Raw genomic sequence first — 72089 nt, forward strand, 5'->3', positions numbered from 1 at the left:
CTGCATTGGGTGACTCCTGGTTTGTTTACTGTGAAAGCTTGCATGAGACTTCCTTAATCATTTTCTCCACGTTGTTCATAATAGACATTGATCATATCCCTTCTCAGTCATCACTTTTCCAAGCTGAACACATTCAGGATTTTTTTAAAACTCCCCTCACATGGAATCTGGCCCCTGCCCCTCATCGTTTTGGTTGCCCTTTTCTCTTTCCAGTTTTGTTATATCTTTTTAGAGATGGAGTGACTAGACCTGCACAGTCTTTAAGGCGTGGGCAAGCCATGGATTTGTATAGTGGCATTATGATATTATCTGACTTATCTATCCCTTCCTAATAGTTCTTAACATTGTTAGCTTCTTTGACTGCTGCTGCACCTTGAGCAGATGTCTTCAGATAACTAACCACAGCAAATCCAAGATCTCTTTCTTGAGCGATAACTCATTTAGATCCCAACATTGTGTATCTATAGTTGGGATTAGGCTTTCCAATGTGCATCACTTTGCATTTATCAACATTGAATTTCATCAGCTCTTTTCTTGCTCCATCAGCCAGTTTTGTGAGATCCCTCTTCACAGTCAGCTTTGGACTTAACTCTCTTGACTGATTCACAGAGGACACCACAGAAACGGGTGTGCTGGCGGAAGCCATACTGAGTTTTGCTTTAGGATCTAGAGTTACCCATTTTATTCCCTAGTGTGTCAGCATCACATAAGTGAGGACTCATCTAGTATTCAAATGTTTGTGGGCCTCTGACATTTGGTACTAGCTTCCTCTGTCTAAAAGTAGTTTGTAAGCCATTGATCAATGCATGTTATAGGCTTACCTCTGTGCTAGACCTACAAAGAGTTCATTGTCTGTTACAGCTCCCAAATACAGAAGGTGGCTATTTAGTTCAAGTTGCAGTTACTTCAGTTTCCAGTGCATCAGCCTGGATGGCACTGGAAGCGATTGTCTTATTCTGTCATTAGTAGGGACTCCATAGTTAGGACTGAACTGAGTTTTGCACTTAATTCTACTTATCCACAAACTCAACTAGCTGTAAGTATATGTACAGATTTTGCAGACTGGTCAATGTCTGATTTCTTTACAGCATACCTTTTATTTTTCTATCTATAGCACACAGCAAACAGGAAATGTACATATTTTCCTTAGGTAAATATGGTCCTTGTCCCATGGCCCATGGCTTTATTTCAAAATAACCCACCTTAAGTCACGTTTATAAGTGGAGCATCCACATTACCAAGCCTGTTATTTTGAAATAAGAGGCCGCTTATTTCTAAATCTGTACTCCTGCTTTTCTCAGGGAATAATGCTAATTTTGTAACAGCTGTTTTGAAATAGCTTTAGTGTAGATGCTCTGGTACCACTATTTCAAAATAACTATTCCCAAGAGTAATTTGAACTAACTACTCCCCAATGCTTCCTGGGGCTCTAAGTCAAGGTAGCACGTTCACATTAGCAGAGCCTGCCTCAGGCTAATTTTGAGTGGGGACATACTATTTCAATTTTGTAAAACTGGGAGTTAGTCAGGAGTAAGTCGAATTTAGTTATTTCAAAAGAGTTTCCTATCGTAGACATGGTCATGGTGAGCAAGATCTTCAGCTTGTATAAATCACAATAGTTCCACAGACAACAATAGAGACCCACCAGTGTACATTAGCTGAGGATTTGGTCCAAAAACATCACTCTTTAAACATTTAACTCATTTGCCAGGTGTTACTCACTCTTTGAGGCCTAATTTAATCAGACTACATCATACTAACTTTATCCATCTTTAGACTGTATTTGTAAAACTTTTACCTCTGTTAAATAGCAGCCACTCTTTAGAAAAAAAGAGAACATCTCACTCCTATCAAATAAATGAAACATGCCTCTATAAAGAAGCCAAGTCCTGGTTTTATATTTTCATTCCTTACAATAAACACACTAATGGCTGAAGTAATAATACTACTGGACCAATACCATCAAAATGCCATGTTTGCACAGAACAAAATCCCAAGCTCTAGTTCTGATTCCCTCAGAGGAACAACACATCCTGACAACCCTTCTGAAAGATTTAAAAGACTTCTGTTCCCATGACTAGGGCATCTAAGCACCAATGAACCCTTAACCGTGACTTTTTCTATGTACAATGAAGCTTTAAAAGCCTCCACAACAACGAAGACTTGTTCTTCAGACAGACTAAATCCAAAATGGCAGCTAGCATCTGCTAGGCTGGGATTTCTCAGTACCCTGGAGGCAGGAACCCACAGTTTTAAAGTGACAGTATTATAAGCCATCCTTTAGTAATGTGGGCACCGTAACTCATGAAAATGACACGCTCATCATCCCACAACTTTATCCATCAGACTGTCTGCTTTATCTATCATACATTAGTCTGGCTGGGAATACATGATGGTGTTGTTTAAAGGTTCTAATAGCATGAGTTTGGGACGACTGCATTACTCATGAAAAGTGAAGCCACAAGTGAGTTATGCAGGTCATTCCAAATAAAGACTTAACTCCACTTTGTCCTGTGAGGTATAATGCTTGAACAACAACATTTTCAGAACATTTCTAAAGAACCGTTACCTAGGTTTTAAAGATTTTGACGTTTTTAGTGGTACTATTTTGAGTTAGTCTATTTTTCATGTGTAAAACCCAGACTATCGTAAAAGAGTCCAGATGGACAGGCCTGGGAAGAAAATTTATTTCTGGTGTGGGGATTTGGAGACTGGGCAGTATTTGTTTGGAAGGCCAAATTTTATTTTGAATGGCAGCTGTTTGAAGCTACTCTGAATTAGTTGAAGGAGCTGGATTGTTGGGTAGACAGTGGACAGGATTGTCAAAGGTGCATAAAATATATCACTTGAAACTAATTTATCACACGGATATAACCTCTATATATGTAAACAAGAGGGTTTGTTTGGGTATATATGCAACACGTACCCAGAACATAGTACACATCACATTATATGTATTGAAACTATCTGTGCTAATCAATAATACAGAATACATACACACATCAGAATTCAAGTTCAAAAGAAACACAAACTAAAACACATATCTCTGGATTTGTGTGTTTTCCACAGGCTTTTCCCCACTGTGAGCGCCAAATGGGAACAGGCATTTCCATCACTGAAACACCATGGCTATGTCTAGACTGCAAGCCTCTTTTGAAAGAGAGCGTCTAGACTGCACGCGGAACTTTCGAAAGAGCAAGCCGCTTTTTCGAAAGAAAGCACCCAGTGAGTCTGGATGCTCTCTTTCGAAGAAGCCCTATTTACATTCAAGAACGCCTTCTTTCGAAAGAAGCACTTTTGAAAGAAGGCGTTCTTCCTCGTGAAATGAGGTTTACCGCCGTCGAAAGAAAAGCCGCGTTCTTTCGATTTAATTTCGAAAGAACGCGGCTGCAGTCTAGACGCAGGTGAAGTTTTTTCGGAAAAAGGCTACTTTTCCCGAAAAAAATCCTGAGTCTGGACACAGCCCATGAGGGTATGTTTCCAACGGGAAATGGAGGTGTGGTTCCCAGCTGAAGGTGACATACTTGTGCTAACGGCTCTATGAGAGCTGCCATGCTATGTATCGTAGGGCCACCACAAAGCTTGGGCTAGTTGAGTGGGATAGTGGAATGGGGTGCACTCACCTCTCAGAAGCAAGTGTGTGTGCATCTGTAGTTTATTCTCCATTTCCTCCACTTGTGGTGTACCCTTTTGCCTGTGCAGATCTTCAGTGACTCAGCCCTCTGGCCAAGTTGCAGTCTGCCCACATGCAAACAACTTCCTTCCAGGTACCCCATCCAAAACATCTCCAGTGTCCTGCAGTCCTCCCTGGGTTCGGTTTTCTGAAACAGCCCATCGGGTACTCACATTTGGTGCGTCCTTCTCTGCAGCCCTACCTGGGCTGAGTCTTTAACCAGTCCAGCACAACATGTTACATACCCTCACTTGGCCTTGCAAGGCTCCTACTCTGGATTTAAGTAGCACCCCAAGGGATTCTTGCCAGGGAACTCCTTGCCTCCATGGGAGTCCCCCAGTAACCCCAGCCTCCCTACTGAACCACCCCTCTTGGACTCAGTTTGGGAGTGTCCACAACTCCTCACTAATTTTGTCTCAGTCCAGTCCCCTTTCCTGAGGTGCCAGTTCTGTATCTGCCTCATGTTGTCTCCCTGTAGTAATTGCTACTCTGTGTTTTCCTGGGGCACTTCCCCACAGTCTGTTTGAATTGAGTCCCAGTCGCCAGATAAAACATATTTTCTCACCATCCTGGTTCCTGCCAGTAACTCCCTGCCTTGACCCAGCAGGCAGCCAGAAGCACCTCATGCTCTCAGGGTCCCTGCTAACAGATTGAACTCGCTCTGGCTCTGCAGCTCCTTTTATATGGGCCTGTATAACTCTGTTTGGCTGCTTCCCGCGCAGCCACTCCATCCTGCTTGGAGAACTTCTCTATTGCTCCTTTCCGGTGATAGTCATGGCAAGATGCTGAGGCCTCCAGCAAGGGACCTTTAGACTGCATCCACTCCATCACAAGCCAGTACAGGATTGTACCTAGTACATGGGGTGACAGGATACCCTGTTTATAGGGACAATCCCGATACTGAGGGCTTTGTCTTACACTTCACCCCCATCCTGATTTCTGGTCTTTTTAACTCATGGTGGCTAGCGCCTCTTACGATGTGCCATGGCCCATATTTTTAGCACATGAGCTTGATGAGAGCTAGTGTAGGTCATAAACCTGTTATTTCAAAACTTTTCCATTCACCACATTCTCTTATGGTCAGCACTGAAGAATTTAAGTGTTTTCCTTCAAGGAATCCTTTTCTTCTGGAAATTAAAGGCAAATGGAATATGAGACCTTTGGACACAAAACAATTAAATGATTGTTAATGTAGTTATGGCAACGTTCTGTCAACATACTACCAAAGGACATGTCATAGAAATTTTCTTTCATAGGTTGTGGTGAACCCAGTGTGCTAGGGTGCATGTGTTTGCTGAGAGGTAGGGAGGACCTGGTGGAATCTATCAATAGGTCTTCATACTTAATTTAAAACGCCATCATCTGGGAATCATACACATAGATACAAGTGATATATTTTGAGAATACTAAACTGTGCTATTGCTGCCTCATAAATGGTTTTTTGCTCTGGTCCATTAGGAAATCTTCTGAAAATTATCCTAACCATTAAAACTAACTCTGCATTAATTATGTTTCCATTCACAAATAATGAAGAGATTCTTTCTACTAGAATGACTTATATTAAATTGAGAAACAGAACAAAAGTAAACTTTCTATGAAGGAACACTGTGTGCATAGGTTTCTACTATGATTTTGCAGCACATAAAACAAGCCTGCCTATGTGCGTCTTTCAAGATTTAAGGGTGTAGTACATCATTACCCTCCGCCCCCAAAGATTAAGAGTAACATAACTAATATACCTCAGAAAGCAGTCTGAGTTTTAAAATCCAAGCTGGAGTTTGCAGAAAGAAAAAAAATGTTTTTACTGGTAAGTTGAGTTTGTTTGATATGGAATCGTTGAAACACAACAAACATGGGACCTTGGGATGCCATCTTTACAGCGTCACTTTTCAGAGTGAAGCAGCATTTATAATGTTTTATCTAAAATTGTTTAGCATGTACGATTGCTTCCCTTGTTGGTTTTAATTATGAGAAAGTTTTTAATTAAATGTGAAGACTAGATTCTCCCTGGCCCTCCCTACCTCTCAGCAAAAACGTGCGCTCCAGTACACCAGTGTTGTAGTACGCTCGTTTGCCACATGCTATTGGAGATAATTTCTATGACATGTCCATTGGTAGTTCATTGACAGAATGTCACCATAACTATATCAACAACCATTTACTCTTTTTGTGTCGAAAGGTCTCATACTTCTCTTTGTCTTTAATTTCCAGAAGAAAACACTTAAATTCTTCAATGCTGACCATAAGAGAATGTGGTGAATGGAAAAGTTTTGAAAGAACAGGTTTTTTGACACAAAATCTATTCAAACAGACAGTTTCATGGCACAAACAATTTAGTTCAAAATTGTTCATAATTTTCTAGGACCTCAATAAGACATCAGAATTTATCAAAGAAGTTACTTTTTTACACTACTGTGGGGCCTTGTAGGTATGTGTTCTCCTAAGCACAAATGCGCATGCTGTACCATTACAGCTCAGATTTTAATATTACAATTCTATATGGTGAAAGTAATTATGCATTATTAGTACTCTTGTTCCTTAATTATGTGCCATAACTGATTACTGGGATACAAGTAGAACACAGGTTAGTTTTCTGAGGCAGTTATTTGCATGCCATTAGCATTCTAATGGTTAATGCCTACAACTTACAGTGCTTGAGTTCCTTCTTCCATTTGATGGCTCAACTGAAGCTTGATGTTTATGGTGGAAATTGTCTTGATTTCTTTAGATGAGATGAGCATCCAAGGAGTTTGAAATGTGTTTTAATTAAGATTCTGCTAAATTCTACCAGACACCTACCTGGAAAACAAAGCAACTGAATAATTAACTCTGATGAGAGCAGATGCTACTCTAATGACAACCTGTTACCGCTCAAGTGCATCATTAGTTGCTTTACTATGTTCTTTTAATATGTCCAGAGCTCCCCGGCTAATGAATATGTTGGTAGCAATGTACTTAAATGGACTCTTATAAAAAGATATATTCAGCTTCTGCAAAAATCATCCCTGAGACAGTATTTGTTCTGGTCTGTGATGTATGTGTTTGGAAGCAAACATTTCCTTCTCTCTCCTTGTGGGATTATTTTAGCTATACATCAAGTGAAGCTGACAAATTGAGGAGAATCTAATGATGCATTTATTTACAGATGTGCAGCTTTGCTCTGTTATACTGCCGAGGGGTGAGAAGAATGCAAGGGGTTTTACTTTCCCCCCAGGTAATGTGAACAGTCATGCATTTGACAAAATAACTAGAAAAATACCACCAATTTGATCTTACCCTATTATTTATAGTACCCAAAAAACGAATCTATATAATCTCCTCCTAAAATAAAGATGTAATGCTTCCAAAAGAGAAATATATTATTTACATTGAAATAACCTAGTTTAATGATACAGTATGGTTTCCTCTTCCAATGATATATTCCGATTTCATTTCAGGGCATATATTATGTTTATATTAACAAATTACAGCGTTTTACTTTTAAAGATATGCACAAACCAAGATCAGTCTGACCATAAAAATAACAGGATAATGAACTTAATACAGACCAACAAAAAAAGTGGAACTCTGAATCATCTAATTCCTATTTCAGTATTTCCTAAGAATATATATTAATCACACAATTATTCCCTTTCACTGGAACTATTTAAAAGAAATCTTTCAAAATGCAGTAAGGATCTGGCTCAAACAATAAAAAAGATGGAAATAAAAATACATCATCTATGAGCAAGGCTATGGGTTTGCTTTTGTTTTTTTTATGCCGTAGTAAGCAGCTTCTTTTAGATCCTGATCCACAGCCTGTTGAACTAATGAAAATCTTTCTAATTAGGTCAAAGGACTTTGGATCAGGCCTAAGTGCATGGACTGGAGCTTGGGGATTTTTAGACACTGGACAGATTCTTCTGGATAGAGCAGCCAGTTAGGAACAAGTTTACATTTGCTGGGAGTCTTGGGAATCAGGAGAGCCATCTCACAAAAATCTTGAACGAAATAAACAAAAATCACAAAACCACAGTTTTCTTTCAGAAAATTGTTTGTTTAATTAAGGCCTCAATCACTCCAATAGCTACTGTGAAATGGCAGGCTGCACTCAAGGGAACTGGTATGACTTGTGTGAGTCAGAGAAACCACACTTGACTCAAAGTGTATTTATTATTGGTCCATCCAGAAGCAAACTCCCTTGTGGTTAAAGAATAAGAGCCATATTAGAGAACCTCATTCATGTGATATGCTCTATTGATTTCCGTGGGAGTGATCACATAAGCAATTACCTGAATAAGGACTGCAGGATCAAACCTTACTTTGCTAATTCTCTATTGCAGTCAGGAAAAAATTAAAACAACCAGAATTTTATGAGCATTTAAATTTGGTCTTACCATATGGGACAACTAGAGAAAATTCTGCAGAAAATCACATTCGTGTTTCTTGATTAGGGTTTGATTTGTCCGTTTCACATCTTCACATTTTTTTTGGCAGTCTGTGTGGGAGGGAGGTTGGGATGCAACATGTCACATTTCTGGCATGTTGAGAGCCAGGGCTAAGTTAACTTCTGGCATATGTGGATGCAGCTCCATTGAAACCAGAGATGCTGCATCTGCTCACACCCGTGCTGATTTTGGCTGTCTACATATACTTTTGGAACAGGCTGAAAATTGAAGAAAAGCTAGATTTTAGCTTTCAAGACCTTTACAATAAATGCCCATCCCTGATTTTGGCATCCAAGACCCATCTTAGTCATGACAAAATAGTGAGGCTATTTGCCAAATGGGAAATTGAGCTTCTAGTACTTGTGTTGTAAATTGTTTTATGGTCTATGTTCTTTTGCACCAGGGGCCAAATTCTGAGTAACACAATAGGATCCTGGGGGAAAAACTGAAACCAAAAATGCAAGGTAAACAGGATTTGGCTAATCATGGCATTCTGCAATACACAGTTCTGCTCTGCATGAACTGATAAAAAACTTAAAGAGAATTTACTTATTTAGGCCCCTGAGTCTGTAATTGAATCCTATAACATGGCCCTGTGCCCCATGCAAAGCCTTAAGGTATGTCTACACTGCAAGGCTATTTCAGAATACCGGAGGTAGCTACCTTGCATCTACCCAAGCCACCCGGTATTTCAAAATATTTTTTGTTGCACGAGGGATAAGGGATGGCTCAAAATAGTGCGCTATTTTAATATTTGGCACTGCATAGACGCACCAAATTTCAAAATATGCTATTTTGAAATAGATTCAAGATAAGATACACAGTTTCCGTAGTGCAAATTGCGTATTTTATTTTGAGTTTACAGTGCTATGTAGACGCATCCTTATTGAAGATGATGGAGCTCAGTAGAGGTCCAGAGTTCAATGTTAGCTAATCTGATTGCAAAATAGGCCATCAATTAGTTTATCATAATGCACTATCTGCAGGATTTCCTGTTCAGATTATCGCAGTTATTCACTACAGGTGTGCAATAATTATAAAAAGCCGAATTTAAGATGAACTCATAAATAATCATAACCTGCCTGATCTAAGAGGTTCAGCTAACCAAAAAGAAAGAAAAAAGCCTGCAAGAGAGAATTCATTGTCACTTTGTTTTCTACAGAAACAAGCAAGCTGAGGAAAACAAATTAACCACTTGATTTCAACCAAAGAACATCTGATTTTATAGCAATGGCGGGATTTCCTGCAGTCTGACTTACTGTAAACATAATTTAAACAAGAATAAAAAGGGGGAAAATCTTTGCATTGGCAGGAATGTTTTCTTTTAGGACTGGCTCTTAATGGCAGTATGTATGTATATCTTCATAGGTCACCTTTCCTACTTAAAAAAGAGAGGTGCCTTTTGAATTTATGGACTCACAGCTGAGCACTGTGGCTTTTATGGAGACCTCTTTGGGTCTGATTAATTAGTAATTGGGGCGGGAGCTATGCACTTCAGTGACTCTTGCTGCCTTGATTGTAAATTGCAATCTGGTGCTGAATCTCAGTAGGTCACATTGCTGGTTTTGCTGTGCCCCAGTGACACCACTGATTAAATCTGTGTAAACAGTATCTTTATAAAAAAAAACAGTTTAGTGACTGGGACGGAGAGTTGGAAACAATCTGGAATGCGAATTAAAAATATTTCTTTCTGAGGATTCTGGTTTTGTTAAGGACATTTTCATCAGTTGTGAGCCATCCAGCAGATTATGAAATAAACAAGTGGCTTTCATTTGTAAGAAAAAACCCTAAAATCATCACTGTACTCATAAAGAGGAATCTTAGAACAATAAACAACTGTTTTGTCACTGGACAGCTTTGAAAATTAAAAAAATATATAGGAGTTAAAGCTGTTTCTTTCTCTAAAAATGCCAGTGCATGATTCTAGTGAAGTACACCGGCCAGATGCCCATAACTTAAGGTGGCTCATTTAACCATTGTTTTTAGTAACCTTTGGATCAGGCTCTGATAGTACGTCTAGACCGGAGTTATCCTGAAATAGCTACCCCGCATCTAAGGAATGCGTCTGCTATTTTGAAATAATTTCAGCATCCCTGTAAATCTCATTCCACAAAGAATGGGGATGTCTCAAAATAGTGCTTTCTTTCGAAATTTGGCACCGTGTAGACACACCAAATTTCAAAATAGCCTATTTTGAAATAAAATCTCAATAAGATGCACAATTTGCGTAGCACAAATTGTGTATCTTATTTCGATTTTAGAGTGCCGTCTTGATGTACCCTGAGATAAGAATAGAGAAATACAAGAAATTATTATTGTAAATACTGTTGGGTAGTTGACATGCAGAGTGCCTTTGGGTATGGAACTATTAGGCAATGATAGCATCTATTTCAATGGAAGCGTGAAGGCTTGTAATTAAGCAGGCTTGACATGGCTAGCTATTACTTTCTAAAATTGATGCACAGTGGTAGGACCAAACTGTGCCCACATCATGCTCTAGGAGATTTGTGTGAGTAAGGTAAGAAATATTTAATCTCCAAAGACATTTAATTGTCACAGGCTTGATTCTCTCTTCAAATATCTGAAGTGAATCAGGAGTAATGGTTTGATTCTGCAAGTTGCTGAGTGCTCTGATCCCCCGTTTGAACCGCACCAAAGAGTCATCTGTACACACTTGTGCTTCATGCTCTTCACTTCCCCACCCTCATGTCCCACCAGATACCAAGTGGCAGGACCTCTTACCACCAATAGAGGGTGGGGAGCCCCAGTGGGCCAGTCTCTACTCCATGCTGGTTCTACGGCCTGCCGGGGACATCAGCTGGAGAATCCTCCATAGTGCTGTGAGCATGGGCGTGTACGTGGTTCAGTTCACCCCTGTTACCGACACTTGCCCCTTCTGTGGCATGAAGGAGACCCCGACGCGCATTTATCTTGAGTGTGCCAGATACAGCCCTACTTTCATCTCCTCCAGAACCTCTTGTTGAGGTTCTGGCCACACTTCTACCCTCACCTATTTATTTATGTGCACCCTCCTGGTCAGCCTCCTCCTGGCTATGGACAAGATGGCAATTTACAAGACCAGGGAGCAGAGGTTGGCTGAAGGAGGGTCCTGTTACTGTGGGGCCTATTTATGCTCCTGTATCCGTTCACGCATCTGGGCAGAGTTCCACTGGGTGGTGTCCGCTGGCTCTCTTGAGACCTTTGAGGGGCAGTGGGTGCTGTCCAGGGTTCTCTGCTCAGTGTCCCCATCCAGCTCCCTTGTTTTGACCCTATGACCTCCACACAAGTCCTTGTTTTCTCTTTATTTTTCCCAAGTAATTAGTTGGTTATCTGGCCTCTGTGGACCCTCCCCATAAGTGTGGGGGAGGTCCTTTAGATGTGGGTGGGCTAACGCCTGCCCACCTCCCGGAATCCAATAGGACTACTTTTTTATAACTTTCTGTTCTGACCCTGTCACACTACTCAAGAGAGAGATCTTGGAGTCCTTGTGGATAGTTCTTTGAAAAATTCACTCAGTGTGCTGTGGCCGCCAAAAAAACCAAACAAAATGTTAGGAATCATTAAAAAGGGGATAGAGAATAAGACAGGGAATATCTTATCACCTGTATATAAAACCATGGTATGCACACATCTTGAATACTGTGTACAGATGTAGTTGCCTCTTCTAAAAAAAGATTTATTGGCATTGGAAAAGGTTCAGAAAAGGGCAACAAAAATGATGAGGGGTTTGGAATGGGTCCCATATGAAGAGAGATTAAAAAGACTTGGACTTTTCAGCTTAGAAAAGAGGAGACTAAGGGGGGATATGATAGAGGTCTATAAAATCATGACTGGTATGGAAAAAGTGAAAAAGGAAAATTATTTACTTGTTCTCATAAGATAAGTACTAGGGGTCACCAAATGAAATTGGTAGGTAGCAGGATTAAAACAAACAAAAGGAAGTTTTTCTTCACAAAGTATACGGTTGGCTTCTGGAACTCTTTGCCAGAGGAGGTTGTGAAGACAGGATTCAAGAAAGAACTAGATAAGTTCATGAAGGTTAGGTCCATTGATGGCTATTAGACAGGATGGGTAGGAATGGTGACCCTAGCCTCTGCCAGAGGCTGGGAATGGGTGATGGGAGAGGGATTGCTTGATGATTCCCTGTTCTTTTCACTCCCTCTGGGGTATCTGGCATTGGCCACTGTTGGCAGACAGGACACTGGGCTAGATGGACCTTTGGTCTGACTCAGTATGATCTAGTTTTCTAGAACCCCTTTTTGATTTTTAAACTATTCAAAATCTCCTGGTTAAGCCAGGGTGGTCTGTTACCATACTTCATATATTTCCTGCGCTGAGGAATAGTTTGCTTTTGCCCCCTTAATAATGTCTCTTTGAAAAACTGCAAGTACAGTAAAACACCAATAGTCCAGCATCCAATCGTACAATACTTCCGATAGTCTGGCATCAAAATGGCAAGAGCCTAGTCAGTGAGATTTGGCAAAAAACAAGCCACAAGGCAGCAGCGGCAGCAGCTGAACTGAGTGAAAAGGGTAAAAAAGGATTAAAAAACCTAAAACATTACAGTATACTGTGTATAGTATGTACAATAAAAAGGTTAAAACACTCTATATATACAGTATATACCATATACAGTATATATATAACCATTTTATAGTACCTCCTGATAGTACAGCATATCCCGTAATCTGGCACCACCTAAATCCCATATGTTCCAGATTATCTGAAGTCTACTGTATTAATATTTTTTTCCTCTTAGATTTGCTTCCCATGGAACCTTACTTACTCAGATCTGCCTTCTTGAAATCCATGGTCTTTAGTTTGATGTTCTCTCTCCGACCGTTACTTAGAATCATGCGCTCTTATCACTTCATGATCTCTTTCATCCAACCAAGCTTTCACTTTCAAATTCTCAACTACTTCTTCTCTATTTGTTAAAATCAAATTTAGAACAGCCTTCCCCGGTATCTTTCTCCAGCTTCTGAAATTTTTAAAAATGTCTCCAAGACATTCCAAGAACTTGTTGGATAATGTATGTCCTGCTGTGTTATTTTCCCAGCAGATGTCTGAACAATTGAAGTCCCCCATCAACAACCAGTCCTGTGTTTTGGTGATTTTCTTAGGTGTTCAATAAAGCTTCAGCCATCTCTTCTTCCTGGTTAGTGGTCATAGAATCATAGAATCATAGAATTGGAAAAGACCTCAGAAAGTCATCAAGTCCAACTCTAAGCAGGACCAATCCCAACTAAATCAACCCAGCAAGGGCTTTGTCAAGCCGAGACTCCACTACTTCCCTACGTAACCCATTCCAGTGCTTCACCACTCTCCTAGTGAAATAGTTTTTCCTAATATCCAACCTGGACCTCTCCCACTGCAACTTGAGACCATTGCTCCTTGTTCTGCCATCTGTCACCACTGAGAACAGCCTCTCTCCATCCTCTTTGGAACCTCCCTTCAGGAAGTTGAAAGCTGCTGTCAAATCCCCCCTCACTCTTCGCTTCTGCAGACTAAACAGACCCAACTCCCTCAGCCTCTCCTTATAGGTCATATGCTCCATCCCCCTAATCATTTTGGTTGCCCTCTGCTGGACCCTCTCCAGTGCGTCCACATCCTTTTTGTAGTGGGGCCCCCAGAACTGGACACAATACTCCAGATGTGGCCTCACCAGAGCTGAATAAAGGGGAATAATGACATCTCTGGATCTGCTGACAATGCTCCTATTAATGCAATCTAATATGCCATTAGCCTTCTTTGCTACAAGGGAACACTGTTGACTCATATCCAGCTTCTCATCCACTGTAAGCCCCAGTTCCTTTTCTGCAGAACTACTACTTAGCTGGTTGGTCCCCAGCCTGTAACAATGCTTGGGATTCTTCCGTCCCAAGTGCAGGACTCTGCACTTGTCCTTGTTGAACCTCATCAGCTATCTTGTGGCCCAATCCTCCAATTTGTCTAAGTCACTCTGGACCCTATCTCTGCCCTTAAGCATATCGACCTCTCCCCCTAGCTTAGTGTCATCTGCAAACTTGCTGAGGGTGCAATCCATCCCCTCATCCGGGTCATTAATAAAGATATTGAACAAAACCGGTCCTAGAACCAAACCTTGGGACACTCCACTAGAGACCGACCGCCATCCTGACATCGAGCCGTTGATCACTACCCACTGGGCCCGGCATTCTAGCCAGCTTTCTATCCATCTTACTATCCATTTACCCAATCCATATTCCCTTAACTTGCTGGCAAGAATATTGCGCGAGACTGTATAAAAGCCTTGCTAAAGTCAAGGTATATCACATCCACTGACTTTCCCATGTCCACCGAGTCAGTTACCTCACCATAGAAGCTAATCAGATTGGTCAGGCATGACTTGCCCTTTGTGAATCCATGCTGATTATTCCTAATCACTTTCCTCTCTTCCAAGTGCCTCAAAATGGATTCCTTAAGGATCCCTTCCACGATTTTTCCAGGAACTGAGGTAAGGCTGATTGGTCTGTAGTTCCCTGGATCGTCCTTCTTCTCTTTTTTGAAGATGGGCACTATATTTGCCTTTTTCCAATCATTCATGATCTTTCCCAATCTCCACGACTTTTCAAAGATAATGGCCAAAGGCTCCTCAATGACATTTGCCAACTCCCTCAGTACCCTTGGATGCATTAAGTCCGGACCCATGGATTTGTGTATGTTTAGCTTTTCTAAATAGTTCCTAACCTGTTCTTTACCCACTAAGGGCTGTCGATCTTCATCCCATCTTGCGTCACTTAGCGCATTAGTCCGGGAGCCGACCTCGTCCATGAATACAGAAGCAAAGAAAGCATTGAGTACTTCAGCTTTCCCCACATCATCTGTCACTAGGTTACCTCCTTCATCCAGTAGTGGCCTCAGACCTTCTCTGACCATCTTCTTCTTGTTAACATGCCTGTAGAAACCTTTCTTCTTATCCTTCACATCTTTTGCCAGTCGTAATTCCAATTGTGCTTTCGCCTTCCTGATAACCCCCCGGCATTCTCGAGCTATAGCGTGGTCTGTGGGGGTGTGTCTAGACTACATGGCTCCATCGATGGGGTTTACAGGAGCGGTTGACAAAGGCCTCCCTTGTTGACCGCACCGCGTCTAGACTGCCATGCTGTGCCATATTAGCTGATTGTCAGCACAGTGCGATGGCCATTTTTATTTTAATGAAGTGGGGATTATTTAAATCCCCGCTTCTTTGACTATGTCGAGTAAACTACTTTACATGGCTCCATCGACAGAGCCATGTAGTCTAGACACACCCTGGTAGACCATCATGTAGTAGACAACCATGACATCACCCTTAGTTTTTACCCTTTTTATTATTATCCAGAGACTCTCAGCAAATCTGTGTCTTGTTTACATCTTAGCTTCAGTGCAAGTGCATACATTTTAATATGTAAGGCAACACCTCATCATTTTTGTTTCCCTGCCTATCCTTCCTAAGCAAGCTGTGCCCTTCTATACTAATATTTCTGTCGTGTATTATCCCACCAAGTCTCCATGACGCCCTATGCTGATTTGGATAAATTTCCAATGCTTGGATAAGTTTAGATCTGATGTTCTACACCCATTGCAGAAGTATGTTCAAATTTTGAAGTTTTGGCTCCCAATTTGGATGTGCTGAAGAGGAGTCACATCTAGCATTCTAATTAAAGTTCAGCTCCAATCACACATCACCCCCGACTCAATCCTATGACATAAACCACACAACTCAGTGTCAAGATACCATTAAAGGAACCGATGAGCTAATAATTGTTTCCCATCTTTAGCTACTATGATCCTAGGGTCTTGTTATTTTATTATTTTGATATGACACTAGAGTCCAAAAGTCCCATCTGAGATCATGGTCCCATTGTCCTATGCACAGCACATACACATAAGAGACTTATCTGACTTGAGGAGCTTACCACCTAGATATACAAGATAGGATAGAGAAATGTAAGGATGGAGGAATGAGAGAAGTGAAATGACTTGCCCAAAGTCAAATATCAGGACACTGATGGAACTAGGAGGAGCATCCAGGTCTCTTGACTTCCAGTCCATTGCACCTAGTTATTAAGCTAACTGTCTCTTAATTGTCTCTCTCTCTTTCCAATACTGATTCTTCTCCTCCTTCCATTTCTGTAGGGCTGGGAAAGGATCTCAGCTGCCCCCATATTCCATATTGTCAGTTTAATAATTTTGAGTCAATGGTCGCTTTACCATTGATTTCAACAAAGTCAGTATTTCACCCAGAAAGTCTGCAAGTTTTACAACATGCATATTTAACTGGCTGCGGTGTGCGCGCGTGCACACACACACACACACACACACACACACACACACACACACACACCCATCTAGACCCAGTTTAAAATGGTATTCCAGGGACAGAAATGTACGAATGTATGAATCAAGGCTCAGTCAACTGACAGTATTCAATAATAATTTACCATGGTTCACTCTGATTTTATTTCTATCCTGTGAGAATTGGATCTGTACTAAACAGACGTTGCTTTGTGGTAGGTGCCAGCAAGCTGTGTGCTGTTTGTCAAAATAACCCTTTAAAAGGCCAAGATTTCCAAAAGTCACCAGAGAGTCTAAGTGCCTAATTCAAGACACCTTAAACTGGGATATTCAGATTCTTACACTGTATGAAAATCAGGCCGGATTAAGTTGGGCTCCCAAATATTAAAGCCCCAAAATGGCGCTTGAAAATATTTGCCAAGATTGTATATCAATTTAAAAATATCATCATAATATTTAATTGCCCATCTTCATGAAGGACGAATTTCCACTATGGAAATGAAGTCTTGAAATGGCCTTCTTATAGATTATATTTCCTTGACAGGCAATGTGATAAATGTGCCTCATTTCTGTAAATACTGAGCCAATCAAATCTGGCAAATAGCTGTTTTGACTGTACTCAACTTTTTCGTTCAGATTCCTGAAAGTCAATTGGCATACATTAAAAATAGGGAAAACATACTTTTAACTGCAGGCTTGTGGTTGACTGCATTGGGGAATTAGAATTCATATCAGCAGTTACAAGGATGTAGATGCCACTTTGGAGATAGATAACATCTGGGTAAAAGAACTCAGTTGTACACTTATTAATGTATAGAAGAAAGTCAGCAGGAGTTGCTGCAAAAGGCAAGTCTTTCCATTCTTTGGGAAGAGCTCTTACAGTCATGTTGTATCAGGTCATGCTGGATTAATATCACATGCAAATAGTTTTATATGATTTGTACCATGCACTTAAAAGCACCAGCTGTTTAACTTCATTGTTGGAGCAATAAATAGCTATTATAGTCTAGGCCCATTTGCTGATATGCTTTCAGAACAAAGTATAAATTATGACTATTGACAGTACCATTCAGGAGTTCAGTTTCAAATTTTCAATTAAAGCTGAATAAGAACAGGAGTGACCTTTACATTTTATAGGCCACAATTACTTGATTTCTCAATTTTTTTATAAAATCAACTTTTCACCTAATTTTTATAGAAAAAATATCTTTGCTTAATGATAACCTGATAATGCGTAGAGGTGTGAATTCACTAATATGTAAGAGGTGAAGAAACACAGACTATGACAGGTATTCTGGAGAAGTATCAAGAGAGGCAGACTGTTGCAATGCAAGCAAAATATGTTGAATTAAATATGAGGCATCTAGGAACTTAGCTAAGATGACAGGTTTTGTTGACTTCAGTGAGATTGTCACCTGATTAAAGGTGATGAGTTCAGATCTTTGCTTTTGCTTGGCATGTGTTTATCAGACTTAGAAACTACATTTCTTATTGTAGACCTAATCTTGCAATGATTTTGATTTCAATAGTACTATATAATCACACAAACTGGGGGCCTGCTCACGTGGGTTGGGGTCATTATTTGTAACTTCAGCATACAACGTTTACTCATCACTTTGTCTACTGGATGAATCTATTTATTTATCCACTACTATATTAGGAAGTTTTATCATCTGAAAAGGAGAGTGCCAAAATGAAGTTATGAACAAAAATATTCCAATTCCACACATAGTTCCATAGCAGACCAAACAAAACATGGTAATAAAGACTTCCATAGCGGACTTGCAGCAAAACATGATTATGTAGCATATGTACCAGATTACAGCATAAAAGTGGTCTGTGTCCAGTGGAATTTTCCAGTGGATTCTTACACTCCCATGTATAAGATCCTGACCCTGCAAACACTTGTGCATATGATGAAAATTAATAACATGGATAGTCAATGGGACAAAGTATGCTCAAAGTTAAGCACCCTTTTAAATGTTTTCGGTATTGGGGCCTAAGATCCTGACATAGAGGGTGTGCCTAGACTACATGGCTCCATCGACGGAACCATGTAAAGTAGTTTACCCGACATAATCAATGAAGTGGGGATTTAAATAATCCCCGCTTCATTAAAATAAAAATGGCTGCCTCGCTGTGCCAACAATCAGCTGATCTGGCACAGCGCGGCAGTCTAGATGCGGATCAGTTGACAAGGGAAGCCTTTGTTGACCGTTCCCTTATGCGTCGTACAATGAGGTTTACAGGAGCGGTCGACAAAGGTTTCCCCTGTCGACCAATCCAAGTCTAGACTGCTGCGCTGTGCCGGATCAGCTGAATGTCGGCACAGCGCAGTGGCCATATTTATTTTAATGAAGCGGGGATTATTTAAATCCCTGCTTCATTGACTATGTCGGGTAAACTACTTTACATGGCTCCATCGATGTATTTTTAAGCATGTGAATAGTCCCACTGAAGTTAACAAGAGTATTCACATATGAGCTTATGTACCTTATTGAATCAAGGCTCAACTAACATATATGGATTCAAATAAAACCCAGGATCTCAATTCCCTGAAAATGGTAAAGTTCACATCTTCAAGCCTAATAAATAAGTAATAGAGAAAAAAATGCCAGGAGGAACAGTCAACTAACGTCCACCCTTCCACTGAACTAGTTTTTAAAAAATAACATTTCAGCAATAATCCAAATTGTGGTGTCAACACTAGGGTTTCAGTTGAACATTCATGGGAGTTGTCTAACAAAGTAGCTGTCATATGATTGATTCATGCTGTAAAACAAACTGAGAAATAAAAAACCCATCCAATTTCCTAAATATGACTGTGAACCATTGGCATAAATCCTCCTACCATTATGAAGAATGATGCTGGGAACAGGAGGGAGCTGGGCCACAAAGCCCACCAGGGAGGTTTCTGGGTTTGCAAAAATATGATTGGATGGACCTTAAGTCTAGCTTCTCAAAGCTATTGTGGTGCCTAAGCCTTACTACAATTCAGCATTTTCTTTCTGCATTCTTTGTGCAGCGTGTAGCTTAAACTCCCATGATCAAGCCCCATGTCAGCCAAGAACTTATTGATGTCAAACTTAAAAAGAAATTATTTTATGATTATTATTATTACAATGAGTTTTAGCATCATTATTGGTTGGCAAGATCCCTGAATAGGTGCAAACACCAAAATAAATTATTCCACCATTTGTCCAACATTTAGCAGAAGAAAAAATATCACTGCCTTGATAGCTTGAATTACTATATACACACCTGAAACAAAATACAGGACTATGTAGCACTTTAAAGACTAACAAGATGGTTTATTAGATGATGAGCTTTCGTGGGCTCATGCCACAAAAACTTCTGTCGACAAAACCCGGTAGTCTAGACGTACCCTAAGTGTAATCTGCATGAAATCCATGTTGTAGCCAGATTCTAGGTCTCCTTTGCTTCCCACAGAGTGGCTGAGCTCCCTTTCTTCTGTTCACCCATTTCCCTCCTTGCCTGCTCTCAGGTGTTGGGAAGAATGAGGGACTTATATATCTCTATATCTATATAGCTGATATGATCCTCAGTTTACCTGTGTGATATTAGTCATGAAGGCTCAGAGTTAAATCAAAAAAGGCTGTAAGAGAGAAACCACAGGAAATTAAACAATGGCAAAAACAATGTGTTACCACAAAGAATGCTGAGGAACTTTCAGGAAAAAAATGAGGAAGGTGCTGACTGGGGAATACCTCCTGCCTAGTTCCATCTGGGCTAGAATGGTTTCCCCTTCCCAGGCTAAACCTAAGATCTGGGGGAATACTTTGCTTGCTTAGAAATGAGTGGTGGGTGGCTGAGGGTTGCCCAGTAAGCATCAGTTAACTCTGGCAAAGAAGAAAGGTGACTCATGGAGAGAGAGACACGAGGACTTCAGCAAGGGCTAACTCTCCCAACCCAGAGATGGGAAAAAGCTGATCCTACCTGGGCTATGGATGGAGAGGTTAAGCTTGGGTAAGGAAATGTACAAAATGGACGTTGTTGCTTTACTTCATTTTGTTGCATAAAAAAGCCTCCGCCTCAGCTTACTTGATTTATATACATGGATTTTCTGAAACTACACCAAACTGTAAGGTCTACGGTTTTAAACTGCAACTTAGGGTGTGTCTAGACTACTGAGTTTTGTCGACAAAAGTGGACTTTTGTCGACAAAACTATACCAGCGTCTACACTACCGCTGAGTTCTGTCGACATAACGTCGACAGAACTCAGCAGTTTTGTCGACGCTGGTAAACCTCATTTTACGAGGCATAACACCTTCTGTCGACAGAGTTCTGTCGACAGAAGGTGTTATTGCCTGTAGGGTTGCGTCTAGACTACAGGGTTCTGTCGACAAAGCAGCTTGCTTTGTCGACAGAACTCAATGTGTCTGGACGCTCTTTGTCGACAGAAGTTTTGTCGACAGATACTGTCGACAAAACTTCTGTCGACAAAACCCGGTAGTCTAGACGTACCTTTATTGTGATCCTTGTCAAACTCTGTAATCTGTGTAACTCTCAGAAACTTACTGTAAACTGCAACTTTGTAATCTTTGTAACTCTCAGCCTCCTTGCTTGTAACTTTCCCTAAACTGCATTCTCCCCTGGGTGAATGGAGAGAGAGTGTGAGTGTGTGTTGGAAGAAGGCTTGGAACAATGGAGCACATTTCAATGAGTCATCACAGTTTGGGCATGCTCCCTACTGGATAAAGGGAAGTCTGGGCATGCTCCCTGATGACAAGGTGAATTAGTCATAAGAACCATTCAGACACTATATAAAGAGAGGGAGCGCATATGAGACTCTCTTTTTTCTTCCCCTGCTCCTGAGAAGCTCCTCTCCAGTGTCTCTCCTCCTAACCAGTTTCCCCAGCCATGATGTAGGCATTTGAACTTGCAAATGAAGCCCGGGATTTAAATATCCCGGGCTTTATTTGCATGTTCCCGGGTGCCGCCATTTTTAAATGCCCCGTAGTTCGAACTACCTGCCCGTGGCTACACGCGGCACGGACTAGGTAGTTCGAATTAAAGCTCCTAATTAGAACTACCGTTATTCCTCCTGAAAGTTTGAACTACCGGGCATTTAAAAATGGCGGCGCCCGGGAACATGCAAATAAAGCCCGGGATATTTAAATCCCGGGCTTCATTTGCAAGTTCGAATGCCTACATTAGCCACCCTAGTTTGAACTAGGGTGGCAGTGTAGACATAACCTAAGTGTGTGAGTACCTGAGGGCAGGAATGAATAGGTGTGAATGAGTAAATGAATGGAGGGGTGTGTGCTTGCTTGTCTGTGTGGCTACGTCTAGACTGGCATGATTTTCCACAAACGCTTTTAATGAAAAAGTTTTTCCATTAAAAGCATTTGCGGAAAAGAGCGTTTAGATTGGCACGGACGCTTTTCTGCAAAAGCACTTTTTGTGGAAAAGCGCCCGTGCCAATCTAGATGTGGTTTTGAGCAAGAAAGCCCCGATCGCCATTTTTGCCATCGGGGCTTTTTTGTGTAAAACAGTTTTTAGCTGTCTACACTGGCCCTCTTGTGCAAAAACATTTCCGGAAAAGGGCTTTTGCCCAAACGGGAACGTCAAAGCATTTGCGCAAGAAGCACTGATTTTGGACAGTAGAACGTCAGTGCTTTTGTGCAAAATCAAGCGGCCAGTGTAAACAGCTGGCAAGTTTTTGCACAAAAGCGGCCGCTTTGGTGGAAAAACTTGCCAGTCTAGATGCAGCCAGAGTGTGTATGTGAGAGAGTTCTATCTTCTTTAGTTTAAACCTTGGGTGGCTGCTTTCTCCTCTTTAGTTTTACCTAGTGGAAATAAACCCATACTAGTGTAACCCTGGGTGGTCTCCAGTGAGAATATTTTGGGGGTAACACATTTTCCTAGGTTCTCTGTTCCTTTTGGCAAATAAACACTACTTTGTTTTGCAGGAGAAGGGGTTTGGTTTGGTTTGGGGTTGTTTTTTTGTCACTTTAATCAGATGCTGGCCAAGATCCCAGAGGCAAAGTGGGCAGGCATAGTGTCCCTAGCCTACCATTTCCCAGAAGCTGGGAATGGGTGACAGGACGGATCACTTCGTGAGTCCCTCTGGGTCACCTGGCATTGGCCACTGTCAGACTACAGGACACTCTGCTTGGATGCACCTTTGGTTTGCCCTGGCATGGCCATTTTTATGTTCTTTTGCTTTTGATTTTTGAGCTCCTTGAGGTAGGAAATGATATTTTTTAGCTCATGCACCAGATTTGTTAACTAAGCTCTATTGCTGAGACAGTCCACCTTCATTTATACCTGTGCAACCCCATTGTTTTAAGATTATCCCCCCAGTTTCACCTCAGAGCAATGATGTTGCTCCGGTTTCATTCCTAGCTCCTTTGCCCCAGTGCATCTTTAATAGTATTGAGCCAGAAAGAACAGTTTGCCTGGAGATTTGCAGGGCAATTTGGAAATTTACCACGGCACTTGCAATGTGCTCAGTGGTAACTGTGTAGCACAATTTACTGAGAGCACTGGAAACTCGTAATGAGGCTGTGTTACCTTGTGATGAATATCCTGCGTCACAACAGTAACTGGTCTCCAGACTGAAGCAGACTTTTGCAAATCAGCGAGGTCAGCATCAGACAAGCATGTGAATATTGTGCACTTGTAAATATTTGAGCACAGCTGCTTAGCTCCCCCACAAAAGCCACTGGGAAAAACTACTTCTCATTGTGCCATGCAATGCTGTTACCCTGCTCGAATTGTCAAATCTGCTAAGTGTTTTTCTCATCCACACAAAAATTAAAAATTACTACCATCAGTCATGATTAATTCAGCTGCAGTGCTGCACTGTGTTACACTGCATTTTTTAAAGGATTAAATTCCACTTCCTAATCCGAAGAGATTTAATTAACTTTTTTACCAGTTAATCTTTTTTTCCTGGGCCTGGCTCACTCATTTTCTTGAGCTGCTCTACAGATTTGCTCCACACTTTGGGGATTTTGCCCCACTGTAATTGCTCGGTGTCAGGAGAAGTTAGACATGTGTCTAAGTTAGATGTGTACTCCTGGAGTTCTTAGACAGGCTCAAAGCCTGAAACCGACCTGCCACTCCCTCAGCACTTCCTTCCTCACTACAGTTTAGAGTGCTCTCCTGTCACCTAATTTGTCTACTTGTCCCCATGCGACCTGAGTGCTAACAGTTGTTGACTGCCTCTTGTGACTTCTTGTAACCTCTCCAGAGAGAATTATTTCTCACATAACTAGCACTTTCTCATTACATCTTCTTAGGTCTTTTGACCATAGCAATATTACAAGGGTCACATTTTCACACGGATGGACTGTTCTTGAACAATTTCTTCAATGTATTGGGCACAAACTTGCCTTCCATCAACGTCAGGCATGTAATGTCTTATCTCTCCATCTATTTTTTTTATTTCCAGCAATCAGCATGGCAAATCCCACTCTCCATCTATATTTCTGTTATTTTCCCTTGCAGCGTACAGGGATTGTGTGATAATACTAGGCACGAGGAGTAACAGTTAATTCGAGGGAAGTGTTTTAAATCGGACTACTGCGTGTCGGTGAGTTAAATCAGGTGACCAGCATTTTAAAATGGCGACTGGCCGCAATTATGCTAATAAAGGGAGGGATATTTAAATCCCGCGCTTGATTTGCAACTTTGGTATGCTTCATTTGCCTCCCTAGTTCGAACTAGGCGCCAAGTGTAGACATGCCCTTAGAGAATCATAGAATCATAACGTTGGAAGAGACCTCAGGAGGTCATCAAATATAAACTCCTGCTAAAAGCAGGACCAATTCCAATTAAATCAGATCAGCAAGGGCTTTCTCAAGCCAGGACATAACCTCAAGGGATGGAGATTCCACTTCCTTCCTAGTAACCCATTCCAGTGCTTCACCACCCTACTACTGAAATAGTTTTTCCTACTATCCAATCTAGACATCCCCCACTGTAACTTGAGCACATTGCTCCTTGCTCTGTCATCTGACACCACTGAGAACAGCCTCTCTCCATCCTCTAACTTGGGGCAAGGGATTAGGATGCAGAAGGAGTTGCAGGATTGGGGAGGGAGTATGGGTGCAAGAGAGGATTCTGGACTAGGGGAGGGGTGCAAGAGGGTTTGCAGAGTCTGGGAGGGAGTTTTGATCTGGGGGTGCAGGATACAGAGGTTTTGGATAGTGATGGGGGAGGGTGGGTTGTGACATAGGGCAGGGAGTTAGGGTATGGGAGGGTGGGGTGCCTGGAGACACTTAACTAGGCAGCTCCCAGCTAGCAGCCCAGGGCAGGCTCCCTGCCTGCTGCAGCCCAACGCTCAAAGCAGCTGGCTGAGGCTTTGCACACTGCTCCTGCCACCCAGCACAATCTCTCCACTCCCATCTCTCAGCCCCTATTGGCTGGTTTCCAGACAATAGGAGCTGAGAGATTGTGGTGGAGGTGAGGTAGTGTGCAAAGCCTTCCTTCCTCCCTCCCTCCAGCACACCTCAAAGAGCCGATTTGAGCAGCCAGGGGAACTGGAAGATAACACCCCCAAGGGGTCATCAGCACGCGGTTGTCAAATGACTGTGAGAACAACTTCCAGATAAACCTATGTTGCAGAAAAACTGATTGTGATGTTGAGTGACTGATTAAGGCCTGACAAGGCAAAATGCATAGACTCGCACAGAAGGAAAATCCTATAAAGGATGGGGTGACTTGTATGGTTCTTCAGGTTCCATCCTGCTAAGACCAGGGAGCATCAGTCCGGACTGACAAGAACCCGGCTCCTTCCTCGCACCCAACCTATCTGGCCAATAGATTGGGTCAAGCAACAGACTGATAACTGTTCCATCAGCAGGACGTGTGTGTGTGTGTGTGTGTGTGTGTGTGTGTGTGTGTGTGTGTGAATGCATATGCTACTTTGTTATATTATCAATAAATGCAGCGTGTTGCCTTATCCCCCTGAAAAAGGTCCCATGTGCTTCTTTTAAGCATAATAGATAGAGATAGATAGAGAGATATGGGTAATTTTATTGGAGCCTATTTTCATGGGACTCTCCAACACAGCAGTGTACAAACAAAAGCCTCACATTTGGACTAAGCTTGGCTAAACAGCAGCATTAAATGAAACTCCAACTGTGAGCCATTTGAAAGTTTTCCCATTCCTACATTCATCTCTGAATCTTGCATTCCTGCATCACGTGCCTGGCTCTGGTTTCAGCTACAGGCCTATGGATGGCTTTATTGTGACTGGCTCAGGCCTTTATAATGACTGAATATTTTACAACAATGGGTAACAAAATATCCCATGCATCTCTCTCACGAGTTGTGTGAAGTGGGAGATATCAAGTACAGGGCACGTTTGATAGATTTCATGCTGATTTATATACTTCCAAACATTAGAGACAATGTGCAATTAGCAAGGGAGAAATGGAAAGCAACCCACCAAGAACAATTACATATTTCACGACTGTAGATTCAGGCAATGACTTTTTGCATAACTTCACAGAGAAAGATAGACACAAACTGGCAACTGGAATTGATCATAATGTACCAGCACTGATCCAAAGGTATGGTGATTAGGTCTCAGCTGGAGTGTTGTGTCTGGTTTTGGGTGCCACATTTCAGGAAACATGAGGCAAATTGGAGAAAATCCAGAGAAAAGCGACAAAAATGATTGAATATCTAGAAAACGTGACCTATGAGGAAAGATTGAAAACACTGGGTTTGTATAGTCTGGAAAAGAGAGACTAAGAAGGAACATAAGTACCTAAAACCTAAAACCTTGTAGGTTTCTACAAGGAAGAAGGAGATGAATTGTTCTTCTTAACTTCTGAGGATAGGACAAAAAGCAATGGGCTTAAATTTCAGCAAGGAAGGTTTAGCTTGGACATTAGGAAAAACTTCTTAATTGTCAAGAATGTCATAAGTTGCCTCGGGGGTGCTGAGGAATCTCCATCACTGGAGATATTTAAGAGCAAGATAGACAAATATCTGTGAGGAATCATCTAGTCCTTCCATGAGTGCAGAGAACTCAATTAGATGACTTCTTAAGGTCCTTTCCAGTTCTATGGTTCTATTTGCAAGAAGGAAAATGGGAAAAAGTTCTGCAAAAGGAAGGGGGTAAAAAGAAACAGACATACCACCAACACAAACAAGAGAGTGCTCCTGGACTGTAGGACTGGATGGGCTAAGACAGATGTGTACTGAGAAGGAAACTTTGCCTTAGGCTCCACTATGAAAGAGATGCTTCCTACTTACAGGAGGATGGGGGGATTCTTAACATGTAGATAGGTGGATGGTAAATAAAGCTAGTCGGAAATTTGTGAATACATGTTGTGACAGACCCATGCTAGCCAGCTGCCTCACACTGATGGAGGGAACACATGCTGGGGCTTGGATGAACTGCTTTCTTTCCCCTGAATAAAGGGAAGCCCAAAACCTAACTGCAGCATAATCAGACAAGCACCAGGGGTCAATTAGAGCTTGCTAGAAGTTACAGGCTGATTGGACACCTGCAGCGAAATAAGGCTTGTGGTGCCACTTTAGAAGGGCTCCCCCCAGGAGAGGAAGGAAAAGAGCGAAGGACAGGTAGGAGGAAGTGCTATGTGCAGGAGCTGTGTGGGTGTGAGCTGAGGACTGATGAGAAGGTACCAAAGGCAAGGTGATGGGAAGTATCATTTGGGGAAGTGGGCCAGAGAAATGTTACCAGATTGCGAGTGGCGGTCCCCCTACCTGTTGCCACCACCTTAGGATCCCTGGACTGTAACCTGGAGTAGTGGGAGGATCTGGGTTCCCCAACCTCCCCACAAGATCTCAACCTGCCTCGAGAGGGGAGATCAGGACGCCAGAGGGCATTTTACCCCAGACTTATGAACCAGCTTGTGATGAGTGTGGCTCAATAGGCTGTGACTCCTGCCTCTAGTAGAGAGAAAGAGGCCGTGTGGAGGGCCACAGCGTGCTTCTGAGGATAACACTGTCTGCCAGTAGCATGAGACCCATGGGGAATAGCAGGAGCTTTGCCTTACTGTGTATTGTTGAACCTAAGAAGGGCCATACTGGTTCAAACCAAAGGTCCATCCAGCCCAGTACCCTGTCTGCCGACAGTGGCCAATGCCAGGTGCCCCAGAGGGAGTGACTTGAACAGGTAATGATCAAGCGATCTCTCTCTTGCCATCCATCTCCACCCTCTGACAAACAGAAGCTGGGGACACCGTTCCTTACCCATCCTGGCTAATAGCCATCTATGGATTTAACCTCCATGAATTGGTCTAGTTCTCTTTTAAGCCCTGTTATAGTCCTGGCCTTCACAGCTTCCTCAGGCAAGGAGTTGTGTGTGCTGTGTGAAGAAGAACTTCTTTTTATTTGTTTTAAACCTGTTGCCCATTAGTTTCAATTGATGGCCCCGAGTTCTTACATTATGGGAACAAGTAAATAACTTTTCCTTATTCACTTTCTCCACACCACTCATGATTTTATAGACCTCTATCATATCCCCCCTCAGTCTCCTCTTTTCCAAGCTGAAAAGTCCCAGTCTCTTTAATCTCTCCTCTTTTGTGACCCATTCCAAATCCCTAATCATTGAGTTGCCCTTCTCTGAACCTTTTCTAATGCCTGTATATCTTTTTTGAGATGAGACCACACAGGACTGGATTACCCAATAGGAAGACTAAGCATGTGCTTAGGGCACTAGCAAAGTAGGAGCACCAAAAAAAATGAGATTTTACAGTATAGTGTTGTTTTTATTTTGAATTACATATGGAAGGGCACCATAATCTTTTCTGTGCTTAGGGCTTCTAAAGGTCTTAATCTGGCCCTGAGACCACATCTGTATGCAGTATTCCAGATGTGGGCGTACCATGGATTTATTTAAGGGCAATAAGATATTCTCTGTCTTATTCTCTATCCCTTTTTTAATAATTCCTAACATCCTGTTTGCTTTTTTGACTGCCATGGTACACTGCCTGGATGTCTTCAGAGAACTATCGATGATGACTCCAAGATCTCTTTCCTGATCAGTTGTAGATAAATTAGCCCCCATCATATTATATGTATAGTTGGGGTTATTTTTCCCAATGTGCATTACTTTACATTTGTCCACATTAAATTTCATTTGCCATTTTGTTGCTCAGTCACTTAGTTTGGTGAGATCTTTTTGAAGTTCTTCACAGTCTGCTTTGATCTTAAATACGTTGAGCAGTTTAGTATCGTCTGCAAACTTTGCCACCTCACTGTTTACCCCTTTCTCCAGGTCATTTATAAAAAATGAAGTTTTTCAATTTTTACCAACAAATAGTTTTATGATAAAATTGGAAAATGAAAACTATTTTTTTATTTGCTCCTTTTTTTATTTTGGGATTTCCTTTTTCCTTCTCCTACTTCCCTTTTTTTGGGTGGCAAAATGGAAAAAGAAAAAAGGAGCAGAAGAGTGGAGTGAGAGGGAAGTGTCTTAAAAGAAAAACAGATTAAAGTGAAAATCCAAAATAAGAAAAAGATTAAAATTACAATTACATTTTTCCAAACTGAATATTTATAAACAAAATAATTCATTTTAAAACCACTGGAATGAAAAGTATTGAAACAATTTTCATGATATAAATTGTTTAGCCAGATGTGATGAGTGATGTTAGATCACTGATTCCTATAAGGAAGAGATTTGCTGAAGTTAATTTCAACATTATTAGATATCAGAGGGGTAGCTGTGTTAGTCTGGATCTGCAAAAATGACAAGGACTCCTGTGGCACCTTATAGACTAACAGATGTATTGGAGCATAAGCTTTCGTGGGCAAAGACCCACTTCGTCAGATGCATGTAGTGGAAATTTCCAGAGGAAGGTATAAATATGCAGGCTAGAGATAACGAGGTTAATTCAGTCAGGGAGGGTGAGGCCCACTTCTAGCAACTGATGTATACATAACTGGCTGGATAACCGTACTCAGAGAGCAGTTATTAATGGTTCACAATCATGCTGGAAAGGCAAAACAAGTGGGGTTCCACAGGGGTCTGTTTTGGGATCGGCTCTGTTCAATATCTTCATCAACGATTTAGATATTGGCATAGAAAGTACGCTTATGAAGTTTGCAGATGATACCAAGCTGGGAGAGGTTGCAACTGCTCTGGAGGATAGGGTCCTAATTCAAAATGATCTGGACAAATTGGAGAAAGGGCCTGAGGTAAACAGGATGAAGTTTAATAAAGACAAATGCAAAGTGCTCCACTTAGGAAGGAACAATCAGTTTCACACCTACAGAATGGGAAGCGATTCTCTAGGAAGGAGTATGGCAGAAAAGGATCTAGAGGTTATAGTGGACCACAAGCTGAATATGCGATGCATTAACAGGTTTGTTGTGAGCAAGACACAAGAAGTCATTCTTCCGCTCTACTCTGCACTGGCTAGGCCTCAGTTGGGGTATTGTGTCCAGTTCTGGGCACCGCATTTCAAGAAAGATGTGGAGAAATTGGAGAGGGTCCAGAGAAGAGCAACAAGAATGATTAAAGGTCTAGAGAACATGACCTATGAGGGAAGGCTGAAAGAATTGGGTTTGTTTAGTTTAGAAAAGAGAAGATTGAGGGGGGACATGATAGCCGTTTTCAGGTATCTAAAAGGGTGTCATAAGGAGGAGGGAGAAAACGTGTTCATCTTGGCCTTTGAGGATAGAACAAGAAGCAATGGGCTTAAACTGCAGGAAGGGAGGTTTAGGTTGGACATTAGGAAAAAGTTCCTAATTGTCGAGGTAGTCAAACACTGGAATAAATTTCCCAGGGAGGTTGTGGAATCCCCATGTCTGGAGATATTTAAGAGTAGGTTAGATAAATGTCTATCAGGGATAGTCTATACAGTATTTGGTCCTGCCGTGAGGGCAGGGGACTGGACTCGATGACCTCTCGGGGTCCCTTCCAGTCCTAGTATTCTATGATTCTATGTGGAGGTGTGGATACCAAGAGAGGAGAAACTGCTTTTGTACTTATTAGAGTAGACAGTGAGGTTTTTAGAAACTAGCAGGAGTAACTTGAATTCAATGTGCCCAAGCAGGAATAACTTCTCATGTGTTTACTTTGGGTTTTCTAGTTAGCATAGGTGGCAATGTGATATTCAGGCAGCTAACTTAAATTTGTGAAAGGCCTTGACCTCAGCGCCTAGACAGAATAATTACATTAGAAATAAGGTAAATCAATTCTTCCCATCATTAAAAACATTCTGGCCATGTACTTCCTCACATATCTTGGCTGACGTGCATTTTACCTTTAATCCATAGTACCAACATCTTACTTTAGGACACAATAGCACTTTCCCTGTGTCCAAGACTTCAGCAAATTAGCTTTCTATTGTCTGGATAGCACATGGCAGTGAAGGGGACACTAGACTTCGAAAACCAGAAAGAAGTGCTGGGTGCTGTGGCTCTTTACACACAAACTGAACAGCTTGTGAACCATTACTAGCTAAAAGTGTCAGTGGAGATTAGAACGAACATCAAACAAAGAGAAAATAAACAGCTATTGTATGGGCAGAAATGGATTTTTCGATTCGACAGTAAATAAAATAATGCGCTGTCTTAGTCAGTGGCCCTGTGATGATACAGTTTGTGGAATTTTTACTGGCAGGCTGCCATACTTATTTTCATTTATCTGCCTCAAAGCACCATTTCAAAAAGTGCAAAAGCATGTTGTTGATTGAGTAGATTCTTTATAGTTGAACTGAGTATATCAGAACAACACACGTTGTAATAAAGCGGGGGAGAGGAGTAGACACATACGCATCTGCAGCATCTTGAATCTTTTGTCAAAGATGACTGCCAGAAAAGTGAAGGAGTCAATGTTGTGTCCTAGAAAGTGCAATAAGAGAATCCTTTCCAACCACAGCAAGGCTATGTCTAGACTGCAAGCCTCTTTCGAAAGAGGCTTTTTCGAAAGTATCTTTCGAAAAAGCCTCTTTCGAAAAAGAGCATCTAGACTGCAAGCAGTACTTTTGAAAAAGCAAGCCGCTTTTTCGAAAGAAAGCAGCGAGTGAGTCTGGATGCTCTCTTTCTAAAAAGCCCTGTTGGCATTCAAGAACGCCTTTTTTCGAAAGAGCACTTTCGAAAAAAGGCGTTCTTCCTCGTGAAATGAGGTTTACCGCCATCGAAAGAAAAGCCGCGTTCTTTCGATTTAATTTCGAAAGAACGCAGCTGCAGTCTAGACGCAGGTGATGTTTTTTCGAAAAAAGGCTACTTTTTCCGAAAAAACCCCTGAGTCTGGACACAGCCCAAGTGACAGGAACGCACAAGAGCTATAAAATCCACTAGGTCCAGACTTCCTAAAACACTTTTCCAGAACCTTGTGCCCACTTTGCTGGCACCTTTTATGGTGCTGACCTTTTCCAGGTACTTTGCTATCAACCAATGCACTACCTGATAGCAAAGCCTGGATATCCGTCATGTCTGTACCCTTGCGGGTTTGTTACCATTGTAACTAAAGCTCTTGCAGAGATAAAAGTAATCAGAGTATTTCATGATTATCAATCCTTTTGGTAAGAAAAGATATTAAAAATAACCGTGTAGGAAAACACCCAACCCACTGCTGTAGGAATAAGTGGGTGCTGCCTGAGTAGCTTGCTAGGTCACAGAGCAGAGCTGGATGATGGAAGCCAACATGAGCTGTTCCAAATAGAAGATCTTAACTTGCCAGAGAGACCACAACAAAAGCTAGCAGGGGACTTATGTGACTTTAGGAGATAAAGCTATTTGCTAGCCTGACTCCAAATTCACAGAGATTTCAGAGCCAGCCCACAGGCAATTGCACTGTGATTGCCATTGCGAACAGCAGCACAAAGGCTCAGTTGCTGATCACTAATAAGGGTTCGTTTCCCCATCACACACGAGCACGATTCTGAATAAGGACACCCGCTCCCGCAAGAACTCAGTGATTCAAATCTAAACAAATATCAGACTTAGGAATACAAGTAGTGCAGCATCCTGGGACCACTGATCCTTGCCTGGTCCCCCTTCTTGGCCTGGCTCCCATGGTAGCCTTCCACACAGCGCCATAGAGGTTGTCATGGAGATAAGTTCCATGTCAAGCAGATCTCTTGCCTGCCCACTCACCTCACTGGACCCGCAGGCCTAAGTGGAGGGCTCACATGAGGCCCCCTGTTCTAGGGGTGACTTTCCCCACTTTGTGGTTGGAATAACTTTGGTTCCTGACTCTCTGCTCAGCTGACATTTGGCATGTTAACGGGATATTCTTTATGTCTTGACCCTGCCAGGCACAAAGTACTCCCCAGGGTTCCCTGGGAATTAGTGGGATTAAAGGCACTCAGCATATTTCCCATATCAAGCCCTATTTGATTATTTCTGCGCCTTTGGAGATGCCATATTTTCTACATTAATTTTGAGCCCACCAAGCCTGTCAAGGCCCATCTTTCCAAACCTCAACTTCCCAGATGCTTTTTAATATCCTTCTCAATAGTGCAATAAAAGCTGGGTATTTTATTACTTATATGAATTATTATCCTAAATTATCATTTGCAAGGCTTTTTTTTGTAAGCTTCACAATCTGGACTGTATTTTCCCCACACCAAAATATGCTGTACCCATCACATTTTTTTTCTTAACACACTGTAGCCTGATTTTTAAATAGGCATGAGGAAGATTTTTCTGAAAGGGCACAGTATCTTTCTTGTATGGTCAATGAAGTAATTTTACACGTATCCAAGAAATGTTGAAAGGTTTTCCTAAAATAAAAGGATAACCTAGAGACATTCACAGAACAATTGAAGCCAAACAATTGGTTATGAATTCTTCTGAACCTTGATGTAAGATACACTTTGGCTACGTCTACACTGGCATGATTTTCCGCAAATGCTTTTAACGGAAATGTTTTTCGTTAAAAGCATTTTTGGAAAAGCACATCTAGATTGGCAGGATGCTTTTCCGCAAAAGCACTTTTTGGAGAAAAGTGTCCGTGGCCAATCTAGATGTGGTTTTCCGCAAAAAAGCCCCGATCGCCATTTTCTTGATCGGGGCTTTTTTGCGGAAAACAGTACTGTGCTGTTTACACTGGCCCTCTTGCGCAAATGATTTGCGCAAGAGGGCTTTTGCCCGAACGGGAGCAGCACAGTATTTCCGCAAGAACACTGACGATCTTACATGAGATCGTCAGTGTTCTTGCGGAAATTCAAACGGCCAGTGTAGACAGCTGGCAACTTTTTCCACAAAAGCAGATGATTTTGCAGAAAAACTTGCCAGTCTAGACACAGCCTCATGGGGATGATTCACAAGGATCCATATGTTTTAAATAAGCATACCCAGTATTTAATGATCTGGAATGATCTGCTGGGCAAAATCTGGAGCCTGAGAACATGTGCAGTCTGTGTATCACGCATAGTAGATACCAAAGACAAAGACATTCAGGGTCTGATTCAAAGACAATGGAAATCCATGAGAGTTCTTCAAAGAAATATAGGGCTGGAAAGGACCTCAATAGCTCATTTAGTCCATCACCCTGCACTGAGGGTCAGGCCTTCTCCGAGTAAAGTCCAGATCTTCAAAGGTTTTTAGGCACCTTAGGGGATCTGGGCCAAACTTTTTACTGTGGTAAGCTATAAGCTTGATATGAGCCTGGAGCTCTACTTTGCAACATTTGCAAGAGTCCTCACACCCCTGCCTCACCTCATTCCTCAGGCCCTGCCCCCATTTGCTTCTTTTACCCCTCCATTAGTTTACCACTGTTTTTCACATCTCTCCCTCGCCCCATCCAGGTTTGGGGAAACTTGTTTGTGGAGCTGGGGCTAGGAGATTCATCTGTCCAACACGTGTAGGAGGTGGCCCTGGCAGAGCAGGGTCTGGTGCAAGTGACAACTCAGTGTCTCCCCACCTACCCTTCCCATAGTAACTAGACTTCAGTCATCTAGTCAATAGAACTGATCAGACCCTGTGGGGTCCTCTTTTTGGCTGGACTTTCCAGCCAAAAGCCACACACCTGGCCAAAACAACAAGCTGAATTTCAACCGCAGCAATGTGGTAGGAGGCCCACAAAGAAAACCCAACCACTCAATGGGGGGCATGGAGGCTGTTTGTTGAGCCCTGCTCAACACATTGGTATCCACATTCACATCTCCCAAAAATGATACATGGGTATCTGCAAATTTGCAGGGTTCTAGATACAAAATTTGTATCTGCATTCATGTCCACAAAAATGAGCCCTGGATATAAAGTGGATATCAGCAGTTGGAGGGCTCTAGCGGTGTATGCATGGATGGCACACATTAAGCAGCCCTAGCCTAAGGTGGGCAAATCATAGAATCATAGAATAATAGGACTGTAAGGGACCTCGAGAGGTCATCGAGTCCAGCCCCCCGCCCTCAAGGCAGGACCAAGCTCCGTCTACACCATCCCTGACAGATGTCTATCTAACCTGTTCTTAAATATCTCCAGAGAGGGAGATTCCACCACTTCCCTTGGCAATTTATTCCAATATTTGACCACCCTGACAGTTAGGAATTTTTTCCTAATGTCCAATCTAAACCTCCCCTGCTGCACTTTAAGCCCATTACTCCTTGTCCTGTCCTCAGAAGCCAAGAGGAACAAATTTTCTCCTTCCTCCTAGTGACACCCTTTTAGATATTTGAAAACCGCTATCATGTCCCCCCTTAATCTTCTTTTTTCCAAACTAAACAAGCCCAGTTCATGAAGCCTGGCTTCATAGGTCATGTTCTCTAAACCTTTAATCATTCTTGTCGCTCTTCTCTGTACCCTTTCCAATGATCTGTTACTAACCATGGATGAGACGTTAGCAGTGGGATGCAGTGGAATTGATGCTAAACATGTTTGATATGCCACCACCGACAAAAAAATAAAGTTTGCATTCATTTGAGAAAGCGAGGTTTTATTAATGTACTATCCATTTTCTAATTGGTGAAAATAAAGAGCTTTCAAATTGTCAAAGGAATTTTAAAGCTGGAAGTAACAAGTGATAAAGTTACTTGATTCAAGTTCCTTTTTCTTGTTGTTATTCTATTAAAAACAAAGCCAAAGAAACTCCATGGAGCCTTATTTAACAATTCAGAGAGTCAGCCAGAGCAAACTCCTCGGAAGATATTGAGTATGACTCTGTATTTTGCTGAATATATGCTCTAAGCCTTCAACCGTAAGTAGCTTGACAGCTGACCAAATAAAAATTCTTTTTTTCATCACACCCAAACGTTTGAGAACCTGAGATTTGGGAAAAGTGATACTATAAGCCCCTTGCAATGCGTTCAGTCCAGTGCACTGAAATGGCTCATTTGAATCACAAGGTTTCATTTTTAGCTTGAGAGTGAGCTGGAAGGTGCAAATTTCTTTCAGAATTCAGGGATCTCATTTCTCAATACTTTATACCCTTTCACCCTCGATGTGCAGTGTCACAGCCAACCCTCAGCTAATGGGGACTACAAGGCACTTCCCTCAAAGCACACCATTGCCACCGTGTAAACTGTAATTCAATAGAGTGATCCAAGAGAAACTTCCACTACGCCCTTACAGCCCTGGGTACAATGGAGCCCTGATCCATGTCTAACGCTCCTGTACCACTGCAATACAAATAAAGAATAATGCACAACCATGTAAAATGCAAGAGTGTCTGAGGAAGCCATTTCCTCAAATGCTTGGGAATTATAAATGGTGCCTCATCAAAAATAGATGAGGGGAAAAAAGCCAAAATCCAGCAAAAAGGAGAGATGGTATCACCCAATGTGATAATTTGCCACCAAATGAGGAATGACCGTGATGACAAATGGACACGTGGAGTAGACGCCAAGTACAGTATAGAATCCTATCCTGGTCAGATCATTCCCATCTCTCACTGATATCAGAGGAGTTGTTTTTCTTGCGTGTTGGCATCACTTCTACAGTTTGTTAAGACAATAAAGCCTCAAAGAATTGAATTGGCCAGTGTGTCTGTAACACTGTCTTCTATTGGATGGACTCAGAGCATATTAACTATACGTCAGAGGCCCCAAAGGCTTTCTTTTAACTGAGCTGGTAGGGGTCTGGACTTTATCGGAGTATTTGCTTGTCCACTTGCAAATTAATAATGACGACGGGGGTGTTCATCGTTATGACAATTGTGAAATTCCTGGCTTAGCTTTAAAAAAAAAAGACTGACAGACTCACTAAATCAGAACGTGAACAGGAATAGAATATGCTGCATATGTGCAATGTCATGAGATTAATGCTGTTCTTGAAAACCTTCATTGGTGCATTTTCCGATGTTTGTGGTTTCAACTGGATAGACACAGTGTTGCCTTGATGCACTTAATTTCCTGGGGGGTTTTTTAAAACAAGGAAAATATCTACTGTGTTTAATAATTTTAGCATAAAGATGGCAGGATTGTAGGCTGTGAAGTTATGAATGATTTGTACTGAAGCAATACCTCACGGACCTAATCATAGGGCTCCACAGTGCTAGGTGCTCCACAAATCCACCACAGAGAGACAGTTCCTGCCCCATGGAGCTTACAGTTTAAGTATATGACTCAAGGTGACAGACTGGAACACCAGATAGATGTGAGAGATCACAAGGAAACAGAGACTATGCTAGTCAGCATGGAAAGCTGCATTCACTGTTCTCTAACTTTTCAGCCACTTTTGAGGGGTTGTTATTTTTGTTTTTTTTGTGTGGGGGTTTTGTGAGCATCAGAGCAGAGGGGAGTGTTTTAAGGAGAGATCTGGCAATGAGGTGGTTTTGTGGTCATTACCAGAAACTGCTCCTACATATGAGAGACAGCCTGGGAAAATGCACGAAGGTGCTTGTTTGAATATTTAACAAGCAGACAGTCAAGGGGGACACCATTAGCACAGTGGATGCAGGGGTCAACACCTGGGTAGCATATCAGAGAGAAAAGACAGGTCAAGGATAGGACATGAAGGGCTTGGAAAAGAAAAGATCAGTAGCTTGTGTTTGCTGCAGTCTAGAAGGGGGAGCCGCTTCATTCCAAGGAACGGGTTGTGATGGGAGATGTTCTCACCTTTATTGGTGTGGATAATTTTTTATCACAGTTTACATTGCGTCTGCACAACTGAAAAGACAAAGTCATTTTAAAATAAAAGCTCCTTATTTTCAGAGTGTATCAGGATGCAGATGTTCATTAATAGCTAAGAACAAACAAACTGATCTTTCAATTTGAATGAAAACAAGCTCGTTTGTTTTGGACTTGGCGTTTCTTGTTTATAGTGTCCAAATCCATAGAAAGGTGGAAGAAGCTTGTTTTCTTCTAATAGAAAGTATAATTGCCTACACAGTCTGCTTCTATCAAGAGTCTTACTTGGAAACTCTTAATTTCCCCCCATTGCTCTTTTTTCCCAGATGACTAATCCTTCTTCCTTTCCCCAGATTTGTACCATTTTATACCCAACTATTTCTACTTGGGGGAGGTGATGCTAGGTACTGTAGGAGAAAGAAAGCACCTGAAGGATGGGCCTGGTGCCTAAACTGAAGTAAGCAAGGGTGTGTCTAAACTACATGCCTCCGTCGACGGAGGCATGTAGATTAGGCAGATCGGCAGAGGGAAATGAATCCGCGATTAAAATAATCGCGGCTTCATTTAAATTTAAATGGCTGCCCCGCTCTGCCGATCAGCTGTTTGTCGGCAGATCGGGGCAGTCTGGACGCGCCGCGCCGACAAAGAAGCCTTTCTTGATCGGCACAGGTATGCCTCGTGAAACCAGGTTTACCTGTGCCGATCAAGAAAAGCTTCTTTGTCGGCGTGGCGCATCCAGACTGCCCCGATCTGCTGACAAACAGCTGATCGGCAGAGCGGGGCAGCCATTTAAATTTAAATGAAGCCGCGATTATTTTAATCGCGGCTTCATTTCCCTCTGCCAATCTGCCTAATCTACATGCCTCCGTCGACGGAGGCATGTAGTTTAGACACACCCCAAGAGTTATAATATGAGTAATAGACAGGCCGTGTCAAAAGCAGATGTTTGCCTGCAAGTCAGTGTTTTTTGGCACTAGAACTGCTAGCACTGCTAAAAGCACATGAAATATGTAAATACATTCCACCAGGACAGTACAAGGACACCCAGATAAGTACATAGTAAAACAACAGGAGTGAAAGCATAACAATGGGTAGTAAATGCTTTGGAGGAAAGTACAATTGGAAATACCAAACATGTCATTAATGTGTAAATGATAATGAAAGGTGTGTATCATAGATTGTTTATTTTTGTTTATAAATGTTGGGGTACCTCGACTTAACTTTTTGGCTGGCCTAGGGGGCAATTGTGAAATCCATATTATTGATTGAGCCGAGTCCATAAGGCCTCAAAGGCTATTTGGCCACCGACGACTATTAATGTACTTTATTTGACAATAAACCTGACTTGGGTGCTTTCGTATTTTATTTAAGTCTCTGGGTTTTGGGGGCTCTTGTGAAGTCTATTATGCTAGCTACCTGCACAGAGCTGGCATGATAGACTGAGGGGCATATAAAAGCACATGCAACCGAATGTTTATCATCGCTGACGTAGCAGGAGACACGTCAGGACACCACACCAGTGAATTCTGAATTTACTGTATTGCTAGATTGGTGATTTACTGACTTACTACATTGGTGACCCTGACCGCTGATCTGGTGAGTAAGCAAGCTGTCTGCTGTCACTGGCAGGCCTTTTGCTTCATTAGTGTTAAACATTTGGCTGCATGTATGCTTCCTCAGTGTATTATGCCAGCTTTGCGCAGGTAGCTATTATAATAGACTTTACCCCACAGAGGCAGTACAGGGGCTGCTCCTTTTCAGAAGGGGGCTGATGAGTTACTTGCCTCACACATGGCTTATGAAGCTGACCAGAAATCTGTCTACATTAGCATTTTTTCACCATAAGTCTCACGGTGAGAGTCCAATGGCAGGTATGTTCATGTAGAGAAAAAAGTATCAGCCTCTGGCACTTAAACCCGTATTTTCCAGATATGCTTTAGGCAGGGTGGGATGAGACAGTGGTTAAAATGTTTGTGGGTGACTTACATGAGTGTTCCAATTAGTGGAGCTTCACTGGAGAGAGCCGTAGTGGGAAGTTTTGTGTCCGTACAATTAGTCAGTTGTCAGCATGATCACGCTGCATTGGGAAGCTCTGGCCAAGTGATGTCAGTCCTTTGGTGCCTCCCCACAATTCCCCTGCCTGCTCAGAAAGGCCAGATGCATTCTCCCACAATTCAATGAGTGGCTTAGCTTACTGAGACATAAAAAAAACAGCGGATATGTCCAGGTTCTAGTGACACACATGGGGAATAGAGCCCAGGTGTGGATGCAGAACTCTGGCGTCATTCACAGTATGGCTGCTCCCACTTGTTCTAGGTTAACTTGAAAGGAGTAACTCAAATTAACTGTGTGGAGGAAGACATAAGTCTTATTAAACCAGTGGAGCTAGGATGTGCAAGATTGTAGTTAGCATCCAATAGCATGTACCCGGAGTCTGATGGCCATACATGGCGCTCTGTTTACTTCTCAAGGCCACAACTTTATAACAAGACTATCATCCCTGATGAACTGTCAGTATCATCATGTGTGTACATAACAGGCACACATTAATTGCAGACAATACCTTTAATCAACAGTTGAACAGTGATAAAAATAGACCTTGAGGTTTAACACAAAATAGACCTTGAGAATTAACACAGCAACACACTTGTACTTAATTGCTAAAGAGAACTTCTAATAAAGAAAACCTTTCCTTTTTCTTTCTCAAAAAGGTCAAAGTCTTCATTTCTCTGCATGACAATGGGGGGAGATGGAAGCCACATCTTAGCGTTCTTCATGTGGATTAAATTATTTCCATACATGAGGGGAAAAAAATCTTTTGCACAGACCTTCACCAATGTTTTTATGTGTGAGACCCACTGCTTCTAATGTCTCTTGTTCCTTAAAATATTAATCTAATTGCTGAACAGAGCAATGAAGTTTTACTGCTCGTTTTAAACACAAATCCTTTTTATTGACTTCCCAGCCAATAAACTCGTAGCTCTGAACTGTCAACAAATTCCCTTCAGATTCATATGAGAAACAGAAGGGCTACCTTACCTGTACATTTGTGAGAAGCGGCTCACTTCCCTGCTGAAAGAAGCTTCATTTGCACTTTGGAACTGTAAACAGTGACTCTGTTTATCTTCTTTCCTCTTCAGGCCTGCTTCTGTGCCCACTGAAATCAATGGGGTTTTACCATAGCCTTCAATGGGAGCAAGGTCAAGCAACGGATTTGTTGACAGTTTTATAGAGAATGATTCTTCCCGCTTGTTGCACTGAGTGAATCACCATGCCACACTCTATTAAGGAGAAAATCCTATTTCTGCCTTCTACAAAGAACTTCAGTGGATTCAGCCCAAATTGTATCTTGACTTTAAAACCTAAATGAGGGTATGTCTACACTGCCACCCTAGTTCGAACTAGGGTGGCAGTGTAGACATACCCTCTGTTAGCATTGATCCAGTACTGATAAGAACCATTTGCACTGCTGAACTCCAGGCTAGGGGCCTGGGAGGAAAAGCAGGGAAGGTGTGTCTGGCTGGGTGTAAATTAGAATGATTCTGTGCTGACTCTGGTGATACGGGGCTACTTTCATCTAGCACACAGAAACCGGACGCATTCCTCCCGTTACTCTCACCAGTGCGTGCCAGGGAATCGTTCTGCTGAAGCCCATGCAGCGTCAAAGAGTACAGTCAGTGAGGTGAGGATTGGGCCCCGTGTCTGCATAGAGCAGGAGTGTCCAAACTTTTTTCAAAGAGGGCCAGATTTGAAGAAGTGAACATGCGTGAGGGCCGTCCCCGCACTCTCAGCCCCAAGGCGGAGGGCCCGCAAGGTCAGAGGCGGGCGGAGAGCGCAGGGCACGCCGGCCTCACGGCGGCCCGGGGGGCAGGGCGAACCCGCAGCCGAGCGGGGGAGCGGGGCTGCGGACGTGCCCTAAAGGGCAGGCTGTAGGACCGCGGAGGCCATGGGTGGCGGCACGGCCGGAAGCGGCGCGTTGGGCACGCCAGTTCAAAAGCGCCGGGGAGCCAGGAGAGGGGGAGGAAGCGGGGGCCATATTAAATCGGAACACAGGCCGCAATTGGCCCGCGGGCTGGACTTTGGACATGCCTGGCATAGAGGGAGGCTGAGGCACTGAAATCTCACTTTCCAAATCTGAGGTACCCGCGACACGTGAACAGCAGGCGCTTACATGATATCAGTCAGCCATAATCACCAGGACCCTTCTCACAGGCAGCATTTAGTGGATGGCCGTGCAGTGTACATACCCGAAACCACATAGTAGAACCTCCTGGCTCACATTTGTGAGCATATCTCGGTGGCCTGCTTCCCTCCTTTCTGTCACATGTACAGCAAGTTTCATGCTCTTAACATTTCCCAGAAATTCAAAGTGACAGAACCGGAGGTATTGCAATCTGGAACTCTTAACTTTAGTAAACTAGTGAGAATACTGGAATGTGCATGTTCCTGATTTAGCCACTTCGCCAGCTTTTCTGATATGCTGTTAAGCACAGCAGTACAGGATACATATTAGACGACTAACATCTGGACTGAATATCTATTAGGACAGTATGCTCAGCTACAGCATCATACTGTAAACTGGGGAAAATCCAAACCAAATGGGAATATCAGACATTTTCAGGGGTCAAAAATAAAGTCATTTTGGTTTTCAGAACACTGGTGAATATGGCAGAGTGGCCTGTCCTATACATTTACACAAAGGCCTCACTGCAGAAATAACCTGAATTTTAAAATGGGAAGCAGGTTAATCACCGTGTTTGAAAACAGATGCATCCCCGTGAGATATTCTCCTAGGAAAGTCCTGAGCACACGACTGCTAAGTGCTCCAGCCCTATAAATGAAAAGCAGCAGTAAGTGAACTGGATGCAATGTGGTTATGTTCTCACACTGATGTAATAAACTCCAGTTTCTCCCCCGGTAGGTTTCTCTTGGTTTAGGGGGCTGCATGTGCCCTAAACAGGCAGACATGGGAATATGCAGCTATAAAGAGATGCAAACGTGTAAATGCCATAAAAGTCCTCAAGATAGTTGATGGAATGCAGTCCAACTCCCTTGCTACTGAGTAATACATTCAGAGCACATACCCAGCAAGAACAGTTTTGCACATAAAAGGAAGCTGGTAGAAATGAATCTTTTAGCCAGATTTGAGAATGGACCAGAAAGAAATAGATCACCACAGTTTCACAAGTATCTTTCTGGTGAAATTCCACCTCCATCCTAGTATGTTCATAGTATACTAGTTAAGGGCCTTGGCTACCAGAAGCTAATACTGTTCCTTTAAGGATGAGTGTCTAGTTCTCACGTGAGCTAATTTTCTGTAACTGAGGCAGGGGTAGTAGTGCCTCACTTCAAGCCATGGAACTGGAATTCAGTCGGGTACTGGTATTTTGGCTTGCACTACTTTGACTTCCAGCTATTGCCTTGTCTGTTCTTGGGGCGTGTTCTTCTTAAGGTGGCCAATCACTGATCTCACACTAAATAAAAGGAACAGATGTGGCATTACTTGGAACCCCATAATAGGCGCTATTTTTTAGAGCTCGTAGATAATTTTCCACCAATTTTTTTTTTTTTTTTTTTTTTTGCGTGGGAGGCTGGAAAATGTCTTCTTCCCCTCAATTATTTTTCCAATATTTTTATTTTATTGTAAAAATTTAAAAAATCAAGACATTAATAAACAAAAGAAATTAAAAAAACATCTGGTAACATAACTAACCAACTGACCAACTAACCAGCTTTGAGAAGCCCTTTTATCTTTTTCAGTTAATGGCTCGGGGTTCAGAGTAGGAGAGTATGGAAAGTAAGTGAAGGATGAATGAAGGGGTACTGCCTAGTCAGAATGACGTACTAATTAAGGAAATATGATAATCAGAAATATTTTAATTAGTACTATTGTACTAATATTTCCTTGGTTCATGCTGTTACTCCTTTCCTTTAGCTGTCTCCTATGTCTTCTCTTTCCACCCCACCCCCCTCACTTGTGCCATCTTTCCATTGCCTCCACCCCACTTCACACGTCCATCACTGGTACATGCTCCCTGGGGAGGTGGGTTTCTCTACCTATCATATGCTTTACCGGTGCATGGACTAACCCAGCGGTTCTCAAACTTTTTGGGCTCTGGAGCCCTTTACATGCATAAAAATGTATGTGGCGCGCCAGTGGTCCACTGATGGTATGTGTTGTACCTATCGATGTTTCTAGTTTGTCAACCTCGCAGAGCCCCTGGAGATGTCTCGTGGAGCCCTGGGGCTCCGCGGAGCACAGTTTGAGAAACGCTGGACTAACCTATTGTTGTGCTCACAGCCCATGCTCAGAGTAATTAGGTAAAAAAATACTCTTGCTGAAAAGCTGCAATGTAGCAGTTCTTTTATGAACAATAACGTACAAAACCCCTAAAAGAGACACACAAAACAGGCTGCTCCCTCACACATAGAGGTACAACTCAACCCATTGTATTCTAAGCCAGATTTCTGCAGACTGACTCTCAGAACACACACAGGAAGCAGGACTGGGATACAGATTAAGATTTAAAGTGAGCATTTGTAATTTTGAGTACAGCACAAAGCTGCGCACTGCGGTGTCTCTGAGGGCAGAGTTAAGCTTTATATTATAGGACTGTGCCAGAGCAATGACTAGAAAACCCTAGGCCAGACCGCTGTCATACCAGTTCCAATCAGGAAAGGGGACTTAGGGCTGGCTGAGTAAATCCAGGCCTAAGTGACAAATAGGGAACAGCTGCCAGTCTTGTTAGCAAGGGACTACAGAAAAGCTGGCAGGCAGGCAGCGGAGGAGAGGAAAAGGAAGAGCCATGGAATTAGAGGCTGCTTTCACCTACTGGCTGCAGAAGTCAGCAGTCCCTGAGGCTGTAAGTTACCTGTAGCTACAAGCTGGTGGAAAATGATAATCTAAGTAAAGAGCATAGGTGATTGCTCCAAAGCAGAGGTCTTTGGCTGGCTTCTGGGGCACAGAAGCAGCAGAAGAAAGAGGGTCCCACCTGCACCCTGTTACACAGGCAATGGTGAGAAATCTAGTGTGTTCTGGAGGAATATCAAATTCATTCTCAATCCACAGTGGATTTCCGACTAATGTCAGTGGGAAGCTCATGCAGTGGTCAGCTGTGGAGCAAGGCCATTCTACTGTTCCCAGAGCTTTTTGAGCTCAGCAGGAGAGCAGTAGCAGTGCAAGTTCTGGCCATAGTAGTCTGAGCAGGAGGCTTTCCGGAGGCCAATAATGTTGACTTTCCAGCAACGCTGCATCTACACTAGTGTAATGTTGACCATGCAAGGTTGGGAATAGCATTACTCCTCGTGAAAAGCAGTACTGAAATTGTCCTCAGTTGCCCTTACTGTCGACAATGACAGACTTAGTAGTATGGATGCATCACACATAAAATCGACCATGTGTGACTAAAGTCAAGGTAAAGTCCTGATGGAGACCAGGCGCACAAGACTTATTGCACCTGATGGAGTTTTCAGACTCAGTGGAAATAGCACCAAAAGTAATCATTGTGCCTTACAAAACTTAATCCAATGCACACTTTCTCAGGGAGGGAAAATAAAATAGATCTGAGGTCTCTAGACCAAGACATTATTCATGTTTGATAACACTGTAGCTGCTATGGAAAACCCCAGGTATCAAACAATGAAAATACCCCTATTTTTAAACACATGTCCAGACCACTTTTCCTGTTTAAATGCTAACTTCCCAGAATTAATTGTCCTTGTCCTGGGTTAGATAACGACTCACCTGAGATTTTGTGTAGAAAGGATTTTTTCTGGTCAATTTCATGAAGGTGCTGGTAGTGATGTATGTAGGAGGGAGGAGAAGAATTGTTTGACAGGATTTTGTCAAATTCTTGTTTATAGAAATGAAATTGCCTGCTTAACCATGGAGTCAATATTGTACTATCATACTACTGCAATTCTACATTGTTTCACCAGTAGTACTTGCTCTTTGAACAGACAATGGGGCTGGAAGGCATAATCTTCATGAAGCAATCCAGAAATAGAACTGACTTACCACTAAATAGATTTCCTTTAGGACCCCTACATTTATTTAGTCAGAAGAATTTTCTCTTTCCCTGATCAGGCCTGAATAGAAATCATGATTTCAGAGATGAAAAGCCAGTAATGCATTTCACTAGTCAGCTGTCCATCCACTAGGTTCATTTATTAAATTAAATTCCAGCTGTTGCCTGATATTCATTTCTCTTTCTCCCCTCCCCTGCCTCTCTCTCACGTGGCATGATGGAAATACTCATAAATAAGGTTGGACCATTTAGGGCCCTCCATAACATCCAACTCATTAAATATTTTCTATGTCAGATAGAAAGATGCAAAACTAACACTGCTTAGTCAAACAATCAATCAATGAATCAATCAATCAAGACAGAATCCAAAGCTGGTGTGAATCTCCATTGCTGCCGTGGAGTTAATGAGCGTTTGGTGATTTACACTAGGCAAAGTTCTGGCCCCAAATCTCCAAATAGTCCTCTTGATAGGCATTGTTATACCTATATTTCTGAAGATTAAGGGTTTGTTTACATGGCCCCACAGTGGGGAAGATGGGAATGAGAATTGTAGCACAAGTGCTGTAACTTCCCTGTGTACACCCTGGTAACACAAACGAAAAGGGAAGTAAATTCACGTTAATGTTGCAGGACTGTATATCTGTTCATACTAGCAAGGTCTATACTTAGTGCAACACTTCAACTCATCCTGCAACTCACAACCTATAGTCTAGACTGCTGGGCTTTGTAAATAAGTCCTAAATGCATTTGAGGAAGATTTTGTAGCTGAGAACAATGTTCAGCTCTGTTACCAAATGCAGGAGTGCATTGCTAAGAGTAGTGTTCACAGCAACTACCCGTCCATGCTTTACAACGCCCGTTGTGTCCTTTCCTTTTCCGAATTGTTCTTCCAGTAGATGAAGGTGTGAACTTCATTCATTCTTACTCTGCACACATCCTCTAAGGAAACGTCTACACTGCACGGCTAGTTTGGGATATCCTGAAATAGCTACCCTATGTCTACACAAACTGCCTCTTACTTCAAAATATTTTTTGAAATAACGGGTGCGCTATTTTGCCATCCCAGTAAACCTCACTGCACAAGGGATAAGGGGTGGTCGAAATAGTGCATTATTTTGAAATCTGGTGCTGTGTCGATGTGCCAAATTTCAAAATAGCCTATTTTGAAAAAGATTTAAGATAAGATATGCAATTTGTGTAGCTCAAATTGTGTATCTTATTTTGAGTTTAGGGTGCTGTGTAGATGCCCCTTTATAGATGCAGGCTTGCCTTTAGACACACCCTGGCTTACAAACCTTATAGTCCAAAACGTATGTCCTTTGTAGACTGCTGAAATTAGAATCTGGTGCTGGAGCAAATCAGCTGAACAGATTAAAGTGGGAAAAAAGGTGAAATAAAAGTTCTTTGATTTGTATTGAGATATTTTACACATGGTGCTGAAGTGTAATAGCAAAACACTAAGGTCCTGTTGCTTCAGGCTGTTCTGCACAAACATAAGCCAGACATCCCTCTCACCCCGAGGACCAGTTAGCAGAGCCACAACTCTAAATAACAAGAAAGCGTCTAGGCCAAAATGATAACAGTTGGGGTTGTGGTCATCAGTATTATCCTTGAAGGTAAACGGGACATCAGGCGCTTTGGGAATTTCAGAGGGACAAAAACCATCATCTTACTAAGTTTCCAGTATTTGCCACTGCACATCTTTAGTAATATATTTTGAGATTTATACATTTAAAGTACCTACAGAAAATGTTACCCAGATTAGCCATGCAACCGTCAATGCTGCAGACTATTAATGGCTAAATACAGTAATCATTTTCAGCACATAGTGGTTCCAGGGCACTACAGACGTGTCTGGTCCAGTATTTTAGAAAGTAAGATAGCAAACCCTTTTCTTTCATGATCTATGCATATTTTTAAAGTTCAAATATGTTATTATAGAACAAATTCTGCCCTCCATTATAGGCCTGAATTCAGTTTAACCCAATATACATCGATCCTTAAAGATTTTGCTATGAAATTTCATTATTAGTGGGAAAGAAATGAAAATGATGGGGAAGGAGTTTCCAGCATAATATAGAAGGCAATTTGTTAAAGTAATTTTAAAATTCATTAACTTCAACATTTTTAAATTTTAACTTTAAATTTTTTTATGAATCTTTTGCTTTTGGCATCTTGAGCATCAGACAATCTACATTATTTTCAGGTTAATCATCTTATATATAAATAATTACCCAGATAAACCAAATGTTAAAGGACAACTAGCAAATGAGACTGACATACTTGCTCACTTTAGCTATATCTTTCTGGCCAGGGTCTAATACAGCGGAGAAGGGAGAGTGGTTACAAGAACAGTTACAGTGGATTAATTTTATATGTGAGATTTCTCTTAGTCATGCTAAACTGCTTCAAGATTCATTATGACATCTTTGCATCCTACAAACTTTTTCCCCCTCAAGCCAAAAGAAAAAGGGGGCAAAATAAGTAAAAATTAGGCTTCCAATAAATAATTAATTTGTGTGAACTGAAGACAGGCATCTGATCCACAATTCATTTCCCCTTACACTTTTCTTTCATTCTACAAAAATGACACTATTAGGAAAATGTGTGCAACTCTCTGAAGAAGGCATGAACTTGGTGACTTGGCAATAATGAAGTCAATTTCTCTCTGCAAGAGGAACTACAGCTTCAGGGTACTAGATTAATACTGGCATGCTGCTACTGTCTCTCTTCCCCTTTGTCACACACAACATCTACCTTTTGTTGCAAGGTAACTGATGTGTTTATTCCACACATTATGCACATAAGAAGCATTACACAAAAAAATAGCGGCTTCAGGTAAACATTAGTATAAAAGCAAAACACTGACCTTGCTGCTGGGCTCATCCATTTGAAAATAAAATAGCATTTCACTGAGGGTTACCATCAGTTATTTGTATCTAATAAAGCGCCATCTTATCTATGTGTGATGAATATACAGCATCTCTCCCATTGAGGCTTAAAAACTCTCCCACCTATTGTGTCATGAAGGTAAAGTCTGAGGTTCCAATCAACATCTTATTTTTCAGCCTTCTAGTACAAGCCATAACATCTGAAGGGGTTGCTGATCTGCTTACAAATTACTGTTTAAAACTTGGTGGGAGAAGAGGCTTTTGTTTGGAGTTTTTGTTTGTTTGTTTTTTCAGGGTGAAATCTGATAACAGCTGGATTCGTTTTGCTACTTAATCAAAAGTTACGTATATTTTAAATTTTCCCAGTGTCCTATGATTTTTTTTCAGACAGCATGTTCTCAGCAATGACGTGGTAGAACTCCATATTTCACACAAATAGATGGCCCTTTGCACTCTTGAAACAGGGAATTTTCCATATCTCAGGCTACATCTAGACTTCTGGCTTCTTTTAGAAGAAGCTTTTCTGGAAGAGATCTTCTGAAAAAAAAAAAACATCTTCCAAAAGAGAGCATCCACACTGAAAAGCAATCTGCTTTTTCCAAAGATAGCGTTCACACTGAATAGACGCTATCTTGCTCTCAAGCTGTGATTACTATGGACGGAGTGGCCATCAGGGCACCTATGCTTTTTCCTCTTTCCTCTTCTTTCAAAAGAGCTCCCTCTTCCTGCCCCACAAGACTTTTTCCAAAAGAGCTCTTTTGGAAAAAGACTTCTTCCTTATAGAAAGAGGTTTACCAATGTTGGAAAAAAAACCTCTGTTCTTTCAATTTTTTTTCGAAGGAATGCGATTGCAGTATGGACATTCAGGGTATGTCTACACTACAGCGCTAATTCGAACTTAGTTAGTTAATTAGTTAACTCGAAATAATTAATTCGAACTAAGCTAATTCGAACTAACGGATCCAGACTAAAAAACTAGTTCGAATTAGCGTTTTGCTAATTCGAACTAGCATATCCACATGAAGTGGACCCTGAACCGGGGTTAAGGAGGGCCCGGAAGCAGTGCCAGCAGGGCATCAGATGAGGACTTAGAGCGTTGAGCTGCTGCCTCAGGCTAGCCGAGGGCTGTGCTTAAAGGGACCCGACCCCCACCCCGGACAGACAGTTCTCAGGGGTGCCCCGCTTGCAAAGCAGTCCTGGCTTGGATTGCCCGGAGTACCCACACTCGGCACATCACAGCACTCGGCCATCAGACTGGCTGCACTTGCAGCAGGCTGCCATCTGGGAAGACGGGGCAATTGGGGGGCTGCAGGAGAGCTTCCACCCCCAGAAGCCTGCAGAGCCAGCCCAGTCCTCCCCATCGGGGGCTCGTACCCCATTCCTCCCTCACCTCCTTCCACTTACCCTTCCCTAGCCTCCCTTCCTGATGTACAAAATTAAGAAAACGTGTGGTCAAAAATAGAATCTCTCTTTATTGAACAAAACTTGGGGAGACTGGGGAAAAGAGGTGGGAGAGGGGAAGAAAGAGGTGGGAGGAGGGAAGGCAACTAAAATGATCAGAGGTTTGGAAGGGGACCCATATGAAGAGAGGCTAAAGAGACTGGGACTTCTCAGCTTAGAAAAGAGGAGACTGAGGGGGGACAGGATAGAGGTCTATAAAAGCATGAGTGGGGTGGAGAGGGTGCATCAAGAAAAGTTCTTCATTAGTTCCCATAATAGAAGGACTAGAGGACACCAAAGGAAAGGAATGGGTAGCAGGCTTCAAACTAGTAACAGAAAGTTGTTCTTCACAAAGCAAAGAGTCAATCTGTGGAACTCCTTGCTGCAGGAGGCTGTGAAGGCTAGAACTAGAACAGAGTTTAAAGAGAAGTGAGATAAAGAGATGGAGGTTGGGTCCATGGAGTGGTATTAGCCAGGGGGTAGGAGTGGTGTCCCTGCCCAAAGTTTGTGGAAGGCTGGAGAGGGATGGCACGAGACAAATGGCTTGGTCACTGTCTTCGGTCCATCCCCTCCAAGGTCTCTAGGGTTGGCCGCTGTCGGCAGACAGGCTACTGGGCTAGATGGACCTTTGGTCTGACCCAGTACGGCCATTGTAAGCTCAGGGCTCAGGGTCGGGGCTCTCAGTGGACCACCTTGATTTTCATGCACACCTGTTCCTGGGTGGCCAGGCTGGCAGCTCTCCTGCCCTAGACAGCCACTTTCCTGTGCCTAGTGTGGAGGTCGTGGACGAGGTCCACGATGTCCGCACTAGACCAGGCGGGTGCCCGCCTCTTGCGGTCCCGTGCAAGCTCCCGGGAGCCGCCAGCCTGGTCCCGGGAAGAGGGGGAGGGCTGGGGGGCATCGGGTGGCTGGCTCGAGCCGTGCCAGGTGCAGGGTCTGCTGGCTGGGTGCTGGCAGGCTTGCACCTGGCACGGGCATCGTAGCCAGCCTGTGCCCCTTTAAGGAGTCCGGGGCCGGGAGGGGGGCAATAGAGTTTCCCTGGTGTTGGCCAGAGTGGCCACCAGGGAAAGCTGGGGAGGGCTAGCCTCCCACTAGTTCGAATTAAGGGGCTACACACCCCTTAATTTGAACTAGTAAGTTCGAACTAGGCTTAGTCCTCGTAGAATGAGGTTTACCTAGTTCGAACTAAGCGCTCCGCTAGTTCGAATTAAATTCGAACTAACGGAGCGCTAGTGTAGCGCCTATCAAAGTTAATTCGAACTAACATCCATTAGTTCGAATTAACTTTGTAGTGTAGACATACCCTCAGTGAAGTTTTTCGGGAAAAAGGCCATTTTTCAGAAAAAACTCTGTAGTGGACATAGCCTGAGAGCCCGACTTTAAAATTTTTGGCTACATGAACAAGAATCATAGGGCTTGTCCACACGATGGAGACAATCAAATGTCCAGAGATTGATCTTCTAGTGTTCGAAATAGCAGGTCTGGTATTGACCTCCAAATTGAATGTTGAGGGCAATCCCCACTGGTGTTGAGTACTCCTCATTCTGTGACGAGTAAGGGAACCTGATGGGACCATATGCTTCCATCGGCCTTCCGCAGAGCAGATGCTGCAGTGTCTTGGTTTAAGATAAGTCGACTCCATCTATTCATTTTGCGTAGCTGAAAGGTGTGCCTTAAGCCAGCCTGCCTGGTCTAGTCTAGGGAATAGAAAGAAACCGGCCAGACAAGCCAGCTTCTTTAACCGGGGAAAACTCATGCCTATTTGTTCACTATTCTCTGAGATTTTGGAAGAATGTAGAAGTCCTCCAGGATCTGAGAATGAGCAGAAATTCCCAGAGGTAGCAGAGAAAGTGGAAACCTGGAGGAGCAAAGGGAAGCTGCAGGGAATGAAGAATGCAACTTTGGAAGGAGAGCTGAGAGAAGCTGGGGAATTGAGAGGGGGACGGGGGAATTAGAGAAAGTAGGATGGCTGTGGTGGGGGCAGAAGGTAGTGGTCCTTGAAATAGAAGAATACTTTTCTCACTCTCCTTGCTGTGTCCTGATGCTACCTGGCCCCATGCATGGGGTCCTGGAAACCCGTGTCCAGCCCTGCCAAGCCTCCACCAGATATCACATGAGAATGATAGTTATGGCTGGGGGGCTGTCTACACTGCAGTTGGAGGTGTGCTAGCAGCATGCCAGCACAGGTGCATCTATGCTTTAATCTAGTTAGCTCGCATACTAGTAGCAGTGAAGTCATAGGGTACGTCTAAAACTACATGCCTCCGTCGACGGAGGCATGTAGATTAGACAGATCGGCAGAGGGAAATGAAGCCGCGATTAAAATAATCGCAGCTTCATTTACATTTAAATGGCTGCCCCGCTCTGCCGATCAGCTGTTTGTCGGCAGATCGGGGCAGTCTGGACGCGCCGCGTCGACAAAGAAGCCTTTCTTGATTGGCACAGGTAAACCTGGTTTCACGAGGCATACCTGTGCCGATCAAGAAAGGCTTCTTTGTCAACGCGGCGCGTCCAGACTGCCCCGATCTGCCGACAAACAGCTGATCGGCAGAGCGGGGCAGCCATTTAAATTTAAATGAAGCCGCAATTATTTTAATCGCGGCTTCATTTCCCTCTGTTGATCTGTCTAATCTACATGCCTCCGTCGACGGAGGCATGTAGTCTAGACACACCCATAGTGTCATAGGCTGCAGCACAGGCTCACCATCCTAGTATGTAGCCCAGCTTCCTGGCATGCTTGTACCCATGTGGTTAGCTCATGCGTCCATTGGCTCCCTTGCTAGTGGTGCCCAAGCGAGCCAAATTACAGCAAGCTCAGGTGTGTTTACAAGTGCTAGCATGTACCTCCTCTAGCCATACCTTCTATGTCTGTACTTTCAAGTGCTTCACTTTCACTTGCATTTCATACTAATTTCCTGGGTTTTCACGGCTTATTTTTTACCTCTACAATGTGATTAAGGGTCAGCTAAGATACGAGACATGAAAGGAAACAGATCTATCTACACACTGACAACTTCATGCAGTCTCTCAGCTCTGCAAGATGCCAACAAATCCATTACTGAAAATGCACTTCACACCAGGAGAGTCCCCCTCCTGGATTTCAGGGCTTAATAGAGGAAGATTGGGCTGAGGGGAAAGGAAACCTGTTTGTTACCTCTAGTGGAGATTTTCCCCCAGTGAAAAGTAAATTGCTCAGAACATGCAACTGAAATAATTAAAATTACTTGAGGGTCATTTTAGGGGGCTTTTGTGCCCAAATTCCCAATGTAATCAGTGTCATAAGGCTCTATTTACTCTACAGTTCCCACTCCTTGAATTTTAAATATTTATCCAAATCAATCGTCTCCTCCAACATGATATGAACGACGGCAGTATGCTGTAGGATTTGACCTTGAAAATCACCTAGTCTTATGGATCAGGGCCAATGCTATTTTCCTTTTTTACACTTTGGAAATCTGTGCCAGATAGAATGGATAACTGTGCCACTCATGGTAAATTTTTTAAAAAAATTAAAGGGGATGTTATATTGGTATAAGGACATGAAGGGATGCTACACAGATGAGGGGGTGGACACTTATTAATGAAGCTAGAAAGTAATTAATTTCAACTGAAATAAGCTTCATTCAGCACAGAAAACAACTTCGAGATAAGGAATGGAATCAAACCCTAAAAGGGGTGGTGGAATTAAAAAACAGCAGCAGCTTTTGGAGATGCATTAGTGATATTCGAGCCCAGCCAAAAAAACGGAGGGTTAAACTGTAGACATGAATTTCATTCATTTCCAGCTCTAATAATATTCTGACTCTGTGAATGAACTAAATTTGATTCTAGCATGTTTCAGAGTTTATACTGGATGCTGAAATACAGCAGAGTCAGCAGTGTCTAGAAGATAGGGAACTGGACTGGAGTCAGGAGGGTACAAACACTAGTCCCAGCCCTGTCTCATGTAAATGGTCTAAATAGGTCTGCAGAGATTCAACAAAATCAGTTTTAAACTTGTAGTAGATAAACTGGTGCAACTTCTGTGTGTAGTTTAAGTGTGCATTTATTAAGATGTCACATTCAAAATACTGGTAAACCAAAGGTAGGATACCCGTCTCCATATACACAAAAAATGATTAATTTTCAAATTAGCACTGGACACATCCAAATGCAGGTTGTCGCTATTAAGTATAAAATCCACAGATTGTGAACTCTGAACTTGAAAAAGGAATTTTGCTAATTATAAATATCCTCTTGGAATTATGTCCAAACCAAATACAATAAGATATTCATTTTGCTTAAAATGGCTTGTTACTCTCAAATATTTTAATGATGACTAGTTTACAATGGATATATCTTTTTAATCTCTTGCCAAGCTCTTGTTAGTTATTGCCTATTATTAATTCAACATTTGATGTGTAAATCTCAAAGGACTTTCAAAATATCATTATCCTTATTTTACAGATGGTGAAACAAGCTAGAAGAAGGTCAAGTGACTTGCCCAAGATCGCATCTTGAGTCGGTAGCAGACCTGGGACTAGGGATCATGGGTGAAACCGTGGTCTCTTTGATGTCTGTGGATGTTTCCAGGTTTCCAGACAGCTAGCCCCATGTTCTCTTCATTAGCATGTGCTTATCTAATACAGAAATAAAAGACTGTAAAAATGAAAGAATGTGGATGATGAAAAAGTTGTTTGACACAATAATTTCCTTTTTTATGAGTTCCAAATATGGGTTAAGACACACTATAAAATGCAATTAAAGTTGAACTGAAAGGACTTATTTAAGAAACAGTGAAATACAAACTGCTCTCATATTGTATACATTCCATTGAAAAGAAAATGAAGGTTTGTCTGGTTGTTAGTTTTGTTTGTTTATTGTCCAAGACTGGGTTTTGAGTGGATAACTTCATGTATAGACTACGGCTACACAACGCGCCCGGGAAGCATAAGGATCTTGTGCAAAAAGGTTTTTTTGTGCAAAAAGGAAATGCCCACACTGCTTGTTTTGCACAAAAACAGACCAGAAGAGATTATACAAGTGAAGTGTGAGAAAATGCTAATCTGCGCTTCATTTGCATTGCCTCTTCCGGCAAAGCACGTAGTGTAACCGTAGATACATAAGGCAAAGTAGGAGCTGCAAATTTAGGTGCTTGGGATGTTATTACCTCTTCAGGTTTTTGTGTCTCTTATGTCATAAGAACATAAGAATGGCCGTACTGGGTCAGACCAAAGGTCCATCTAGCCCAGTATCCTGCCTGCCAACAGTGGCCAGCACCAGGTGCCCCAGAGAGGGTGGGCCAAAGACAATGATCAAGCAATTTGTCTCCTGCCATCCCTCTCCAGCCTCTGACAAACAGAGGCCAAGGACACCATTTTATCCCCTAACTAATAGCCTTTTATGGACCTAACCTCCATGAAATTATCTCGTCCTAGTGGGTTAGTAAGAGAAAAAGTAATTTTAGTTTTGAACAGGCATTTGGTTCAGCAAGGACTTAGCAAATCTTTACCAAAGATCTGAGGATTTGGCCCAACATTTATAATTTGGGTTAAAAAGAAAACAACCACCATCCTAGGCATCACTAGAATCAATACAAAAATACAGAGACAAAAAACTAGAATGCTACAGAAAAATTGCCATATGGAGACAAAAATAAATTACCTCAGCTCTCATCGTAACAGCTAACATTCACTCCAACTGGCCTCTTTCCATTCTTCCATCTTTCCTGGGAACATTTCCCAGAATACCAACAAGGTCAACAAGTCCAAGTTCTGATGGATCACGGGAAGGATGGGTCTTGGAGTCAGGCAATTTTCTGGTCATATTTGGCAAAATATTCAGCATTGGAATGGTTAAATAGCTTAGACACAACTAAGCTTTTTCTGACAGAGTCAGGAAAATGAGCCTCTTCCTCCCCCATCCCATGGAAAATGTCTACCAAAATAAATAAATAAATAAATAAAAATTTCCCATGGGTAACAGCCTTTTGAGTGAGAATAGAAAACAAAAAAATCTTTGGCCAAAAAATGTTTTGATTCAATAGCGTACCTGTTGTACTTTAATTTAGCTAGCTCACTAAAATAGCAATGGAGACATGGTATTTCTTTCTTCTATGGAAATCTTGTGTGTATGTGCCAAATCACTGCTCATTAAGTTAGTATATCAAGATGATTAGACAGAAAATATGAACTTTTGCTATTGAATTCTGAGAGAAGGGGGAAAACAACTTCTGTAACAAAACCATGATCTACAGCGAATATTAAAATGATGCACACAATGAACACATTTAGAAAGGTAAGAAAAAATAATGTAAGCACTATTTTACAAGACATGAACACTAACAATTTTCATTTTTGTTTTAAAAAGTCTGTCATTCCAGCCTAACAAACTCCTTTTACTCCAGGAAGAGAGATATTTTTGATGTTAAAGCCACACGAAAAAGGAAAAAGAAACGTATTTGTGGCCACAATTTTGCCATACTAGGCTAATTGTAAAGGCCTGTGGGCATGTACTGATGTTGCTGAGTAGTCAACCCATTACTGCTCTTGCTTGCAGGGCAATTTGCATATCATGGCTCATAGTGTTTTATTATTTTTCTTTTAAAAATAACACAGCTTGGTTGTGCCTAACCTATTTAACCATTCCAGTGCTGAATATTTGGCCAAATATGACAAGAAAATGCACACTTACATATTAAGCACAATCTAACATCCTACTTGTTTTGACAATGAGTGAACAAAGGTGGAAAATCATTTGAAAGAACAATGAAGAGTATGATTAGATGGCTTCCTACAGACCGGTCAGCCTTACCTCAATCCCTGGAAAAATCATGGAGGGGATCCTCAAGGAAACCATTTTGAAGCACTTGGAAGAGTGAAAAGTGATCAGGAATAGTCAACATGGATTCATCAAGGGCAAGTCATGCTTGACCAATCTGATTGGCTTTTATGATGAGGTAATTGACTCTGCGGCTATGGGGAAGTCAGTGGATGTGATATATCTTGACTTTAGCAAAGCTTTTGACATGGTCTCCCACAATATTCTTGCCAGCATGTTACAGAAGTATAGATTGGATTAATGGACTGCGTAGAAAATTGGCTAGATTGTCGGGCCTAATAGGTAGTGATCAACTGCTCAATATCTGGTTGGTGGTTGGTTTCAAATGGAGTGCCTCAAGGATCAGTTCTAGGGCTGGTTTTGTTCAAAGTCTATCAATTACCTGGATGTGGGGATGGAAGTTTGCAGATGACACTAAGCTAGGGGGAGAGGTAGATTCGCTGGAGGGCAGGGATAGGGTCCAGAGTGACCGAGACAAATTGGAGGATTGGGCCAATAGAAATCTGATGAGGTTCAACAAGAACAAGTGCATAGTCCTGCATTTGGGACAGAAGAATCCAGAGCACTGTTAGAGGCTGGGGTCCGACTGGCTAAGTAGTAATTCTGCAGAAAAAGACCTGGGAATTACAATGGATGAGAACCTAGATATGAGTCAACAGTGTGCCCTTGTAGCCAAGAAGGCTAATGGCCTATTATGGTGCATTAGGAGGAGCATTGCCAGCAGATCTAGAGAAGTGTTTATTCCTCTTTATTCTGCACTGGTGAGGCCACATCTGGAGGATTGCATCCAAGTTCTGGGCCTCCCACTATAGAAAGGATGTTGAATCATTGGAAAGGGTCCAGGTTAGGAGGGCAACCAAAATCATTAGAGGGCTGGAGCACATGACCTACAAGGAGAGGCTGAGGGATTTGGGATTATTTAGTGTGCAGAAGAGAAGAGAGAGGGTGTATTTGATAGCAGCCTTCAACTTCCTGAAGGGAGGTTCCAAAGAGGCTGGAGAGAGGCTGTTCTCAGTAGTGATGGATGGCAGAACAAGGAGCAATGGTCTCAAGTTACAGTGGGGGAGATCTAGGTTGGATATTAAGAACATCTATTTCACTAGAAGGGTGGTGAAGCACTGGAATGGGTTACCTAGGGAGATGGTAGAATCTCCATCCCTAGAGATGTTTAAGTTACGGCTTGACAAAGCCCTGGCTGCGATGATTTACTGGGGTTGATCCTGCTCTGGGCAGGGAATTAGACTCAATAACCTCCTGAGGTCTCTTCCAGGCCTGGGATTCTATGATTCCTCCAAAGTGTAAAACTACGTTATTTCTTTGGAATTGCTTCTGTGCACACACATTTAGAGGGTTTGGATGCTTACGATAGGGTCAGATTTTGATAGATTCAGAACTACATGAATAAAAGTGAGCCCTGTTAAATGGTACTAGAATCGCATTTGTCAACAGACCTGTGCAGTGAAGGATATGGCAGTTGTGAACAGAGGAACAGCTTCTGGTACTCTCATTCATGTTAAATGTACCACTGGTTTCAGTGAGAAAACCTTGAAGAATTAGGTACTACTGAATGTGCTGAATGGTATTAGACTTTGGTCCATGGATTTGTTCATTTCATAGTTTTGCATTGGGGGGCGGGAGGGCGCGGAGATACAGTCATCACCATTAAATTATTGACATTGGCCAGCATTTATCACATTTCATTAGTATTTGAGATTCAACTTTCCACATATTTAGCACAAGAAATAATCACAATAATGGCATGTTATTTGTGAACAGATGTTGGCCTTTTAATGACAACTACCATTGCCTGTCATTAATTAAGTAATCAGTCCTCTTATTTGCTTTTTTTTACATTAAGAACTATACAAAATATCAAATTTTGTTTATTCTAATCAAGTTAGCATAAATAGATGAATCTAAACATGTTTTCCAAACTTGAAGAAAACTTAAAATAAATTATGAGGGTGAGTTTCATATATTGACTGCATTTAAACATTTTCTAAATTATATATTCAACAGATTATCATGCACAAAAAGAAGAAAGACATGTTACTTTTGCACAGTACCACAACATCTCAAGAGGACAAAGACTTAAAAAATCAGATCCTAAATAATATTATAGTCTTTGGAAACAGAAAAAACCTCACAATCTTTCATTTAACACTTGGATCAGACAAAGCATAAGACCTACCAGAATGCTGTTTAATAATCTCTCCAAAGTCCCCTATGCTCTTCTAAGGGCCAGTATTCACTATCCATTGGATCAACACTGCAGCAATCGATCTACCAGCAGTCCATCCATTGTGTTTGCTTAAACACGATAAATCAATCTCCACGTACTTTCTCGTTAACTCCAGTGTCTTCACCAGGACAAGAAGAGTAGGTGCAGTTGAGAGGAGAGTAGCCCCCACTGGCCTTACCGCACAGAAGACACCGTGGTAAGTACGTTGACTTCAGCTATGCTATTTGTGTAGCTGACGTTGCGTAGGTTAGCTCGGAGAGGGAGAGCGAGTGGGAGTAAGTGTAGACAAGGCCTAACTTACTGTCATTTCCCCACAAAAACACACTTGAGGTGTGGATGCTCCATGAGTTTTTTTCAGAAAAATGGCTGTTTTGCTGAAATAAACTCTGTAGTGTAGACATAGCCTGAGTGTTTCTCTTTTAAGACTTCTGAAAGCATGCTCCATACCTTGTCCCACTCAGGTTTTGGAAGGCACTTCAGATTCTTAAATGTTGGGTGGAGTGTTGTTGCTAACTTTAGAAATCTCACATCAATTCCTTGTTTGTGTTTTGTTAAAACTGCGGGGAAATTGTTCTTAAAATGAACTGGATCATCATCCAAACTGCTATAATATGAAATATATGGCAGAATGTTAGTAAAACAAAGCTGAAGAGGTACAATTCTCCCGCAAGGAGTTCAGACACAGATTTAATTAACACTTTTTTTTTTTTAGTGAGTGTCATCAGCATGGAAGCATGTCCTTTGGAGTAGTGGCTAAAGTATGAAAAGGAAAACATATATGTAGCATATCAGGCATGGAAATACCTTGCAACAGTGGCTACAAAAGTGCCATGTGATTTCCTATGTTTACCGCTAGGGAAGTAAAAAAGAAGTTGGCAACATCGTCTCCCATAAAATTAAACTAACTTGCTTCCCTTAGTGATTTCCTGAACAAGAAGCAGGACTAAGCATATTTGGGGATATTGTTTTGTTTCTGAGTGCAGATATGTAACAAAAAAATCTCCATTTGTAAGTTGCACTTTCACGATAAAGAGATCGCAATACAGTACTTCTAGGAGGCAAATTGGAATTTATTTTGCTTATCATTTTACGTGAAAATATTTGCAATTAAAATAATATGATGTGAGCAATATACGCTTTGTATTGTAACTGAAATCAGTACATTAAGAAATGTAGGGAAAAAATCCAAAAATATTTCATAAATTTCAGTTGGTATTTCATTGTTTAACAGTATGATTAAAACTGCAATTAACTGTGATTAATTATTAATCACAATTTATTTCAACAAAACATTTTGGTATTATTTAGGACTATCAATTAATTCTAGTTAACTTACATGATTAATTAAAAAATAATCAGAACCAGGATTCTCTATAAGATGCACGACCACTGGGTGGCTGCTGGAGTTGGAGCTTAGGCCACAGTACTAAAAATAGTGCCATGGCCCCAGTATGCAGGGCAGGCACCACCACCTGGCTGAGCTCCCAGGAGCAGTTGGGGCTATGGCTGCATGGTGACTGCTGTGGCCAGGACTGTGATACTAAAAATAGCACCATGGCCCCAGCTCAAGTCCCACACAAGAGGCAGCACATCCTGTGTGTCAGGACTCAAGCCAAGGCTGTGGTGCTATTTTTAGTACTGTGGTCCTGGCCTCAGCAGCTGCCATGCAACTGTGGCCCCAGCTGCACCTGGGGGCAGGGACACATAGCTAGCGGGGATGGTGCTGAGGCAGTGTTGGGGAAAGGCTGCTCCAGCTGCTTCCAGGGCAAGGGTCAGGGCCAAGGCCATGTTGGGAGGTGGCTGCCGCCAGGTGGGGCCATGGGGCTGCTAGGCTGCTGGGTGGCTGCTGCCATCAGAGATTGGGGTCACAAGGCTGCCGGGCAGCTGCTGCTTCTAGGGATTTTTTAACCTGTCTCAGGGTGGTTTATTAGCCTGACCTCTGTCCAGAAAGAACCAAGCAGCAGAGGGGTTGGGGCGATTGTGTATTGTCTGGAGGGTGAGGCAAGATGTTCAGATCTAATGGTCCATATTAGTGCAGTAAACATTCCAGTTTAGGCCCTGTGCTCTTGCACATCTTCCCTAGGCAGCACCCCTGCAGCTCTAGCCATGGCTGTCACCTACCCCGCCATGTGGAAAACCAAAGAACTGTCCCACGCTGCAGTGCAACACACTCCACCCCCATTTCCCAAGACCCTTGGTCTCCAGGCAGATGCTCAGGCTGGAGTGTGTCACCAAGAGGGGCCGGGAGGCACCTTTGCCACAGCCCACTGCATTAGACTGGGCAGGGATTTCCCTGGGCTCTGGGCCCAGCCGCCCAAGAATAGACACAGGCCCAGTGATGCTGAGATGCTTGTTCCCAGGGTCAAGCCCAAAGCCTGTCTAAGCTCCCTGGGGCCTGGGTGCAGGGCAGGAAGTGGCTGTAATGGAATCTAAGAGAGCCAGAGCTGCTGCTGGGCTCCTCTCACTACTGGCATGAGAGACTGGTGGGGACTGCTCAGTGTTCACAGGAGGGCTCGGGGCAGCTGACAGACTGGAGGAGTAGTGGGGGATGGGAGGAGGCGGCGGTGGGGTTAGCTGTGTAACGGCAGAAGATGATGCAGGAGCTAATGCATCTGCACAGTAAGTGGGGCTTTCTTCTATAACAATTTTATATGTATATATATATATATATATATATTGTTAGTCATTGGTGGGCGCCACGGTGGCACTCATCTGAACAAGTGCACATGAGGTCAGGATTGGTGCACAAAACAAAAACTTACTCCTCTCACGAATGGAAAATCTTAATGGGAACACTGGTCAAAACATCATATCAACTATTTAAATTAACATTTTAGTATTACAAAAGACCAAACAAAATCTAAATAAAATTGAAATGAAACATTTTATCTTACAAACATAAAACAAGAATGGCAAAACAATTCATTTCAATAATTTTCCATCAAAGAATTTATTCAATTTGACACATCTCCACAGAAGTCTTCAAGTTCCATCAAAACTGCATTTATTAGTGGAAACCTGTTCCACTAGAAATCTTTTAACCATCTCTAGTATTGAATGGCTTAGAGCTAGATCTGGATTCCTTTACTCATTCTGAGTAGAACCTTAGGCCATGTCTACACTATGAGATGAGAACATAAGAATGGCTGTACTGAGTCAGACCAAAGGTCCATCTAGCCCAGTATCCTGTCTGCCAACAGTGGCCAATACCAGATTCCTCAGGGGGAGTGAACAGAAACAGGTAATCATCAAGTGGTTCTTCGCCTGTCATCTATTTCCAGCCCCTGACAAACAGTCCAATGACACCATTCCTACCCATTCTGGCTAATAGTCATTGATGGACCTAACCTCCATGAATGTAACTAGTTTTTTTTTTAACCCTATTAAAGTCCTGGTCTTCACAACATCCTCTGGCAAGGAGTTCCACAGGATGACTGTGCACTGCATGAAGAAAAACCTCCTTTTATTTGTTTTAAACCTGCTACCTATTAATTTCATTTGGTGACCCCTAGTTCTTATGTTATGGGAACAAGTAAATAACTTTTCCTTATTCACTTTCTCCATACCTGTCATGATTTTATAGACCTCTATCATATCCCCCCTCAGTCTTTTTAATCTCCGATCATATGGCACCCGTTCCAAACCCCTAATCATTTTGTTTCTCTTTTCTGAACCTTTTCCAATGCCAATCTATCTTTTTTGAGATGAGGCAGTCAGAGTTTGTGGGATATTTCCTGGATGCCAAGAAACTTGACTTTCACCAACGCTATATCTACATACCATAAATTCAACCAGACAAGGTCAGAAATTGCATTAGCACTCATAAAAGCACGAGTATCTGAAATCGACTTCAGCGTCCCTTGAAGTCAATGAACGGGCTTGGTAATCTGGACACATCATTTAGAAAATCGACTTTATATAGCTACATTCAATCTAAACTCCTAGGCTACGTCTAGACTGGCATGATTTTCTGCAATTGCTTTTAACGCACTTTTTGCGGAAAAGCATCCGTGCCAATCTAGACGCGGTTTTGCGCAAGAAAGCCCCGACTGCCATTTTCGCCATCAGAGCTTTTTTGCACAAAACAATTTTTAGCTGTCTACACTGGCCCTCTTGCGCAAAAACATTTCCGGAAAAGGGCTTTTGCCCAAACGGGAACGTCAAAGCATTTGCGCAAGAAGCATTGATTTTGGACAGTAGAACGTCAGTGCTTTTGCGCAAAATCAAGCAGCCAGTGTAGACAGCTGGCAAGTTTTTGCGCAAAAGCACTTGCTTTTGCGGAAAAACTTGCCAGTCTAGACGCAGCCCTAGTGTAGACCAGGCCTTACCCCAGAAGAGGTCCCATTGGGCTCAGAGGGAACACTCATGTAGTGAAGGACCATTCAACATAAATCCGGAGATCTGAATCTAGTCTCAAATGACTTGTGTAGATTATTTATATAGCACCCAGAGGGTTGGGTTTTTTTTTGTCTTTTGTGTGGAAAATCCCATCATTTTCTTATGAAAACAAGTTAAGAAACATACCAGTACATTTTTTACATTTCAGTGGGCATGAGGTTTTCTTTTTTTCCCCTCACCACACAAATTGCCAACTATACTGACAAGCCGAAATCCTAAATAAAAGTTTAAAAACCAGCCACCAACTGTTTAGAAACAGAAAAAGAAACTTAATTGGGAAACCAATCCTTTAAAGACAGTGAAGAATGACAGGGAGGGAACGCTAAGTTTCCTTTTTGGAATAACTACATTTTAGAGCATTAGAGGAAGATAGATTAGGCTAGGGCAGCCAACAGGGTAAAACCAGGACTCAGATTTTAACACAAACAGAGGGTAATCTGGTCTGGTCACTGCAGCAGCATATCTGAAGATTAGGTTTATGTTATTAGCATTGTCCAGATGGTGTTTTATGTCCTTAATAACTTTGTCCCTGACTAAGCCATGAACCTACTGTTTGACAAACACTGTCAGAAATATCCATCAGCAAAAAAGTCACTTTGTATAGAGAGGAATAGTTGGACATTTAAGGTGCCTATATTTTGCTTTTGTCATCTTTGGCTGCGTATTCTAAGAACTGTAAAGTGCTCTAGACAGTTGTCCTTCACCTAAGGCAGTGAGAGACAACCTACGCCAGTGGGTGGGCGGCATGAGTGGCCCTACTTTATCTCAGTGGGCCACAAGATTGCGTTACCCGAACAGTCTCCCAGGATAGAGTAGTTTCGCTGACTGCACTTCCGTACTTAGAATGTGTGAGGTGGGCCAATTAAAGCATAGAAGCACTTTGATTGGATACAGAGGGAGTGCATGGCTCTCGCCATGCTGTGTGCAATCTGCATGCACCTCACTTCATGTGCCCTTGCTTTAAGTCTGTGTCACTTTTGTAATACCGGTAGGAAAAAACCCCCACATGCTCAAAAACCAGCAGAATCTGGCAACCCTGAGCATGGGCAACAGTAAACAAAACGTCTCGTGGGCCACACGTTGCACTCCAGTGGGTTTCAGGTTGCCCACCCCTGATGTAAGGTGTCAGGGCAATGTTCATTTGCAGCCGATCCTGTCCTCATCCCAGACACACCGGCTACGTCTACATTGGCCCCTTTTCCGGAAGGGGCATGCTAATTTTTCAGCTCGTAATAGGGAAATCCGCGGGGGATTTAAATATCCCCCACAGCATTTAAATAAAAATGTCCGCCGCTTTTTTCCGGCTTTTAGAAAAGCCGGAAAAGAGCGTCTACACTGGCCCCGATCCGGCCCGATCCTCCGGAAAAAAGCCCTTTTCCGGAGGATCTCTTATTCCTACTTTGAGTGTTGCTCTTAAAGTGGTTATATGTCCCAGATACAATGGGACAGGCCTAGTCCTATATGGAAGCTCAGTGTCCCAGAAATTTCTTTCAGAACTGTCCTAGTTTTGCATTCTGTCAGTCGGAAAGCCTAGGCTTTTTTTATGTCTACAAAATGTTACTTCAAGACATATTGCTATAAAAAGCAGGAGCTGCTTTGTGTTTATCAAGAACAAACAATTTAGTGGAATGAGCATTCAGTGTGATGAACAGTGTTTGGTGTATAACTCAGCAAATAATTGATTTTTGGTTTGCCCCTCCGAAAATCGAAAGAAAGGGGGGGGGGGTAGGAAAAAATTCAGCATGTTTTGAGCTGAAATTGATTTTTTGTTGTTTTCCCCCACTGAAACAAAAAGATAGCAAAAATGTGTTCTTCCCATAACACATTTTTTTGTTTTGTTTTAGCTTTGGGTAGTTTTAGTATGTTTTTTGAGGTGGGGGGTTTCTCTTTTTAAATTAAAGTTTTCAAAATAAAATGCCATTGCCAAATGATGATTCAACATTTTGTTTTGAAACAGCAAAATGAAATGTTTTGAAACAACGTAAAAAAGCCTGAAACAAACCATTTTTTACTTTTATTTTTGTAGAAAAAAATATTTTCTGCCACACATATTCAACAAATTCAGCCCTAATTCACAAATAGTTGCAATGCCATAAAATATAAAAAAAGCATTTTTTGCAAATTTACTCTTTTAAAAAGTTTTCAGCTCATGTTTAATAGTCATAAGAGTGTAGACTCTCACAGCTGTTTTACTCCAATGCCTGCTCTACACTCAAAATGGTACCAGCAGGGTTGGGGAACCTCAGGCTCAGGGGCCAATTGCAGCCCGGGGCTGACCTGTATCTAGCTCCTAGAGGCTCAGCACCCCCTCCCCAGCATTGCAGAGCCCATCCTGGCTCTCCAACTCCCTCCTCCCCCCCCCCCCGCCCCGCTGTCCCACTGCAGGGCTGGAGCATACAAAATCTACTAGATTGGGCCCCCCTGGGCTCTGGTGTGCAAGGGGAATGTGTGGAGTGTCCTTCTTCTCAGTGCCGCCCACGCCAATGAGAGCTTTTTTCCTCACTTGTGTGCGGATCCCGACGGATTTTTCTGAGGGTCAGTGGCCCCCGACCGAAAAAAGGTTCCCCACCCCTGATCGAAAGGCACTATTTGATACTGTTTTGGTGACATGACTGTTTGATTTGTGGAGACTTGCCTTGTTAGATTTAGGAGAACAAGCTGTACGTGAGAACAAGATTAAACCAACGTAAGCGAGTCCATGCTGTTAAGTAATTCTTGTGCAAAAGCACCTGCCTACCCTGTGGCATTTCCCGCTGGTTTCGAGTGACTCTACAAAGGCCTCTTTCAGCTTTCCCATCTCTCAGAGCTTCTTAATGAACTCAACAGAGGCTTTCTTGAGGCTTGCTTGGGCCTGGTTTGACAAAGAACAGTTCAAAACAGACTTCAAAATCCCAAAGGAAAGTCCATCACCACAGCACTACAGCTCAGGTATTGCAACTCTCTCTGGCTCCCTGGATCAGAGAGATCAGCAAGCAATCTCCCCCCCCCCCCCCCCCCCCCCGCCCTCCCTTGCTTATTTAGGGTCTCTTACTGCACCCTTGTACTTTCCGAAGCCTCTGCCTGAGCATCCTCCAGCAATACCCTCGGTTCCCTGAGCTGAGAGATGTCAGTGGGTAGCCATCCCTCACCTACTTGTGCTTTGCCCTTTGCAAAGTCTAGGTGCCTTCTTTTAAGCCAGGTTGGGCAGCAAGTAGTTAGTGACAGGTGCATTAGATCTTGCTTCCTTGTAAAGCAGCCAGTCACCTTGTATCGGCCAATTTAAATGAACTAATTGAAGTTAAACTGGTGCAACTTCTCTATTTAGAAAAGTCCAGAATGAATGTTAACATGTGTTTGATGTTTCACATGATACATTCATGCAGAACTGTCACAGAAAAAGCTCCTGCCCTGTGAGAAATACTCATGTGGCTGTTGAATCCAAAGTTGGCACCAGTGCACTCTGATCTTTGGCAGGGGTATTTTGAGCTCCCATAAAATATCACTACACAAGTGTCCCAGATTTTTATTTTTCAAATGTTGCCTTATTTATCTCTGAAACTGGGCTGTTTTATTTAGAAAGAACCATTTTCAGAATTATTTTTTGAGAAAAATAATAATAGTTCAGAGCTAAGCTAGGAAAGCAAAATAGCTGACCTATATGTAGGACGGCATCATCTGGGAGTCAGCAACATGCATTCAGAAATCTAAAGCAAACTCACATTCCTTTTCAAATTTGCTATTTCCTTTAAAAGATCATTGCAAATATGACTGACTATTTTCACAAAAAGGATCCATCTCAGATACTTATATGGCCCCCATCATTACAAAGATTGTGACATGTTCAGAAACTAATGTATTCATCCTCATAACACTCCTGTGAAGCAGGGCCATCCCTATTATATGGATGGGGAAATGAAGCACAGAGAGGGTACGTGAATCAAAAGCCCAAGGTCTCACACCACATCTGCAGCAGAGCACAGAAGTGACCCCTGAACCTGAAAGCCTAGACCTGAATCACAGGAGCATCCTTCCTCTCTGCACCTTTTAAGCTAGGTGTTGATTTACATATCTAAGAACTGTCTTTTTGCCTGTAAAGGATGAAATAACCCTCAAGATAGATGTGTACAGAATGTGGTTAACAAGAAATGAAGTGAATCATGGAATCATCATATTCTAGGGTTGGAAGAAACTGAGTCACTAATCCAACCCCATGCCTAAAGCAGGACCAACCCTAACTAAATCATCCCAGTCAGCCAAAATCATCTCAGTCAACCGGGACTTAAAAACCTCTAGGGATGGAGATTCCACCACCTCCCTAGGTAACCCATTCCAGTGCTTCACCACCCTCCTAGTGAAATAGTTTTTTCCTAATATCCAACCTAGACCTCCTCCACTGCAACTTGAGACCATTGCTCCTTGTTCTGCCATCCATCACTACTGAGAACAGCATTTCACCATCTTCCCTTTCAGGTAGTTAAAGGCTGCTGTGAAATCCCCCCTCACTCTTCTCTTCTGTAGACTAAATAAGCCCAAATTCCTCAGCCTCTTCTCTTAAGTCATGTGGTCCTGCCTCCTAATTATTTTTGTTGCCCTTCTCTGGACTTTCTCCAATGTGTCCACATCCTTTCTGTAATGGGGTGGCCAGAACTGGATGCAAAACTCCAGATGTGGCCTCACCAGAGCAGAATAAAGGGGAATAATCGCTTCTCTGGATCTGCTGGAAATTCTCCTCCTAATGCACCCTAATATGCTATTAGCCTTCACGGCTACAAGGGCACACTGTTGATCATATCCAGCTTCTCATCCACTGTAATCCCCAGGTCTTTTTCTCCAGAACTGCTACTTAGCTAGTCGGTCCCAAGCCTGTAACAGTGCTCTGGATTCTTCTGTCCCAAATGCAGGACTCTGAACTCGTCCTTGTTGAACCTCATCAGATTTCTATTGACCCAATCCTCTAACCTGTCTAGGTCACTCTGGACTCTATCTACTTCTCCCCTTAGCTTAGTGTCATACACAAACTTGCTTAGGGTGCAATCCATCCCCTCATCCAGGTCATTGATAAAGATGTTGAACAAAACTGGCCCTAGAACTGATCCTTTGGGCACTCCACTAGGAACCAACCGCCAACCTCACATTGAGACATTGATGACTACCCGTTAGGCCCAACAGTCTAGCCAGCTTTCTATCCATCTTACAGTCCATTTATCCAATCCATACTTTATTAACTTGCTGGCAAGAATATTGTGGGAGACTATATCAAAAGCCTGGCTAAAGTCAAGGTCTATCATGACCACCACCTTCCCCATATCCACAGAACCAGTTACCTTGCCACAGAAAGCTATCATATTGGTCAGGCATGACTTGCCCTTGGTGAATCCTTGTTGATGGAGTGAGCATGTGTGGGGCCTCAGAGAAGGGGCAGGGCAAGAGTGTTTGGGTTTCTGTCCCTCTCTTCAAAATGGCTTCCTTGAGGATCCCCTCAATGATAAGGGACTGAGGTGAGGCTAGCTGGTCTGTAGTTCCCTGGATTGTCCTCCTTCCCTTTTTTTAAGAGCTGGGCATTACATAAGAACATAAGAACGGCCGTACTGGGTCAGACCAAGGGTCCTTCTAGCCCAGTATCCTGTCTACCGACAGTGGCCAGCATCAGGTGCCCCAGAGAGGGTGGACCGAAGACAATGATCAAGCGATTTGTCTCCTGCCATCTCTCTCCAGCCTCTGAAAAACAGAGGCCAAGGACACCATTTTATCCCCTGGCTAATAGCCTTTTATGGACCTAACCTCCATGAAATTATCTAGCTTCTCTTTAAACTCTATTATAGTCCTACCCTTCACAGCCTCCTCTGGCAAGGAGTTCCACAGGTTGACTACACGCTGTGTGAAGAAGAACTTTCTTTTATTCGTTTTAAACCTGCTACCCATTAATTTCAAATAGAAGAACTAGAGGTCACCAAATGAAATTACATTACATTTGCCTTTTCCAATTGTCCATGACCTCCCCCAATCTCCACCAGTTTTCAAAGATGAATGAGCTGTCAAAATGAAAATCACACTTATAAAGTTGCCGCCATGCACCCATTAGGCTCACAGTAAGGAGAAGTGACTTTATTGTTAATCTTAATGAACAGTTTCAAATCTCTTGTAACAAATACACCATGGAAATCGTCCTCAACTTTCAGAACAACTTCACTGGGAGCCTCTATCAAATCCACAAGAGCCTGCATTGAGAACTTGGTGATTCGATGCATGTAATGTATTCTCCTTAACAACCTTATTCTCATACTTTTCTTTCCTTTAGTAATAAACCTTTAGATTTTAGATTCTAAAGGATTGGCTCAGCGTGACCTTGTGGGTAAGATCCAGAGTGTAAATTGACTGAGAACTGTGGCTGGTTTCTTGGGACCGGAAGAACCCATTCGGGGTAGGTGAGATTGGGTTCTAAAACCCCTCACCTGTCTGTAGGCCCAGGGCTGATTGGGGCACAGGAAGAGTTGGCGTGTCAGAGGGGTTTTGCTTGTAAGGCTTTTGACTGGCCAGACTGGCAGCTGAAGCATTTGGTGTGACTGATTTGTGACCTGTTTTGGAGGTCTCCAGTCTGGGGCTGTAAGGAGCCCCGAGCTTTGAGCAATTTGCCCTGAACAGACGCTCTCAGCTATGCCCAGACTTGGCCTGATCCGTCACATTAATACAGCTTTGAAACTTTCCTACATAGAAGAAAAATGCTGCTTTCCCTTAATTTATTTTTAGTATTTTAGATTTAACCCAGTATTGTACTGTATTTGCTTCTCCCCTCAACCCACCCTTCATCTGCTGTCTAATTATATACTGCTAATTCCAAATGAAGTGCAAGGTTGTCTAGCAGGTTTGTAACTCTGATGTTCATAACACCAAAGTTCTACTGTAGTGCAAATCAGGCTCTGGTTTATCTCAGATTTACAACCTTTCTGGAATTAGCACTAAAAGTTGGCATTAAAGTGATTAACTATCAGCTTTAATTTGCGTGTTCACCTTGGGCAGACAATTTCTTCACTGAATGAATGAAAACTTCAGGGCCAGTCTTCTGGCCCCATTGAAGCAAAGTTTTCCATTGACATTACTGGGGCTAGGATTTCACCCCAGAAGTACTGTCTCAGAATGCTCTACATTTTTGCATAAAATGTGGGCTAGATTTTTGTAAGGGATTTTCTACCCACAATGCATTACTCTCTACGTCGATGGGAGTCTCCCTACCAGGGATGTGCTATTTTGAACCACACTTAATTCTTGCACACAGTGGGAATATGGACCTTCAATTTAACAAAATTGGGGTGGTAAGAAATTGATCTTAATAAATTCGACCTTATCTCACAGTGTAGACATGGCTGGAGTGTTCCAAAGTCCTGCTACAGGAATTAGAAGGCTTTCTTCCTAAGCTATCACTGCATGATTAACTCAATGTGTGGAATGATCATTAAGGCTACTGTAGCTGTCATTAGCGTCAATCCTAATCCAAAGGACTGCCCAATTTGGAGTAAAAACGGACAAAAATTCAGCTCTTAAAAGGATTCACAGATGGTGTCCGTAAAACATTTTCCTTTGTGAAGGAGACAGGAGGAAAAACAATAAATATAATTGATCAAGATCAATGCCCCACATTTTCCCATAGCTCCTCCCAGCTCTGCCTGAAGGAATGAGAAGATCTTAATAGGAAGTAAGATGAAGTTTAACACTCTTTGATTTGGATGACACATAGGTGGTTAGAGTATCAGTTTCAGTAGTGGGCGCTCTGGGACCACATACACTATCCTAGATGAAGAGACACATGGTTCAAGCAATCAAGCAATAAAACAGAGTGCATTTATTTTACAATTGTAATTTAATGACGACGGTATGAAACGCCATAGGTTTGTTATAAGAAAATACTGTGTTTACCACTTGCTTTTGAATTCATTCAATGCAGCAAGGAGAAAAGCCATTTTGCCCCCCAAGAATCAGTTCTTTTCAGACCTTTTTTCCCCCCTAGTTTTTTATTTCTAATGTAATGAAGACCAGCGTGGTTCTTTTCTACACCATTTCAATGCATTTACATTTTGAAAACAATTGATCAAATCTCTGTAATGTTCTACTTTTATGTTAAAACATAGGATATGTATAGTCACTGCTCAGCATGTCCAGTGAATTATGGCTTATTTGGGACATTACATACAAAGATTATAAAAGGGCTGGTTAAAGTGCTGCCAAGTAAACTAAATGCAGTGTTCATGGTATCTGGCTAAATATATGTTTTTTAAGTAATAAGAGGGAGCTGCTATTGAAACAGCAATCATCTTTCACAAAAATACTGTTTTTCTTGAAGGCTTCTATACAATAAAGTTATATCAGTACTTGGATACAGTGTACTTATAATTAACACAAATATAAGGGAAAGCATACTAATCTTTCCTAAAACTATAATTCTTTTGTTTATGAAATAATGCAAACAATAATTCAGCATACAGTACTCACCATATGCTGACAAAGACATCATGAAATAACTGTGAAATGTCCATTCTGACAGACTGTCAGTTTGGACAGCTTTCTAGGTGCATCATATGCAACCCATTTATTAAATTATCTTGTATCTAAACCTCACACTCATGTTACCAATGTATTAGAAATGAACCAAGGAAGTATCATGTAGCTTTGCATTAGGTTTAGACAAAGATTTGGGGGTTGTGTTCAAATTACAGATACAGTTTTGGTTCAGGTTCAGATACAGTGAAGCTGAAATCTCACAACCCACGTTTATGAGATTTTAAGTACATTTATGGGAGAATCCTATATGATTGGCTAATATCATTTCTGCCATGCCTAAACCCAACTAGAAAAATATGCCTCTTGTGGTTTTGAATCAGACCTAAAACTAGAAGTCACGGATTTATAGAATCAGATTTAAAAACCTGAAG

General features: G+C 42.2%; 1 long non-coding RNA gene across 1 annotated transcript; it reads right to left on the bottom strand.

Moving 5' to 3' along the window:
• Positions 1-3469: 3469 nt before the first annotated feature.
• On the bottom strand, positions 3470-40448 carry LOC142830325 (uncharacterized). Its single transcript, XR_016350130.1, has 3 exons — positions 40409-40448; positions 6323-6472; positions 3470-3821 (listed from the first exon to the last, which is right to left on the bottom strand). It is a non-coding gene; the product is annotated as an uncharacterized LOC142830325 (long non-coding RNA).
• Positions 40449-72089: the final 31641 nt, after the last annotated feature.

Source organism: Pelodiscus sinensis, chromosome 7 (assembly GCF_052426305.1).
Source record: "Pelodiscus sinensis isolate ZL-2025 chromosome 7, ASM5242630v1, whole genome shotgun sequence".
In the NCBI taxonomy this organism is placed as follows: domain Eukaryota; kingdom Metazoa; phylum Chordata; order Testudines; family Trionychidae; genus Pelodiscus; species Pelodiscus sinensis.